General features: G+C 45.9%; 1 protein-coding gene across 2 annotated transcripts; it reads left to right on the top strand.

Moving 5' to 3' along the window:
• The first annotated feature begins 29834 nt into the window (after window positions 1-29834).
• LOC116950661 (uncharacterized) lies at window positions 29835-51064 on the top strand. 2 transcript variants are annotated; one of them, XM_032968611.2, is made up of 3 exons: window positions 29835-30550; window positions 39497-39613; window positions 42572-51064. In XM_032968611.2, the coding sequence occupies exons 1-3, from the start codon at window positions 30548-30550 to the stop codon at window positions 43607-43609; spliced, it is 1158 nt and encodes a 385-aa protein (XP_032824502.2). In that variant the 5' UTR covers window positions 29835-30547; the 3' UTR covers window positions 43610-51064. The 2 variants fall into 2 exon arrangements, with proteins under 2 accessions (XP_032824502.2, XP_032824501.2); XM_032968610.2 differs by having other exon boundaries at window positions 29837-30550; window positions 39485-39613.
• Window positions 51065-72089: the final 21025 nt, after the last annotated feature.

The raw sequence follows: 72089 nt of genomic DNA, 5'->3' as shown, positions 1-72089 counted from the left end.
CGCTGGCTTGCCAGTAAATATTGGACGTGACCAGCAAATCAATGTTCCCTACCCAGCTAAGGACTTGGTTATATTTATTTACGTTAGCCCTTGAAAAAAAAAATCCCCAGATATATTTTCTTTCTTTCTCTCTCCCTCCCTCTCTCTCTTTGGGAATTGGCTCGGAGCCATATTTAAAAGTTTTGGTGGCACATACGAAAATTATGCCCACCAGCGTGTAAAGTCCAAGTCTCTACCTGGCTCCAAACAAGCGTTGGGGTTGGGCACTCGTTTCTGACAGCAGCCCTGAGCCAGTGGCGAAATCTGTTTGCCAGTCCACTGCTTGCTAAAGGCCTCCTACCACACGGTGGGTCTAGGGAGGGGGTTGTTTGCTCAAACTTGGTCAGTCTTCTTCTTTGCACGCCTCATTGTTGATGGAGAGCATAGGGGCCGTACATAAATGACGTCACGCACCTAGGGTGGGGGGGGGGGGATCAGACATTTGTGACAATGTGTGACAAGGGGGGGGGGGGGGGTGGTTGCGAAATGTTACGTCACATCAAAATGCGCAACTTTAAATAAATATAGACAACACGTTCTACTTAAATTTTGACTTAAAGCTTTCGTGACTGCAGGGCTTCATATTCTTGGTTCTTTCGGTAAAGTCACGTAGAAGGGAAACAATAAAATAATAAAAATATAAAACAATAAAATTCTCACGACGTTTCGACTGCAACACAAGCAATCATCATCAGGTGTGAAAACCACAGCAAGAAAATTTGAAAACCGCCACTTTTTTCAATTTGTTTAATATTTTTATTATTTTATTATTTCCCTTCTACATGACTTTACTGAAAAAACCAAGAATACGTTCTACTTAATTAAATATACTTTTTGGTGTTTTCTCCTACAACATCAGAGTGCAGCGCCACATTCAATACACACTACAATGACAATAGTTTAAAGCGATTTGAAGCATGTTTTATTTTTTTTTGGGGGGGGGGGGCATGGCGAAGGGGGGATGGTCCAAAATCGTCCAAAATCGCGTGACGTCATTTATGGACCGCCCCATATAATGGAATATTACTCTTGGAATCGAACTCGGGTCACTGGGTTCATAGCGCAGAGTAGCGCAAACCGCGACACTGCCGCTGTAAACACTCAATCACTGTGGACACAAAGCGAGGGTGGAGTGTGGGTGCAGTGTTTGGCGCACTGCACTCTGAGCCTCGCGCATCAAGTTCAACTCCTGGCCACGGACAGCATCTGCGGCGAGTGCTATCTGAACCAACCCAGACTGATCAGCACGGTGAAGCGTAGTTAGGGGAGGCCTTCATCCAGCATTGCATTGACATAGGCATGTAAAACTACATGTTTAAATAACCCTGACAATACTATATTTCCAACTGCATTAGGACTACTTAAATAAATACTGTCTGTTATTCAGCTAACGATTATCGTGAATGTTTACCCTGTGCATTTGTTTTGCTGCCAACTCTTATTCAAGTTGCGATAATTATCGGCACGTCCTATATTCCTAAGCAATCGATGCAGCCTCCAATTGCCCGTGTGTAACTCCGTTGATGCGAATACCAAGAGCCATCGTGCGAATATGAAGAAGAGTCACCCAAAAGTGTTGGCAAGAATAGGCCCCCTTCTCCGATCATGTCTGCGGCGAGGGAACACCTGCACAATGGGAATGAGGGAATACCTGGGCACCATGAGCTGAACTCCCACGGCATGAATTACAGTCGTGACTAAGGCCAGAAGAGTGAGGATGGAGGGGAAGGAGGGCAGGTTACTGAGACAAGCGTTGGAGCGGCCACCTGGAAGTTCTGGCCAGATTGTGGAATAATGTCTAGGCAGAGGTCAGGCGTCGGCTTTGCAACAGCTGTGGGATCTAGAAGATGGAAGGAGAGACGATGGTGAGATGTGTTGGCATGAAGAGGATTTGGCCGTAATGACCTCTTGACCTTGAGTCAGACTAGGTCATAAGAACGTGGATGTTTCGTTTTTGCACTGGCTCAGTACCAATAGAGGAGATGAGCACTCATCCATGCTCGCGTGAGCGTGGATACACTTTGACTTGGACTAGAATTACTGAAAGAGCGTTTCTTTTGTTCTATGAATAGAAGAGCAAGAAAATAAGCATTGCCCAGCAGAGCATCAGTACTTCACTGAGATTCAATACAGCCTTTCCACAAAGCATGGGTATTTATTTATTCCTGGTTACTTGCGGGAAATTACAGTTTTGTGCCATGGTTTTGAATGCATGCTTAATCTTACAGGTTTCCGTCGATATACGCGGTACATTCATTCCAAAAGAATGGGCGCACAAATACAAATCGTCTAGCATGGCCCGCCACAGTCACCCGACCCACAATCTACCGCCTGCCATGCAGTGCGCACAGCATGCACGTAATGTTGTACTACGTCCGACCACATAAGCGCATGTAGCTAATTTTGGGTAGAAATAGGTGAGCCGCATACACGCAAAAATCGCGCAAAACCGAACCTGCATCAGGGGTGGGAAACCTGTAGACATGAACGTTTAAGTGGCGGTGTAATAATTTGAAAAAAAAAACAAGCAATACATTCGCATCTCTTTACTCGAAAAAGAAAAGAATGACCAACCCTGTGACATTCCATATATGGGCGCTGCAATGATGGAGACGTAAGAGGTGTAATTTGAGGCAGAACATTTATTGTCAACAGTGTACCATTCGTAAGAAAAATGTGACTAAATAAAATGGAATAAAACAATTACTTCGGGCACGATTCATTAAAACGCCACTCCTCCAATTTGGTCGGGCAACATTTTCTCAGCATATCTGCAGTAATACCCGGCATTCCCACTGCCTACCTAGGGTTACCTCTGTCTCTAAATTTCTCTCTTAATTTCTCCACATTTCTACAGTCTTCGCATCGATTCTGTCAAAAGGCAGTAGTGGACATCCTGTTAATAGCCTGCACTCTCCCCCATCCCCCGCATCAAGGGAATGTGGAATTTCCACCACTGCGCTGCCAATTAGAGGTGAACCCTCTCCTATCCAGCAGTTTTACCAGGAACAAGCTGGGACTTTCCTGTGACTCTCGCAGAGTGCATTAACCAAATGTGAAAGCCGCGATGAATAGGACGTGAGAGTAAATAGCGTTTACAAACGTGGTGATGAATTGTCGTAATTGCCATCATCACGTAAACACCAGCAAGTGCCTTTGGACAGTTTTGCACCAAAGGAGAGATTTTACAGACAGGCTGAGAACATCCTACACTGACCAACCGAGGATGTGAAGCGATCGTCGTGACAATTGGACTCTCTAAGACAGGGACACAATGGCTTTCTCCTCGTGGCAAGTGAGATAATTCACAGCTCCAACCAACCGGGTGAACGAGAATGTATTTAAAACAACCGTGACAGTTTTTCAATTCAAGCTGTAACCATTATAATAGCGTTTTATATGTAGATATTAAAAAATCACAACAAACAAAAAATAGGCATGTCACAATCACCGAGGAACCACAGGTAATCTGGAGGGCAATGCGGTGGTGAGTTGACACTACCAACAAATCCCCAAGTTCTGCAGTCCTATATATATATACATTACAATGTTTAAACCCATTATTAATAAGGTTCAACGTCAACTGAATCTTGTGTCACATGTTGACACGCGCGAGTATCAGACTGCGCCTTTTAAAACGCTGCTCTGCCGATCTCGCCGGGCACCCGAACATCCTGTTCAATAAAATGCCAGCTTCTCCGCACTGAGAGGCGGGAATTGGATCTTAAGGTTTTGGGCGTCAAGAATACTAGCTGTGGTTTTAATGTGGGACACACTTTGCCTCGAAAAAAATACATGTTGAACAGCAAATTCGAGCACAGATAGAACATTGCTTATTTGTAATCGATTGTAAGCTGTGCTTTACAGAAAAGAACATTTTGTTTTGGAAGTTTGTGCGGAGATAAAAGTAGGAAAAAGACGCAATTACACCTGTCTAATCAAACTAAATACTTTCAACAAGGGTCGCAGCCAGTGACAGACGTTCATATTGTTTGAAAGGAGCGTAATTTGGAATGGTTAAAGATTACAACTCAAAGACATGCGTTAATAGCAGGCAATTGCCATACATATCTCCGATTGCAATTCACGTGCACACATTCCTTCTGGTTACGTAACATTGAAATGTATTTATTTTTATTTTCAAAGGCTCGTTTAAAAAAAACAACACACAATTAGGCGCCTTGTTGGAATTTGCTTGCCTGGCTTCTTGCCTGCTCGATCCTACAATCGATACAATTATCCGATATGTATGTATTCGTTTTGCATTCGTGGCATATGATATTTAGGACTCCAGTCGAAACTCCAGATGAAAAATCAATTGATGCATTGCATTTTTATGCACGTTGAACTTCTTTCGCGCCGTACGTAGCCTACCGCGCTGATCGGAACTGCGGGGGAAGGGACAACAAACTAAACACGAAAAGCATTTTTTAAGAAATGCGTTTTCAATCTAGATAATTTAAAAGTGCATAGCTCCAGTGGCTTCCTAATATCGGAAGGAAGAGCGTTCCAGACGGCCGCAGAAGCGCATCTGAAAGCACCGAATGCCAAAAGCCGCTGCTGTGAGAATGACCATCATCAGATATGAAAACCACAGCAAGAAAAATTAAAAAGTGGCGTTTTTTCAAATTTTATTTCTGTGGTTTTCACACCTGATGATGATTGCTTGTGTTGCAGTTGAAACGTCGTGATAATTTAATTGCTCTATATTTTTTATTATTGCATTGTTTCCCTTCTACGTGACTCTACCGAAAGAACCGAGAATACGAATCCCTGCAGTCACGAAAGCTTTAAATCAAAATTTAAACAGCTGTTACCTTCCCGCAGACGTGTTGCCAGGTTGTGCGTCTCGAGCCGTGCCCTTCATCAATGGCAACAAAACCGTTTAAAGTCACCATCTGGAGCGCCGCCACCTTGCCTTCTCGGGACATCTCTGCAGTGTGATTGCGATATGTTTCAGTGCAATCATGACACATGTGTGTATAGGGAGCCAGCGCCACAACGATGGCAGGATGCATGCTGCGCTTTTAGCTGACTCTTTAAACTACGGTTTACTTTACCAGCTAAGGCTCACAGAGCTATGTAGCTCTTTTTCTGAGGCGAGCGGGCCACAAATGATAGCTCAACGCAGTGGTGTATCATGTGGAAATGCATTGCAGCCAAATACTTTGAACGCGTGTTGGTTGCTAAATGTAGAGGACGAAGCCAGAGGACCTGGAGAAAAAAATCCACACGACCACGAGGAGAACATGCAGACAAAAAAATATACAGCAGGCGTCAGTGTCAGGCTTGAACCCACGACCTCGTGTATACCAGGCGAGGTAGTTAACATCTCGCCATCATGGCTCCAATTTTACAGCTTTGTCACGATGCATGGTCCATTGCAGGAGATAATTGTGCTGAATGGATGACGAAATGTGCCCTGGAAGAAATGTTAACGGCTTTACAACATTTGAATAACTCATTCTTCATTAATACAACGGGAGTATATTATCCATCCACTGGCTCACTCACAAAGGAGGTTGTGGTAACCTGGTAAATGTCTAAATTACTGCCGGTGAAGAATTGAAATGGGCAGTGCTATCACTGTTTGACAATAGTGACTGCAATTGCACTCCGTGGTGCAAGGAATTCTTAATATCCCATTGGTATTGGTAACATAACAAAGAATGATGGATTCTCATGGCGTTACTCCTTACATGAATGATTTGCAAAAGATCTCCTAATTTTCAACGTGCCAGTGATGGGCAAAGTGTTTTGTCTGTTCCACTGAATATGCATGCGCTGTGGCTGATGATGCTACTCCTTGCTGGCATAAAGAAATGTTGTCACTCTGGCCGTTCCGTCCGTCACATCGCTGTGGCATCACGCGCGATGTCTCCCGCCAATGCGTCATCTCTGGCGGTCGTCGAGATAGCAGCGGCTTTGTCTCGAGAGGTTTTTTTTTTTTTATCCAGCCACTGGCACAAACTGTCCCAGTGGAAAAGTGATGATGGCTTTCATCAGCACTTTTGCCCACTGACGCGACACGATGCCGCATCTAGACTCGGCTGAGTAGCGGTCAGATGCTGGCAAAGTTAATTGCTGTGCCTGGCTCTGAACTCGGCTAAAACCCGAGAGCTTAAATAACAATGCTAATATCTATTAATATTAAAATAAAAATATATATATTCTAAAAATGGACCTCCGTATATCTCACCGTGCACAAACGGAATTTATTGTTACACAATACCTCACAGCGACAAATAATGAATTTTTATCAATTGATATCTCTCGTGACAATGTCAACTCGTAGCGTGACGGACAGCACCCGCTCAATCTCGCAGAGAGGCAGAGGTGCGCAGAGGAACCACAGACGCGCAGGAAAGGCAGACAGTTAGCGAGCCAGTGGCAAAATCTCTCCCAAAGCTCTGCAGTCCTCTACATGTTAAGGTGTAAGCAGACGATAAATTAGTGTTTATATAGTATTAGCACAGCAAAGGGCCCACTACTCACTAGGGTATAGGTCCCTGGAGGCCCAGTGACTGCGTCGCCGTTTGTGTTGTCTGGAGCCCGTGGTTGAACATATTTCACTTTCCAATGTTGGCGAACAGGCGCGTCTCATTAATACAACACGTGCAGACGTGGTGCTTGCTAAGTGGCATTCTAATCGATGACCCCTGTTAGAGGGATCATCGATTTAAAAAAATGCTATTTGCGCTTCATTTGCGTTCGTTGTCCATCTGCGAGGGGTTGAATTTTACGAATCGTCAAAAAAAGAGAAATGTCATCTGTTTAAACGTCTAAATATCATCTGGCCCCGATGTGACACCGCGGTCAGAGCACAGTGGGATCTGTGGGGTTTCATCAACAATTTTCAAACCATTTGTCTCGTGGAATTTCCACCGCTGGCGCAGGGCCCACGAGCGGAAGTGATGCTCGTTTGAGCGGTGGAGACGATTACACATTTGAGGTTGATTTAAAGAACGCCTTTAACGTATCTTGGGCAGTCCAACCCTGTCGTGACCTTGGTTTAAAAAAGAAAAAATGGGGCATGCAAAAAAAAAACTTGGGCGGGGAACGGGGGTAGGTGGAGGGAGGCATGACATAGTCAAGATTAAACCAACGCTAAACGTGTGATTTCCTTTCGCCCGTCGCTTAATAAAACTTGCTTGTGCGTTATGTCCACCAGCTCAGACGACTGCGCACAGCCTGCGCATCATTGGACGATCACGCGAGGCATGCGAATTAAACGGACACCACAGCAGATTGGTCGGCGTGTGTGCGTGCGTGTGTGCGATCATTACTCCGCGTGGAACACACAATCATTACCACAGCTGCAAACAGCAGTGCTTGAGGTCAGAGGAATTCATAAAAGGGGGGGGGGGGGCTGAGCCTTGAGTAGGGTGGGGGGTTGGGAGGGGGGGGCAGCCCCCTATACTCCCCCCCCCGTTCTCCACAACCCCCCAATACGACAGGGGCTGGCGGCAGCCAACTTTTTCACGCAGCTTTTGATCGAAACATTCCATGCGATTCGTGCGTCTTGAGCTTTTCAAACATCTTCGGCTCCGAGCCGAGCGAAGCTGCAACTGCGCACGTTGGAATAACACATCTCACTTTGCTCGGCCACACATGCACGCGGGAGACAATTGTCGTGCGCTTGTTAAAATAAATATTACGTCGGTTATTTTTAGATTAGTACGGTTACTTTGGCATGGCGAGTAAATCATAGCTCATCTAGAGTTTGAAGGATAGAGCTTTTTTTCCCGTTCTGTGTCTGTTCCCCCCCACCCCCACCCCCCCTTTCTGCTCGGAATCATTTCTCATTTGTCCATTTGTGCTGAAGTCACTTCCACTCTCGCTGAACGTGGGCTCCACAAACTCGTTTCACCTCCTGCTGTCCAACCTCCTGTTTCCGTGGTCACTACGCTCGCCCGTGATTGAGCACCGTGGAGGCAGCGAGGGTTGATGGATCACGAACATGTGGTGAAGCTCCCTTACCGTGAGCGTTAACGAGGAGCCGTACCCCGGCTCGCCAGGTGAACGGCGAAACAGCAAGTGGACTCATCTTCATCTGTTACCATGTTTACGGGATAGAGTGTGGCCCCCTTCGCGCGCGTTTTCCCCAGCATGCGAAACCACTCGTGAATATTAGTATTATTATTGATCAAATATTAATATTATTGATCAAACATAACATTGCACCTCCCACTTTAAAAGCAGGCTGGCTGGCTGGAGGGATGGAAGGGAATGGTCACGTCCAGCGGATATGTGTGTTACTAATCTGTGTACAAAACACAGATCTTTAGGACCTCGCAAAACCTCGGCGATTTTGTAGAATGTTCAACCCTACTTTGCCACGCTGGTCAATGTGGGTCGGTGAGTTAGGGAGCGGGGCCTGGTTATCCAGGACCAGTCCACATATCACTCACCACTGATGTTAGTCGTGGCCGGAAATCGAACTCGGGTTGTCAGCTTGGTAGCACTGTGCGCGAGCCAACACGCCACATACATCATGATGACAATGGGCGTAAATCACCACTGTTGACTTTCCACAAAGTGCCACTCGATTTGTATTTATTTATCGATGGGCAGAGTCAGTCCCCAGCCAACCGTGGGTTGGGCTTGAAATATCCCAAGCGGGAGTCGAGTGCCCGTAAGCACTGTCACGCAGCTCGACGACAGCAACAACAACAACAACGATAACAACAACGACAACAACAACAACGACAACAACAACAACGACAATAACTTTCAATTTAAAGCTTTCGTGACTGCAAGGATTCATCTTCTTTGGTTCTTTCGGTAAAGTCACGTAGAATGAGAATAAAATAATAAATTGATAAAATAAAATAACAAAAAAATTATCACGACGTTTCGGCCACAACACAAGCGGCCTTCATCAGGTGAAGGGACGAGACTGTCTGGTAGGACAGCGCTGGAGTGAAAAAAGCCACGTTCAGATCACGACCTTTAAGCTGTGTCAGAAGAAACAAAGCGCCTTGACAAAGGAATTAGTATATAATTAAGCATTGAAATGGCCGAGTGATTAGCTTGTGACTGGTCACAGAAATGTCTATGTTAAAGTTAAAGCATACACATCCGCAGAGGCACCCCTTGACAAAGGAATTAGCATAGAATTTAGCATTGAAATAGCTAAGTTAAAGCATACATATCCGCAGAGGCACCCCTTGACAAAGGAATTAGCATAGAATTTAGCATTGAAATAGCTGAGTGATTAGCTTGTAACTGGTCACAGAAATAGCTATGTTAAAGTCAGAGCATACACATTCACCGAGGCACCTAGTACAAATCAAACAGGAGAATTTAGCATTGAAATAACTAGGCGAATTTAGCATTGAAATAACTGAGTGATTAGCTAGTGACTGGTCACAGAAATGGCTATGTTGAAGTCAAGGCCTACACATCTGAGCTATTCACAGTAACTGGGAATACAATACAATGTATAATGAATACTACATAGTGAACCAATAAAAAACTAAACTATAAATTACCTTAATGTTATAAATAAACTCTATATTCTCCAATCAGCTAAGCTACCAACAATAAGTCGTTATATATCACAATGCTATATGGCGAAAAAATGGGTGGATTCTTACCCTCAACTTTAGCAACACGGATAGCTACGGGCCCCGTTCAGACGGACGAGTTCATCCAAGGTCGGAACAGAGGAGGGGGAGAGAGACAGCTGCGAGGCAGTATTATACTCCATGTTGTAAACCATACCATTAACCGTGGTGTGAGAGGTATTAAGAGTGAATACTGGCGAAAGAGCTGCGGTCTGAAGGTCATCGGGCGTTTACAAACTAAAGTGCCTCTGTGGTAGTAGCTACATTGGAGAAACCGAACGACATATCTCGGACCGCATCCGTCAACATAAAGCAGACTTGAAACACGGTAGGACGAACTCCTCTGCCGTGGCAGATCACTGTTATAATTCAGTGGGCTCACATGACATTGACTTCTCCAAGACGGAGGTTCTTTGCAAACCAACCGGCTACCATGAGAGATTCGTTCATGAGGCCATTCACATATACAAGTACAGAGACAATTTCAACCGAGAAGATGGATTCTGGCTTAGTAACCATTGGAAAGATGTTTTAAACCATTTCCGTTCTTAATTAATTGTATTTTACGATGACCTTCAGACCGCAGCTCTTTCGCCAGCATTGACTCTTAATACCTCTCACACCACGGTTAATATTATGGTTTACAACATGGAGTATAATAGCGCCTCACAGCTGTCTCTCTCCCCCTCCTCTGTTCCTACCTTGGATGAACTCGTCCGTCTAAACGGGGCCCGTAGCTATCCGTGTTGCTAAAGTTGAGGGTAAGAATCCACCCATTTTTTCGCCATATAGCATTGTGATATATAACGACTTATTGTTGGTAGCTTAGCTGATTGGAGAATATAGAGTTTATTGATAACATTAAGGTAATTTATATTTTAGTTTTTTATTGGTTCACTATGTAGTATTCACTATACATTGTATTGTATACCCAGTTACTGTGAATAGCTCAGATGTGTAGGCCTTGACTTCAACATAGCCATTTCTGTGACCAGTCACTAGCTAATCACTCAGTTATTTCAATGCTAAATTCGCCTAGTTATTTCAATGCTAAATTCTCCTGTTTGATTTGTACTAGGTGCCTCGGTGAATGTGTATGCTCTGACTTTAACATAGCTATTTCTGTGACCAGTTACAAGCTAATCACTCAGCTATTTCAATGCTAAATTCTATGCTAATTCCTTTGTCAAGGGGTGCCTCTGCGGATATGTATGCTTTAACTTAGCTATTTCAATGCTAAATTCTATGCTAATTCCTTTGTCAAGGGGTGCCTCTGCGGATGTGTATGCTTTAACTTTAACATAGACATTTCTGTGACCAGTCACAAGCTAATCACTCGGCCATTTCAATGATAAATTATATGCTAATTCCTTTGTCAAGGCGCTTTGTTTCTTCTGACACAGCTTAAAGGTCGTGATCTGAACGTGGCTTTTTTCACTCCAGCGCTGTCCTACCAGACAGTCTCGTCCCTTCTTCACCTGATGAAGGCCGCTTGTGTTGTGGCCGAAACGTCGTGAGAATATTATTGTGTTATTTTATTTTATCAATTTATTATTTTATTCTCATTCTACGTGACTTTACCGAAAGAACCAAAGAAAACGACAATAACGACAACAACAACGACAACAACGACAACAACAACAACAACGACAACAACAACAACAACGACAACAACAACGACAACAACAGCGACAACAACGACAACGACAACAACAACAACGACAACAACAACGACAACGACAACAACAACAACGACAACAACGACAACAACAACAACGACAACAACAACAACAACGACAACAACAACAACGACAACAACTACAACAACAACGACAACAACAACGACAACAACAACGACAACAACAACAACGACAACAACAACGACAACAACAACGACAACAACAACGACAACGACAATGACCCGGACATTCATAATGTTCTCCTTGTAGTTTGTTTTTCTTCCCATTGTCAATCCCACGTGACAATTTTCATTAATTAATCGTCTTCATTCTTTTGCCTGAGGGATCTATTAACATTGCAGTGTATAATGGAATAAATTAGGATCTTAACAGGCACTGCACTGCTACATAGGTGCGTAAATAAATTACAAAAAAAAATGACCCGTGGAAAGTTACAAATTAATTACACTCAATCTGTAGTGTGGGGCACTTGAACGTGTCAGTATATTGCCTCTTTTTTATTAATCTATTATTAGTTACAGGAAAAGGTTATTTCGTGATTAAATATACTCTATATACAGTATATATATATTTCAATCCTCCTTTCGACACATTGTGCCACATTTATATACTTACATTATTGCAGGTGTATCTTAATTGCCACAAAGGTAACTGGGAAATTACAGTTTTCATTAATTGAGCAAGTGCGTAAACACCAAGCCATGCCACATTGTTTTATAGGGTCACAGTTGCAGTTTGAGTTGGCATGAAGAGCCCGGACTCACTTACCCACTCACTCACCCAGCTACCCACTCAGTCACCCACTCACTCAGTCATCCAACTACCCACCCACTCAATCACTCACTCACTCACCCACTCACCCACCCACCCACCAACTCACTCACTCAACCACCCACCAACTTACTCAACCAACCTACTCACCCACGTACCCACTCACCAACTATTCCACGCACTCACCCACCCACCCACTCATTAACTCATTCAGCGAGTGCATAACCACCGAGCCATGCCGAAGCGTCCTCGGTGGCCACGTGCATTTCTCGTAGACCGCTGCTGAACTTAGTTGGTGGACAGTCATCAGCAATACGCGACGTCAGTTGTACGGTGCCACAGCTGCAGTGTACGTTGTCACGAAGACCCCAACATTCCATCGAGCGAATAGGGCTTAAGTGTCCATTCCGTTACACGAGGCGCATTAAGTGATTCCAGTTCGCACCCGCATTGAGCCTTTTACGTCAATATTTAGCCAGTATCTGGCAGACATCGGGGAAACAAATGATCCTCACAGTAAACCGAATCGTTCAAACTTCTATTCATGGAATGCCTGTATCTTCGCTACCCACCACCTGATGAAAGCCTAAATAACGCATCTATGTATATATATATAATTAACTTGGCATTTGGTTTAGAGAAAATTAAATGTATTCTATGGAACCCAAGCTGTACCGGTGGGTTCGAAGTGGCATTGTTAAGGGAGCGTCGGCGTGCATTACGTCACAGGAATAGTGTTCACACGACCGCAGTGGAACACCGTGTTAGTGTCACGCTTTTGGATTGCCGTCTCTGGGGTGCGAAACACTGGAACGCATTGTCATGGGAAGAGGAAGAATAAGAAAATGGAGCAGCAGATGTAGAGAAAGATGGAGAAAAAGATGGCGAAAAAGATGGAGAAACAGATGGAGAAAAAGATGTAGAAGAAGATGTTGAAAAAGATGGAGAAAAAGATGGAGAAACAGATGGAGAAAAAGATGTAGAAGAAGATGTTGAAAAAGATGGAGAAAAAGATGAAGAAGTGCAACACGCATGCATACACACATGCTGATCATAAACTTAGACATCAATGAAGAAAAACGTTACGCAAACTGAAAAGCTTGAACTTACAAAGAGAGACGGGAACACACGGGTTAAAGACCGTATGCAGATTAAATACGTAATTTTGTTTAAACAAAGACAATCACGATAAAAAATCAATGTGCTTGGACAAGACGCGTAATGGCAAGCGACGGTGTTGGCCAATCATCAGCAACAATGGCATTGTGGCATCCACAGAGAGGGGAATGTGCCAGATAAAACATCCACTGTGGTGAGCAATGAAATCGGCTCACGTAGAGGTAAGTGCTCGATGTATTAATAAAATGTCTCTTAAACTGGGGTGCACGCACCCCCTGGGGGTGCGAGATGCCCTTTCTGGTTTGTACGAGACATGCCAGATTGTTTGAGAAGGTAAATCATCGAAACAAGTTGAGCACGGGCACGTTAAGAACAACTACTTTGTTTCATGAAATCTATTTATTTATTAACATTATACATTTGTTTTAATGATGGAGAACCAAAGGGGTGCGAGGCTGCAGTAAAGGTTAGGAACCACTGGATTGATACATCAGGATCATGAGATCACAGGATCATGAAAGACTTGGGGAGGCCTTCATCTGGAAATGAAATAACCACAGGTAACGATGATGATGTGGAGCATCTTGCCGTAATGAGAAGTATCTTTATTTTCATGACTTGATGTAGAAATCCACGTCTTAATTGAATGGAAACCTTGCCGCACAATGGACCAATATTAGTTCTGTGTGCTTGGAATTCGTGCCTGTGTAGCGCCATAGATGGAACGGTACGATGTACCGTCAGGAGAGGGGCTGCAGTGCCAGCCCTAGAGGGGAGGGGCTGCTAGGGTCTCAGGATCCCCAGACAGCCCCTTGGCGCCCCCAACGGGGGGGGTGGGGGGGATGGGGCTGCGGGAGTTCTAGGATCCCTCGCAGCCCCACCCCTCAATAGGCAAGGGGCATCAAAGGAGACCTCCCCAGCCGATCTGGACCAGTCGCAGCCGAAGAACGAAGACCAGCAGCTAGGTAGGCCCCTGGACCCCTCGACCCGCTGTCCTTGTTCGGGCCAGGACGCTGTGCGGGCCGGTGGTGGGACTCTGGGCCAGTGGTGGGACTCTGGGCCGGTGGTGGGACTCTGGGCCAGTGGTGGGACTCTGGGCCAGTGGTGGGACTCTGGGCCAGTGGTGGGACTCTGGGCCGGTGGTGGGACTCTGGGCCAGTGGTGGGACTCTGGGCCGGTGGTGGGACTCTGGGTCAGTGGTGGGACTCTGGGCCAGTGGTGGGACTCTGGGCCAGTGGTGAGACTCTGGGCCAGTGGTGGGACTCTGGGCCAGTGGTGGGACTCTGGGACTCCCGCACCTTGGCTGGATCGGCTCAGGGTAGCCGCCCCTAGGGTAATTATAGCGGAGGACCCGAGAGCGTAGCCAGTGTCACGGCACGCTAGGAGTAGGCTGTTTCCCTAGGCTGTAACAGTGTATGACGACTGTTAGGGCGCTGTATTGTAATAAAGAAGTTGCCTATGCAAAGTGTCTCCGGAACCCATTACACCTGTGATGCAGAAGGGTTGGTGGAGCATTTTGAGATGGGAACAACATTAGATTCTCACTGGCGCGGTGATGAGTTGGTGCCTACAAAAGGCAGTATAGAAAGTTAGTTTTTTTAAACAGTTACGTTTATAAAGGTTTTGTTTATAATCCCCGTCATATGCTTGCCTTTTCTCCGGTAACTCTTTTGATGATGACGGTACATGCCTGAATATTTCTGAAAAGGGCCAATGCTAAAATTCATTTGCCAATTGAAAAATAATTCTATCATAACGTTCACACGAGTGCAATTAACCAAAGTTGCTGCGTCAGCTAATCAAATGCCTGTGCGGTTCATTGTCATGCAGTGATTGTCAAAAAATAATAATAACACCATTGAGCAGATGCCTTACAAGCTCATCAAGAAATGTACGTTCTATATTTTATTACTATACAACGTTTAGAAAAAAAAAAGCACAGCGATCCCTCGTTTAATGTGATTGGCTTGAGTTAAATGTCGTTAGCGAGCACCTTGGAGTGGAGTGTCCAGCACCATGCAAGTGTATTTTCCCTATGCTGATGTTAAGAACATGACCTCACCAGGTACTGTTTTTAGGCTGCGTCAACCTAAAGCAGGCTCAGACTACGTTCATGTTTAAATCGCCACTGTTGTTGCTGTGCATTAAGCCGTGGGATCAAACCTGGGCTTATAGGACCACAACGTAATGCCCTAACCGCTGTACCACCAATCCCCTACAAATGTAGTGAGTCGCTACAGCGACACTAATAGTAGGAAGCATACATGTTTATTCTACACTTTCCACAGTATAGGGGATAACTATATACGGGTCAGGACAGCCGGCACACTGCCTGACCCAACACCGAAGATGGGGACGAAGACTTGTGAAGATGACAGGTTCTATTCCCAAACCGCAGCAGCCCTGACCCAGCGTCGGGGCCTCCCTCTTATCCTCCCCAGTGTGGCCTGGCTCCTTTCTCGGCCACGCCCCGTTCTGGAACTTATCAGAAGGTTCTGAGCTCTGCCCCACGTGTCCCCTCAGGTCACCTTTACCCTACATCCGTGTCTATCACGTGCCCTACTGGCAGACCAGCTGCTGTATCCTCAAATGCCCTTGACTTTCAGCTACCTGCGCTACGCGCTCCATGGAACACTTCACCTGCCCTGCTGGTAGACCAGGTTATTACACCCACGATCCCACTTTCTACCAGTAACCAGCGCTACGCGCCATAGTGACCCATTCTATGTCACTACACAAGACAACGATTCTCCGCATAGCCTGAATAGAATGATTCGGGCAAGCACTGTTAGCAAGCACCTATTAAGGCCGGCACGGTTCACGAGAGGGTTGGTGGGTGGCCAGCACCACGCCCGTCCGTCTTTGTTGACACCCCATACCAAGCATACATTTGAGGCTGAGTCGACCTAGGAGAGGCCCAGAACTGGTTCATATAATTGTCACTAGTGTTGACTGTGAGTGGGAATCCAACTCGGCTTGCTGGGTTCGTAGCGCAGCGTGCTAATCATTACATTACCGCATCCCACAATGCCTTATGCATACAAACATAGATATGCATTGCTTGATTTTCGGATTCATTAAAAATAAATCTGGCCTCGATATGAAATTTTATAATTTGGATTATCCAAAAATATAACAGCATGGGAAATTGTCACAATACTTGATGTCAAAAGTGCCAGCACATTCATTGCTGAATTCCCCACGAAGTGGTACTTATTTTATCTACCCCATACGATTTATGGGGTAAGTCAACTCCCCAAAACCAGGATTCGAATTTGCAACCGTCCGATTGCAGGCCGCTCGTTCTACCAAGGAGCCACTCAACCCGAATTCGCGTCTACATTTTCCTGGCCAGCCATTTAACAAAGACGTCCACCGCATTGCGCACTTTCAGACACGCTTCTGCGGCCATCTGTAAGACTCTTCCTTCCGATATTGGGAAGCAACTGGAGCTATACGCACTTTTACATCTAGATAGAACACTCATTTCTTTACCGCTGTTTTTATCTTTAGTTCGTCGTCCCTCCGATTAACATGGTTGCTTACGTACGGTGCGAAACGAGTTAAACATGCATACAGCACATGCACACTCACAACACGCGCGCGTTTATGTTACGGCAAGCGACGTAAGGAACGTGGCGGCTTCCTGGGAAGCTTTCACCAATTTCCCCAGGGCCATTTTGACTATTGTCTGTTGAGCCCCGCAGTATAGACAGACGCCACAGGGCATTCAGGGGAGCACCACCGCGTCTGAGCACCCTTCAGAGAGGCACAGAACGCACTGCTCTCCTTTTTGTTGTTGTTGTTGCTGCTGCTTTGATGCCGCTGCGCGAGACCCAGGGCGATTTGGAGAGAAGCAGCGGCACACTTTTGGCCTATTACTTCCGGCCAATGCCCAAGGGATTTTTTTTTTTTTGGGCGGACGTCAACTTAAACCCGTCTTTATAATGGACGGGATTCCTCCCTGCCTCTCCGCCTATCTCTCTCTCTCTATCTCACTATTACACGCGCGAGAGCCGCACCGGGTTATTCTCCCTTCGGGCTGCATCCCTCGCTGCATGCCTCCTTGTGTGTCTCTTGCTTTGCTCTAAACGCCTTCCTTCCCTGCTCGCACGCCCACTCGCACGCCCGCAAACACGACGGAAACACTTGCGGGCAACCGGTGTGAAATTGTCCGTCAATATTCCTCGGGGTAAATAGCACGCTGCCTGCAGGTGGGGCAGTGAAGCAAACCCGACGCGAGGGTGAGTGGTGGGTGCGGTTGTATTCGTGCTGGGATTTATTGCTGTGTGCCTGAGTGAGGAAAGGGGGCGCACCTGTGCAAGTTGGACGGATGATAACCCTCCAACACATCCCACCCTATATTGCTCCAAACTCCCACACTTTTTTATATTTAATCCGCTAGCCTGCTGCATATATTAATTTTACAAAAAAAATGCATTCTCTGTCATGGACAGAATGTTCGCTGTAAATTGTAGTTGAGGTTGTTTGTTTCATTTCACTTTCGGCTGAAGTGCACGATGAACTTGCAGTTTGACGGCTCTAAGTAAGAATCCTGCTCGGTGAGCTCAACTTTACCCATGATCTCTTCCAGAGTCAATAAAATATATTTGTGTGAAGTCAACGGTGGCAGTCCTTTAGAATGTACCCACCCTTGCCGTAACAACGCATTGATTCAAGCAAGCCTGCCTCGACTGACGAGACGGTGTCGAAACTAGCCGAGAGTTTAACTTGCCTTGAATCGACGCTGCTGAAATGTTGCCCTCCCAGAAGACCGTGCGGCTGATGAGTTGTGTATGAAATACTTTTAGATTTCACGTGGACAGTCGGACATGTGATTAAGACATTATCCGCTTATTTATTTTGATCGTTTAATGGGATTGACAGTTTAATTTGTTTTTCGCTTATTTCATCGAGAATGTACCATCGGTGTAGAATTGTGAGGAGCTACATCCATTATGTATTCTTGTGGAGCAGGTCATCACTCGCCGCCGAAGCAGATGTCCCATCACAGCTTCTGAGATTCCTTAAAGTGACGTCTTGTCCACACTAGGGGGGCACACTTCCCAACTTAAGAGGTTTGTTTTCTGCTATTCATTGTTTGCCTGGCTGAGATAATCAACTCTCGACAATTTGAGAACCTGATTTGATCAAAGGCGGCTGCTCAAATTCAAGCCCAGGATTTCAGCGGTGCCAGTTCAACTGTCATGACCTTGCCACGTGGGGACATCTGACAAGAACACTTTCTGAAGATGTGCCCCATAAATGACCATCACATACGCATTTCAGTGCCATACACATTTTACATATGCAGTGTTTTAAATGTAACCGTAGTTTGGAGAGGCAGTGAAATGGGAGGGGTTGGGTGGGGAAGGGCGTGTTATTGAAGTCCAAGGCAGATTGAATGCCAAGTCTCAAGCCTGGGTTTAAAGGAGGATGACAGAGTCGCAAATGGAAATGAGCAAGATAATGGATACCGACTGTTGGGGAAGCGAACCCATGAATAAAGCGTGACTCTGGGTCTCACTTAGAGTCCATGATTTGCTGAGCCAGAGCGTAAAAGTAGGAGGAGTGCAGCAAGATAAGAGGCTATAGAGGGAGGTTGGTGCCTCGTGGTGTAAACGAGTATGCATTTTTCAACTAACATCAAGTCTTGAGCTCACAACACATGCATCGAATCGCAGGTGAAAGAGCGAATACTTTTCTAATTCTACGTGTTGTATGTAAACTATTTTTATTTTTATTTTACTAGGTAAGGCCCCACTGAGCTATATCGATCTTTTCAAAAAGCGATCTGGCCACAAATGACAGCTCAACGAAGTGGCTTATCACGCAAAAATGCATATCAGCCCAATACTCTAAATGCGTGTTAACCCTGAATGTGGAGGGGAAAACCGGAGGACCCGGAGAAAAATGCACGCGACCACGGGAAGAGAGATATACATGCAAACTCCTAATATACAACAGGCGTCAGGATCAGAATCGAACCCACGAACTCCTGTGTACTAGGCGGGGTAGTACATAATGAGCGCACGTGTGCCCCTTAACCCCTGGAGATGCTGCTATTCGCCGAAATGTTTATCACCCCCCCCCCCAACCCTCAAAAAAGAATTGATTCTCGAATCGAACGGCCACCGTGCATCGTGACAACTCGTCACACCGCAGGAAAGCTTGTGAGAATCGCTCCACCACGACTGGAACGCGACCATTTAAGAACCTTTAACAAAAAAAACAGAAACACACGGTGAGGGAGGGGGGGAGAACCACGTGGTTAACAGCGCATGGCCATGACCACACTGCACCAGTGTTGTATACACTGAATAACGATCCTGTGAATATAAAACAAGCAGAGGAAAATTTATTTACAAGCGGCGTCTATGTCAGCCACGGGTCACTAACAGCCGTGTAACAAAACAAAAATCCACTTCGACGTCATCGTGACATTTTCTAACGAAACTCAGAAAGTCAAAACCAGCCCAAGGATGGCCTAATCGAGCGAAGCATCATTATCAACGTCGTCCAATGCTCTATCCACTGCTGGATGATGGCCTTCTCTCAAGCAGCCACCGTTTCTCGATATTATTGAAAGGTAACAAATCTCCCTAGCACCTTCTGCACACGAGCTAATCTATTTGCCCCATCCTCGGCCGTGGATGCCCTCTCAGACACATTCCTTCCATGCCACTCCATCATTATTCTTATAGCGATGTGTGTGCTGAAAACAATAGTCGAGATGGCCCATTGGACTATGAACTTTGATTATTTTAAATCGAGTCTCATCCGTTAGTTATTTAGTTACCTGCGGTCCACCAATACATTGCGCGATTTTTTTCTTGATCTCTCTGTGCTGCACTGAATGTCCCCATGGTGTCCCCCTTGCCCCTAACTCCAGACAGCGCAGCAGGATTTAACAGGGCACACCACACCCTGCTGGTGAGTCTAAAAAAAACAAACATCTAAACCGGTGCACGGTTTGCCTGCTTAAATGAGCGTTGCTGGAAAGCATCTTGTCTTTGAGATATTTTCTTCCGATTTATGTAAATGCTATTTAATGTTTTGGCGTTGAAACATAACCCACGTTCCGTTTGATTATTTTATTACCCGCAGTCTGCCAAAGCAAAGTACACAGTGAGTTCATCACCTCTCTAGGAGCTCAAATAAGGGAGCTCATATTAAATGGTAAGAATGTTTGTGCATATATACAGTAGATATTCCCTAAATCAGTCCAAGAGGTTTTACCATTGCATGATGTAGGTTTGATTAGCAAATCCATGGAACGGAACACGTGTCGTGATGGAGTGGTGAAATCGGCTCGTGTGGTGGTGCTCCATGGATTGTTGCATCGCAGCATCTGGGGAAATTGCGACGGCTCAGAGAGGCCTTGATCCAGCAGTGGATTGACCATGGCTGATGACAATGATGAGTTGTTATAAAAATTGCATTCAAAGTGTTACTGATATCGTCAATTATTGTGTGAAACCATCCCGTGTCGTTTTATTTGCACACATTGCCTAAGCTTGCTCGATTACACATTCGACAACGCTACGTATTGTTGGCACTCTATGGAAACATGGATACGAGAAATGGGGCACAGTTATCTTTCCACCGGTTGCTTTCAATATTTTTTATGTTGGACTGGACCCCTTACTGTGTGTGACTGCAAGAGACGAATTCACAATGAGAGATGGGTCGGTACCTCATTAGTAATTGTGTGTTTGATGACAGAATAACAATTCACTGCTGGATGGGTTCCTCGTGCCATGTGACTCGTAGAGAGGGCTGCCTGACCGCGGACTTCACCACTTTGCTCAGTGTCGGTTGGTCAAGGCTGAGCCCAGGACTGGTTCATACATCACGCGCCACTGACGTTAGCCGTATCCGTGAGACATGGACCGTGGAGCTTTTCCTGGTAGAGCCATGAACCGTGGACGACTTTGCCAGCGCTTACAGACCGAGCCACGTCATCACAGGCCATCGTCTATCCACTGCTGGCAATGAAATGATGTGCCCGGTACCGGGTGAACATATTCGATTATAAAATAGGTTTGCAGTGAAACTTAAAAGTATTTGACTGTAGTTTAGGGGTGCACAAGCTGCTACTGGAAGGTTGCGAGTCCAAAGCCTGGTCAGGGCAGCTGATCTGTCATCTGCATGTTTGCTATATGTGCGGCAATTGACAGTGAACAATGCCAAGAGATTTTCCAGGGTGAAATATTTTTGATAAATAACAAAAATGTGAGTGAAATTGAATCAACCTCCAGACTGTATTTTTTTTTAGCAGTACAAGATATAATAAATAATGAACTTCTGATTTTTCCAGTTAAATATTTCTCTTTCAACGTAGCAGACTTTCCAGAACATCAGTAGGACGTACATCAGTCACTCAGTCACAATATTCTCTATATAATTAATACATGACCCCGAAAAGTCTAATTCGAGATTTATTTTGGTGGACAGTAGCAATAGCAGAATGTATCCAAGGATTGGCAGGATAATAATGAGACAAAGGTAAGTTATTTCTAGAACGAGCCTTGAGGTGGTGCTCATCACCTGCTTACAGCTTTGAGCCCGTGGTGGAAATTACACATTCCTATGGCAGGGGTGAGTCTACGCCATGGGACAACCTCTGATTACGTCCCCACGAAGTGGTACTCATCGTATCGATCCTTGTGGGAAGGAAGATGGGCTGAGGCAACCCCCTACCACTCCCCCCCCCCCCACCCTCTCTCACCGCAACCAGGATCTGAACTCTCATGCGTCCGATTTCCGAGGCCATCGCTAAACCGCGGAGTCACCCAACCGGTTGTAGGATGATAATGGGGAATGGATAAGGGAAGCGTGGGATCAAGGAGGTGAGTGAGAGTAGCAATATGATGGGTAATTTCACCCGTACAGAGAGGTCTCTTAATTTACACACGGTGACAACACTTTGATATTTTGTACAAAGACCTCACGCTGTGATGACATGTGCGGATCTGTGAAAATATGGGAATACATGTGTATCTCTTATTAATTTTGCCAGAACGTTACACACAGAGACGCTTATCTTGCATACATTCACTTTCGTACAAGGAGCCCAATGAAAATGTTCACGCGGTGGCTAGGAGATGTTATCAACCTCGCCTGGTACGCAGGATCACGTGGGTTCGATCCCGGACCGTGACGATGCCTGTTGTGTATTTGGAGTTTGCGAGTTCTTTCTCTCTCCCCGTGGTGGTCGTGTGGATTGTTCTCCGGGCTCCTCCGGTTTTTTCCCTCCACATTGAGAAGTGCGCACTTTGATTGATTGACTGTTACTATACATTCTCACGTGTGGTGGTGATATTTTGATGCTATACATTTCCACTGAGATAAGCCACTTCGGTGAACTTTCACGTGTGGCCAGGCCACCTCTGAAAAGGAGATAATAGCTCAGTTGGCTCTACCTGGTAAATATATAAAAAAATTGAAGCTTTTTTGGGATCATTCCAATGTGGAATGAAGAATAATACAATATTGCATATTTCATATTCCATTGAGTCTCTAGATTCAGGAAAAAAACAACAGCAGCAGCAGGAAAAGCCGGAGGCTCAGAGAGCCAAACAAAAGCACCCAAGGGGGACATGGAGACAATAATGGGTGGGATGTGGAAGGGATAGTGGGTGACTTTCAGTTAGGGATTGGAAGGGAGAATGTAATAGGGAGAGATAGGACTGCAGTTATATTGGACTGTACAGCACAAACCAATGGGACATTGGGGGGAGATGCGTGGACGTGTGTACGCGCAATATGAACACCCTTTATGAACAGTAAAAAAAAAATCACATTGGCCAACGAAGTGAACGCCTCACCCCCCTGAATGATAACGATCCTTATCACCCGGGGGAAGAAATATGTGGGGGTCAAACCAGGAGCGAAATTGCCAAAATACGCAATAAGGTGATAGGTGTTTAGGTCACACACACAATCACTGTTGGGAAACCACCCCCCCCCCCCCCCCACGCACACACACACAACTCACTTTAAATGTAACGAGACTAGGGTAGATGGGAAGATGTGCAAAAAAAATTCACGGGTTACATATTTCGCATTCTCATATCGGCATCAGGTAGTGCTCATAATAATCGCTGGCTCTACACTCACGGTAGGAATTCCACATTCCTAGTCTAGAAGAGAAATTGTACCGCGCGCTTGGTATGTATCTGTGAAATACTCGACATATGTGTCGCTCATCGGATTCCTCCAGTATACATAAATATTCAGATTCTGATAAGGATACGAATGCTCTAGCGTACCAAAGGTGGCATCGCAAATGGTTACCCGTAGCCCGGGGGGAGGGACAACATTACAACTGCTGATGTTGGTCGCACGAACTTTGCTAGGTCTCGAGTGCTATTTCTTATCCGCACACAGAGTTCAACACAACCGTACTGCAGGTCAACAACACTCCTCTTCTGAAGCTTCCCTTGAACTGCTCAACATTTGGAATTCCCCCTCAGCATTCCATTTCCCCCCAGAGCTCCCTACAAAACGACCCTTGCTCAATTCGAGGGGCGCAAAATCGGTCTTATCTTGAACACGTAGGCTTTCGCGACCAATATCATTCATAATACAGGTTTCTTGGGCTAGATCGCGTAAATATATAAATGTGTCATTAAACCCACCACCACTAAATCTATATTTATTTGAGCGCAAATAAAGATATCCAATTTTTTTGCTGCTGGTAAGGCCTGATCAGCTGCTGTGATGCCCCGTGAAGGGTATGATAATAAAATCAAATATTTACTCGATGAAGGTACCTACCTTTAAATTAGTCGAGACCCAACCATCACTTTGGAACGTAAAAAAAAACGGCAATCATTGTCAAGTAATCAATTCCTAAGGAAGAGCAATACTTGATCAAACCAATGGCATGAAAACCACCAATACTTTATGGGCTACCAAAGATTTACAAACCTGATGTCCCATTAAGACCCATAGTTAGTACAATAGGCTCTGCCTCGTACAAATTAGCACAATACGTAATGAAACAGATACAGGCCTACATCGGTAGGACCTCTTCATTCATCAAAAACTCTGAACATCTCGTAAATATAATTGAAGATATTAAGCTTAAACCAAAGTAAATTCCGTGTCTGTGTGGACTTTCATGGCGAATAAAACCCTTTCTGATTCTGATTATATTCTCGTAAGTTGTTTACGTGACTTCTCTGTTCACGAGGGTGCTGGTCAACGAGAAAATTAAATTACTCGACGAACACAGGTTTAGACAAAGATTTACCACAACTAGCTGAAAGAAGATCTATTTTTCGTGGAAAGGTGACTCCTAAAAACAAAAGGAAGGAGCAGCAATGGGATCTCCATTGTCTCCTGTGATAGCGATTTTTTACATTGAAAATTGTGAAACAAAACCAATATCCTCAAGCACACTAAAACCATCTTCTTGGTTTAGATATGTGGATGGCACATTGGTGATCTAGCCACACGGCCAAGATACATTTAACGAATTTCTAAATCATCTCAACTCCCAAATCTGTCCATCCAGTTCACCATGGAAGTGGACGCTGACATAACTCTACCATTTCTGGATATTCTGCTAGGACGGGGTCAAAATGGTAAAATAGCACACAGCGTTTACCGAAAGAAAATACACACTGACGCCTATCTGAATGCAAAGTCACACCATCACCCCACACAGAAATCCACTCTCATCAAGACGCTCATTCATCGGGCTAAGAAAGTGTCAGATGGTGATAATCTGAGAAGTTAAATTAAACATGTTAAAGAAGTGCTGCAATTGAACAGTTACAATGATGCACAAATCAAGAGGGCATTGAATGCCAAAACCAAGTCAAATAACACGAGCATTAAAACTGCCCAAGTAATTAAAATTATAAAAAATACGGTACATTGTGGGAGTAACTGATAAACTAGCCAGATGTTTGTAAAAACAAAACATCCTAATCAGATTTGGCACGGTACTAAAATACAAAAAATAATATCTGGTACGAAATATGTATTACCGAAGCTATCAACAGAAGGTGTGTACCGGATTAATTGCACTTGTGGCAAATGCTATGTTGGGCAAACAGGACGAATGATCAGCACAAGACAAAAATAACACCAAATAAATATTTAATACTCCCAAATACATGTCAGAAGTAGCAGAACATGCTTTCCAACAAGGACACTCAATTGATTTTGATAATGTTGAATTTCTGTGCAAAACAAGTTACTACTGGCCAAGACTAATTAGAGAATATATCCAAATTGAAAGAAATAAAAATAATTTAACCGTTCGGATAGCTACCGACTTAGTGCTGCTTGGAAGCAAAATATCAAATAATAGTTTAAATGCATGCCTATACAGGCTACCATACTTCAATAGGGATTAGCGTTGGTTTGGCTATTAGAGGAGACAGTGGACAGGGATGACAAGATCAATGGGCTCGCATAATGGACATTCATCATGTATGTTGATTCATTAACCCGCCATCCCCCCACCCCGTGTGCTGTACTAGTAACGAATTGGCACGTTCTGTTCACGTGACAACCCTTACTAATTGGCTGTGTCGGGTGGTGGTGGGTTTAACGACACATATATTTTCGTAATTTAACCCCAAAAAAACTTTTTATGAATCAGTGTTATCAACCGCAACTTTAACTATACCGTTTGTTGCTGGCTTCTTCGTATTTTTTGGGGGGCCTTTGGGCCTGTGGGCCTGTGGGCCTGTGCCCCGCAAACCGCGATAAACAAAATAAAATAAAACGATACGCTCAGAGAAAGGAAAACAATATCGGGTTCGTGACCTTCCGTTGAGAAACGAGCCACATTTCCTGTAACGATCATTGGACGTCAATTTAAATTGCCGCTCATCCCCAGCTCCAATAGTCGCTGGTGGTCCACTCACTGTGGTTGTGTCCCCTTTGGCTCAGCACGACGACGAAATCGTTTGGTAAATCCCTCAGTGGGCTTTGCCTGGTAGGATGGGGTTGGTTTAGTTTGTATTTGATTGTGTTTGGGTGATGTGTTTACCTTGTGCTTTGCACTCCTAGCATGTTTTTTTTTGCGCATTCGTGATGGACTGGACTCATAAGTGTGCAATTTCAAATGTTTTTGCTTACTTTCTTATACTGTTTGTTGTTGTGACGTTCTTACCCGCCCCTACCGGACATCTGTGAAAAAGAGCTTCATAGCTTATCAGATTCCTCCAGTATAAGTATTTTGATTCTGAAATGATGAGCAAGACTGCGTAACGCAGCTACACACACACAATAGTAGCTGTCATGCTGAAATGCAAATGAGCTCGAAATAAACAATGTCATCAATACCGCTGAGAACATGAAAGTAAACGTATACAATAGGCAACGGTTTGGGAAATGCCCCCCCCCCACCCCCTTCTAAGGCTACGGTGTCATTAATTAATGTGAGTTTTATTGTTAATTCTGCTTTGTAATCCGTTGTCAATGCAGCAGCACAAATACAGTAATGTGTTACATGTCTATAACTTGGTTCACTTTGCCCACGAATAGCTTCATTACGTTCTATGAGAAGCAAATTACTTGCTTAACTGATTAATGCGATTGCATATTGTTCAGTGATTAGCATGAGGTTAAAGCAATTTGAAACATTAGGCTGATCTTGCCATACGGGTGAAACCAATACACCTCCATGGTTATATTTTTTGTTCGCCCAAATTAAAGTAGAAAAAAATGGTTAATATATTTTTTCTACCTGTATATGTAAAACAACACGGAGATTTGTCTATATTTGTGCCACATTTGACCTTTTTCACCATACTTTAACATCACTAGAATTGACGACAGCCACTAACAAATTACGTCTATATAATAGCTCTGCAATCTAGGAAATTATCACTCGTGGTTAATAGTCATACAATTTTTTTTACATCTTAACATTTTGGGTCTCGTCAGCAGCCTCGCTGAGAATTTTCTACTGGGCTGCCAGTTGCTATTGGCAAAAGCACTCCATCAAACCCAAAGAGGTAATGTTGTTTCACTTCCAATAATGTTCCACAGAAGCACATAACGAGTCGTACCACTGCGTAGTTGTTTGCACAGTCACGCTGCAACTCTCCCTGATGTGTTTCCGGCTCGCAGCAAGTATTGTGATGTCCAACGCGCCGTTCCCACGTGCTGAAAGCTTCTTCAGGAACTGAATCTGTCGAAGCGCGACCAGCACACGGAGTGAAACAACGAAGAACGTGCCCAACAACACGCGGTACGAACCAAAAAACGAAACTCGGAGCTGCGTGATGGATTATTCGTAAACATTTTTTGTTTACCCAGAAAATACTCACGAAGTCTCGAGACTTATGTTCATCAGGGTCATGCTTGTGATTGCATTTTTCGGCAAATTCATTTCTGATAACATTGTTTATTCTATGGAACAAAAAATACGGATATTATTACTACTGCTACTCTTGTTTGCCCAGGAAAGCCCAGGAGTCCTATTAATCTGTGTCCTGACAATTTTGTTTTACGTAGGGCGGTGATGATCGATGTATATATTCCAATTGAATAACCTGTAGATATTTATTTTTCTCATATTTCGACCATGATGCTAGCACACAATGGCATACTTTTACGAAAGACGAATTATGAGGTGGGTAATATTATTCTAAAAAAAACAAAGACAAAGGCCCCCATGTAGCCCTAATAAATTGTTGGAGTAAGTGATGTTCGCGAGCACCTATGGAGGCCGGCACGTCACACAAGGGAATGGACGGTCAGCATCACGTCCAGCAGCCATTGCTTCCCCAGTGGCAATGTTTACACACCACACCAGGTACTCATTTGAGGCTGAATCAACCTAGTTGAGGCCCATGACCAGTTAAAATAATCGTCGCTTTTGTTGGTGGTGAATCGAACTCCGGTTGCTGGGTTTGTAGCGCAGTGCCGTGACCGCTACCAAACACATCCCTATACAAACATGTACGGATAACAATCTTGTAAAATATTACAAGCGGTGTGTGTGTGTGTGTTAGCCATGGGTCAGGAAGAACCCGACTTTGACATCATTACGAAGTATTTGCTGATGAGGCGTCACAAAGTTCAAAAGCCAAGTTCAGGAATGGTCTGCTCAATTGAATCACCCTCATTATGAGTAGTTAGCCATAGTCAACCCACTGTTGGCTGTGCAGGCTACCCAAGCTGTAATAATCCACGGAGGAGCACACCTGCTGCACACGAGATAATTGAATCGCTCTCAACTCCACGGTGAATGGCCCTCCCCGACGCATTTCATGCTTTGGCTGCCACTCAATTAACTTTGCATTGTTGTTTCTGGCTTGGATTCCTGCTTGTTTATTACTCAGTGAATAAACCAATTTATTAAATTTTAAATTTGTTTTAACAACGCCTTTTCATTTTCTGTACCTTAGAACATGATATGATATCAAATGCTGAATTCCCATGTGGGCCACTTTGTAACAATTTTATGTTATGATGTTTAACCGAATTTTAATTTGTTGCACTCAAAACATTTTATTCTCACGATGTTTGCTGTGATGATGTTTAACACGTTTTGTCAGCTGCTATAATGTAGAACCCGTTTGATATTTCGTTCCGAATTGCAATTTTGTAACGGCCCATAAAACCTTTCTGCTGCCGACTATGACGATTAGCTTGAGGTGCAGCCCTGCAACTGCTTGCGCCAGCTACTGCTGGTGCAAGGCCGTACGCTAAAGGGAACACTAGACAGCCTCCACCCCACGGTGGGGGCGGGGGGCAGTTGGCCTACTCTTCTGCATTGCCTGATATGTACAGTATTGAGAGGGGGGGGAAGGTGGGAGCACCCACACTTTACCCCACCACAAGCGACCGAGCGATGCACTGCGATTTACCCATTCATGCTGCTGGTGTGGTGAACAGAGGGGGCGGGGGGGGGAGGTTCAGGGGGTGAAAAACTTCACGGCACCATCGTTTCGACTGCCTCGCTGGCCAGATCGATGCAAACCGGCCACGTCCGATTTGCACATCCACTGTGGTCGACCGGTTGCACCGGGGCAGCGGCACTCGAGGCTGCAAGTTCGTAATCGTTGCGCTGGAATATTTTGTGTTTGTTTGTTTTAGGTGTATGATGTTTAACCCTGGATATCAATGGTCGCTCTCAATACCTGTTTGCTATTGTATTGTATTCATTGTGCCACGTTATCCCTTGAAAGAGAGGTTTTATTTTTTTGGTCTCTTTACCGGACTTTAAATGTTTAAATTGTCATCATGCGAATATGCTCAACCCCTTATCAGTCCACCGCTGGATGGAAGCCATGCCGTTCACCGAGGTTACTTGGTCACTCTGCTCAGAGCACGTTGGTTGCAAAAGGTTGGCGGAGGAGCCCAATGTCGATCGTTTTTTTTTTGCCAACTAATGTTAACCGTGGCCGGGAATCGAACTCAGATGTCCGGGTTCGCTGTGGGGGGGAGTGCGTTAGCCGCTGAGCCACCGCTCCACTCACACTACGCAGCACGCAAAATCTGGGGGTGCTGCAAGTCTCCTGCAGCGCAGCTTTCCTCTTTACTCCACGGTCATAATCAGACTTTCACTCATCGCTCAGTGGGAAAGGGAGTGCGTGGGGAACGGTGGGTGGGAGTGTTGTGGTGGTGGTGGGTAGGGAGGGGGGATGGAGCAGACGTGGTTGGAGGGTTCCAGCTAAAGTCCCCGACCGTGGGAGTCGCGAGAGGAGATATAGAGCGAGGAGGAGGGGGGAGACGAGGGAGACATGCATAGAGCATATACCCCCACTGCATAGAGGCGACGCAATTTAATTATTTATTTTGTTCCAATTCTATATCCCCACCACCCTCCACCACCACTCCCCAACCCCCCACCTCCCACCACATTCTTGGCGGCGCGGAACCTTCTTTTCCTCCAACGTGATCACAAACGGACCCCTTCCTCGCCCTCCACAGAGCCGGCGGCAAGTCAAGCTCGCCTCCTCTGTGTGTTTTGTGTGGGTCTGCAGCAGGCTCGACTTGCGTCAGCGAGCCCTTCGACTCTCGCGTTGTTTTGTGCTCATTTAGTGGACGGAAGCTCGTGATCGCATACGTACATACACGCACGCTCAATATGTAATAGGCTCTTCGGTTGTCATTAGGTATGCGTGTGTGCGCTCGTGGCTGGTACCGATATTAAACTGTTGTACTGCTGCACGGTTATAGATAGATACTGCATCTCATAAACGTACGGAGGATAGCCAAGCGGAGTAGATCGGAGCCCGCAATGAAACGCCGGAGGCTGGCTCGCACCACATCGTGCCGCGCGCCGCCGACTTTGAGTCTCGCCGGTTCGATCCCCACTAACGGAGGAACTGCGTCCAATGCGCCGAGCCCAGAGGCATTACAGGAATTATGGTAAGTACCCGTGCGTAGTTTGCTTGTCTTCATTCACGCGTGAACTTGGGAGCAGAATAAATGGGGGGGGGGGGGGGGGGAATATTGGCCGTGTATGATGAATTAACTGATGAATATAGAGGTCTTAGATAACAAAAACAGAAATGATACGTCTTGTTCGCACTTTCGCATTGATAAGTTAAAGGAAGCGTGCGCTGTACCGCACGCAGTATTTTTTTTAATGTTTGTTTTAGAACGTCGCGGGCTCTTCGGTTTGACGAACCAAACGAAGTAACACGTATGCGTCATTTTATAAATACCTGGTGGGATTGCTGCGATGTTTCACGATTGTAGAATTGTCATGATGTAGTGTACTGCCATTGATTTCAGCTTATTGAATAACACGTGCGTGTGTATGATTGCGGAATGTGTGAAAGTACTGTAGACGTCTTAATGACTTTTTAAAAAAAATAGATATAAAATGTAACGGGCGAGCGTTGGCGCAGTGAGTCAGTGGTTCGCGCCCACTTGCGCTATGAACCCGGCCGGGAGGACCTGGGTTCGATTCCCGGCCAAGGATAACATCGCTGGCGAGAGATATCTGAACTAGGCCTACCCACCCGACCCATTTCACCCACCCGCACTTACCAACGTGGTGCAAGTATGCTCAAGCAGTTACAGATTTGGCGGAGAAAGGCCTTCATCTAGCAGTGGAGTGAAAAGGGGCTGTTCGTTAACGTACACGCTAAATAATACCTGTCATAATAAATTGTCTTTGGGTTATATCGCGTAAGTATAAATGTGTCATAACCCGCCACCACCGACACAGCCAACCGGTAAGGTTTGTCACGTAAATAATACTTTTATAAGACACATTTTAAAGTACTTCAACCATTAATCTCGTACATTACTAACAAAGCAATTCATACAGAGCAGAGAGTAATCATACACTCTGTATATAACATCCCTGTCCATATATACCCTGCATACACTACATATTGCACAGTCAAATATGGGAACTGTGAAACTGGCTGTTACTGGCTGATGAGTGCTCAAAGTATTTTGAATAGTCTATTTTCTCAATTAACATAATGACATTGGCGTCTTATCATCCGAAATATTTAAAAATATGTTTTAAATATTCCACCAACTCTTAGTCGTTTCCTAATCGAATAGCAGAAGCACAATCTAGAACATGTGCTGGACATGGGCATCACGTGATTAATATCCCTTTGGGTTAAGTGAATAATGAACAGATACGACATGCAATTTTTACTATTCAAGCATTATCAGTTTAACATGGACATATATATATCCATGTACTTATTCGTCAAGATAGTGGTCCGGATAATGAAGCTGGTCTGAAAAAAGTTAATGAGTTGGGGTTTGGCTTAGCCTATCATCCCTCCAGCGTCGATGGAAATAAGTCCAACCTTGTAGCAAGTAAACAGTTGCGAGCATGCTGTCACGAGGCTCCCGCTCATCATGCAATTGTTAAATTAATAATACCGCAAACTCCGCTGAGCAAGAGACGCTCAGATAAAACGAAACCCTGAAATACTTTCAACTAAAACTGCTCCCAAACACGTAGACGCTCCCTCGCACTAAAACCAACCTCCAACACTTTTCTCTAAAACCAACACTCCCCTCGAACAACCAAACTAATGCCAGCTCTATCCAGAACACAAGTCCTGCCCCTGGCTAGCGCTATCACAACCAGTACAGCTAACACCTCCAATTAATAATGCTGTTCCTTAAAATAGCACAACACAAACGCCTGGACCATACACATTTCAGAATCTTAATTTGTACGGGAGGAATCCGATGAGCTATGAAGCTCTTTCCAAACATATCATGAACACCGTGACAAAACTAACCCAATGCATTCCCCTCCCTCTGCCTCGTTCGCTTCGCTCGCTGCCGTAACAGTGTCGCACCTCCCATTAGCACGGTTGCCGACATATGGTGCAGAAAAAAGGTCCTCATGCATACAAACACAGCGGTCATTCATCTGTGTCTCTTATCCCTCTGTATGTGTGGGTCTATTCTCCTGCATGTGCCCTCCTACCGAGCCCCCCCCCCGCCCCCCATCTCCGCATATTGTCGTCCTCTCTGGCACATTTCACCTCCTTTGCCTGCCATTCAATGCAAGTCTCAGCCCATCACCCATCATCAACAAACGAGAGACGACATCCTGCACAAGCCCGCTCACCGCTCTCTGTTTACAGACCTGTTGACAAGCAACTCCCTGGACTGGGGCTACCTTCCCCATGCCGCGGTGGTCATCGTGGGGTTGTCTGGTCATACTTCACCACATTTCGTCAGTGCGAATTTGTGAAGGAATGGGGGTTGGTGGGGAATCTCAGGATCGGTTCATATATCACTCTGCACCGATACCAACAAAAACATCAACAAATATATTTTATATAATAGGTGACAAGAAATGGCTCTTCTTCATGGCACTGATATTAGACTTTGATCGAGAACTGAAATGGCCAGATTAGTAGTGCAGTGCGTTAACCATTGCGCCACCGTCCCCCCCCCCCGCCTCTCTTAACACTGAATCATAGCTTTGACTTGTACGCAGCGACGAATGTATGGACGCACAGCTAATACACAGCCATGTACATATACACAGCCGATGGTGCAGCCCAGAGTAAACTGTGCGTGTGGTTGCTGGGGTTGCCGTATATCTGCATGGGTGCGTGGAGTCTTCGGGTGTCTGTACTGTCTGTGTGTGGATGCTGGTGGTGCTGTCTGTGTGTGTGGATGCTGGTGGCTCTGTCTGTGTGTAGATGCTGGTGGTGCTGTCTGTGTGTAGATGCTGGTGGTGCTGTCTGTGTGTAGATGCTGGTGGTGCTGTCTGTGTGTAGATGCTGGTGCTGCTGTCTGTGTGTGGATGCTGGTGCTGCTGTCTGTGTGTAGATGCTGGTGGTGCTGTCTGTGTGTGTAGATGCTGGTGGTGCTGTCTGTGTGTGGATGCTGGTGGTGCTGTCTGTGTGTAGATGCTGGTGGTGCTGTCTGTGTGTAGATGCTGGTGGTGATGTCTGTGTGTGTAGATTCTGGTGGCTCTGTCTGTGTGTGTAGATGCTGGTGGTGCTGTCTGTGTGTAGATGCTGGTGGTGCTGTCTGTGTGTGGATGTTGGTGGCTCTGTCTGTGTGTGTAGATGCTGGTGGTGCTGTCTGTGTGTGGATGCTGGTGGTGCTGGCTGTGTGTAGATGCTGGTGGGGCTGTCTGTGTGTAGATGCTGGTGGTGCTGTCTGTGTGTGGATGATGGTGGTGCTGGCTGTGTGTAGATGCTGGTGGTGCTGTCTGTGTGTAGATGCTGGTGGTGCTGTCTGTGTGTAGATGCTGGTGGTGCTATCTGTGTGTGTAGATACTGGTGGTGCTGTCTGTGTGTAGATGCTGGTGGTGCTGTCTGTGTTTGTAGATGCTGGTGGTGCTGTCTGTGTGTAGATGCTGGTGGTGCTGTCTGTGTGTGTAGATGCTGGTGGTGCTGTCTGTGTGTGTAGATGCTGGTGGTGCTGTCTGTGTTTGTAGATGCTGGTGGTGCTGTCTGTGTGTAGATGCTGGTGGTGCTGTCTGTGTGTATAGATGCTGGTGGTGCTGTCTGTGTGTAGATACTGGTGGTGTTGTTTGTGTGCGTGGATGCTGGTGGTGCTGTCTGTTGTGTATATATGCTGGTGGTGCTTTCTGTGTGTGTAGATGCTGGTGGTGCTGTCTGTGTGTAGATGCTGGTGGTGCTGTCTGTGTGTGGATGCTGATGGTGCTGTCTATCTGTGGATGCTGGTGGTGCTGTCTGTGTGTGGATGCTGGTGGTGCTGTCTGTGTGTAGATGCTGGTGGTGCTGTCTGTGTTTAGATGCTGGTGGTGCTGTCTGTGTGTGTAGATGCTGGTGGTGCTGTCTGTGTGTAGATGCTGGTGGTGCTGTCTGTGTGTAGATGCTGGTGGTGCTGTCTGTGTTTAGATGCTGGTGGTGCTGTCTGTGTGTGTGGATGCCGGTGGTGGTGTCTGTGTGTAGATGCTGGTGGTGCTGTCTGTGTGTGGATGTTGGTGGTGCTGTCTGTGTGTAGATGCTGGTGGTGCTGTCTGTGTGTGTAGATGCTGGTGGTGCGGTCTGTGTGTGTAGATGCTGGTGGTGCTGTCTGTGTGTGGATGCTGGTGGTGCTGTCTGTGTGTGTAGATGCCAGTGGTGTTGTCTGTGTGTAGATGCTGGTGGTGCTGTCTGTGTGTGGATGCTGGTGGTGCTGTCTGTGTGAAGATGCTGGTGGTGCTGTCTGTGTGTAGATGCTGGTGGTGCTGTCTGTGTGTGTGGATGCTGTTGGTGCTGTCTGTGTGTAGATGCTGGTGGTGCTGTCTGTGTGTGTGGATGCTGGTGGTGCTGTCTGTGTGTGTAGATGCTGGTGGTGCTGTCTGTGTGTGGATACTGGTGCTGCTGTCTGTGTGTAGATGCTGGTGGTTATGTCTGTGTGTGGATGCTGGTGGTGCTGTCTGTGTGTAGATGCTGGTGGTGCTGTCTGTGTGTAGATGCTGGTGGTGCTGTCTGTGTGTGTGGATGCTGGTGGTTCTGTCTGTGTGTGGATGCTGGTGGTTCTGTCTGTGTGTGGATGCTGGTGGTGCTGTCTGTGTGTGTAGATGCTGGTGGTGCTGTCTGTGTGTAGATGCTGATGGTGTTGTCTGGGTGTGGATGCTGGTGGTGCTGTCTGTGTGTGTAGATGCTGGTGGTGCTCTCTCTGTGTGTAGATGCTGGTGGTGCTGTCTGTGTGTGGATGCTGGTGGTGCTGTCTGTGTGTGGATGCTGGTGGTGCTCTCTGTGTGTGTAGATGCTGGTGGTGCTGTCTGTGTGTAGATGCTGGTGGTGCTGTCTGTGTGTGGATGCTGGTGGTGCTGTCTGTGTGTGTAGATGCTGGTGGTGCTCTCTCTGTGTGTAGATGCTGGTGGTGCTGTCTGTGTGTGGATGCTGGTGGTGCTGTCAGTGTGTGAATGCTGGTGGTGCTGTCTGTGTGTGGATGCTGGTGGTGCTGTCTGTGTGTAGATGCTGGTGGTGCTGTCTGTGTGTGGATGCTGGTGGTGCTGTCTGTGTGTGTAGATGCTGGTGGTGCTGTCTGTGTGTAGATGCTGGTGGTGCTGTCTGTGTGTGTAGATGCTGGTGGTGCTGTCTATGTGTGTAGATGCTGGTGGTGCTGTCTGTGTGTAGATGCTGGTGGTGCTGTCTGTGTGTGGATGCTGGTGGTGCTGTCTGTGTGTAGATGCTGGTGCTGCTTTCTGTATGTGGATGTTGGTGGTGCTGTCTGTGTGTGTAGATGCTGGTGGTGCTCTCTGTGTGTAGATGCTGGTGGTGCTGTCTGTGTGTGGATGCTGGTGCTGCTCTCTGTGTGTAGATGCTGGTGGTGCTGTCTGTGTGTGGATGCTGGTGGTGCTCTCTGTGTGTAGATGCTGGTGGTGCTGTCTGTGTGTGTGGATGCTGGTGCTGCTGTCTGTGTGTGGATGCTGGTGGTGCTCTCTGTGTGTAGATGCTGGTGGTGCTGTCTGTGTGTAGATGCTGGTGGTGATGTCTGTGTGTGGATGCTGGTGGTGCTGTCTGTGTGTGGATGCTGGTGGTGCTGTCTGTGTGAAGATGCTGGTGGTGCTGTCTGTGTGTAGATGCTGGTGGTGCTGTCTGTGTGTGTGGATGCTGTTGGTGCTGTCTGTGTGTAGATGCTGGTGGTGCTGTCTGTGTGTGTGGATGCTGGTGGTGCTGTCTGTGTGTGTAGATGCTGGTGGTGCTGTCTGTGTGTGGATACTGGTGCTGCTGTCTGTGTGTAGATGCTGGTGGATATGTCTGTGTGTGGATGCTGGTGGTGCTGTCTGTGTGTAGATGCTGGTGGTGCTGTCTGTGTGTAGATGCTGGTGGTGCTGTCTGTGTGTGTGGATGCTGGTGGTTCTGTCTGTGTGTGGATGCTGGTGGTTCTGTCTGTGTGTGGATGCTGGTGGTGCTGTCTGTGTGTGTAGATGCTGGTGGTGCTGTCTGTGTGTAGATGCTGATGGTGCTGTCTGGGTGTGGATGCTGGTGGTGCTGTCTGTGTGTGTAGATGCTGGTGGTGCTCTCTCTGTGTGTAGATGCTGGTGGTGCTGTCTGTGTGTGGATGCTGGTGGTGCTGTCTGTGTGTGGATGCTGGTGGTGCTCTCTGTGTGTGTAGATGCTGGTGGTGCTGTCTGTGTGTAGATGCTGGTGGTGCTGTCTGTGTGTGTGGATGCTGTTGGTGCTGTCTGTGTGTAGATGCTGGTGGTGCTGTCTGTGTGTGTGGATGCTGGTGGTGCTGTCTGTGTGTGTAGATGCTGGTGGTGCTGTCCGTGTGTGGATACTGGTGCTGCTGTCTGTGTGTAGATGCTGGTGGTTATGTCTGTGTGTGGATGCTGGTGGTGCTGTCTGTGTGTAGATGCTGGTGGTGCTGTCTGTGTGTAGATGCTGGTGGTGCTGTCTGTGTGTGTGGATGCTGGTGGTTCTGTCTGTGTGTGGATGCTGGTGGTTCTGTCTGTGTGTGGATGCTGGTGGTGCTGTCTGTGTGTGTAGATGCTGGTGGTGCTGTCTGTGTGTAGATGCTGATGGTGTTGTCTGGGTGTGGATGCTGGTGGTGCTGTCTGTGTGTGTAGATGCTGGTGGTGCTCTCTCTGTGTGTAGATGCTGGTGGTGCTGTCTGTGTGTGGATGCTGGTGGTGCTGTCTGTGTGTGGATGCTGGTGGTGCTCTCTGTGTGTGTAGATGCTGGTGGTGCTGTCTGTGTGTAGATGCTGGTGGTGCTGTCTGTGTGTGGATGCTGGTGGTGCTGTCTGTGTGTGTAGATGCTGGTGGTGCTCTCTCTGTGTGTAGATGCTGGTGGTGCTGTCTGTGTGTGGATGCTGGTGGTGCTGTCAGTGTGTGAATGCTGGTGGTGCTGTCTGTGTGTGGATGCTGGTGGTGCTGTCTGTGTGTAGATGCTGGTGGTGCTGTCTGTGTGTGGATGCTGGTGGTGCTGTCTGTGTGTGTAGATGCTGGTGGTGCTGTCTGTGTGTAGATGCTGGTGGTGCTGTCTGTGTGTGTAGATGCTGGTGGTGCTGTCTATGTGTGTAGATGCTGGTGGTGCTGTCTGTGTGTAGATGCTGGTGGTGCTGTCTGTGTGTGGATGCTGGTGGTGCTGTCTGTGTGTAGATGCTGGTGCTGCTTTCTGTATGTGGATGTTGGTGGTGCTGTCTGTGTGTGTAGATGCTGGTGGTGCTCTCTGTGTGTAGATGCTGGTGGTGCTGTCTGTGTGTGGATGCTGGTGCTGCTCTCTGTGTGTAGATGCTGGTGGTGCTGTCTGTGTGTGGATGCTGGTGGTGCTCTCTGTGTGTAGATGCTGGTGGTGCTGTCTGTGTGTGTGGATGCTGGTGCTGCTGTCTGTGTGTGGATGCTGGTGGTGCTCTCTGTGTGTAGATGCTGGTGGTGCTGTCTGTGTGTAGATGCTGGTGGTGATGTCTGTGTGTGGATGCTGGTGGTGCTGTCTGTGTGTGGATGCTGGTGGTGCTGTCTGTGTGAAGATGCTGGTGGTGCTGTCTGTGTGTAGATGCTGGTGGTGCTGTCTGTGTGTGTGGATGCTGTTGGTGCTGTCTGTGTGTAGATGCTGGTGGTGCTGTCTGTGTGTGTGGATGCTGGTGGTGCTGTCTGTGTGTGTAGATGCTGGTGGTGCTGTCTGTGTGTGGATACTGGTGCTGCTGTCTGTGTGTAGATGCTGGTGGATATGTCTGTGTGTGGATGCTGGTGGTGCTGTCTGTGTGTAGATGCTGGTGGTGCTGTCTGTGTGTAGATGCTGGTGGTGCTGTCTGTGTGTGTGGATGCTGGTGGTTCTGTCTGTGTGTGGATGCTGGTGGTTCTGTCTGTGTGTGGATGCTGGTGGTGCTGTCTGTGTGTGTAGATGCTGGTGGTGCTGTCTGTGTGTAGATGCTGATGGTGCTGTCTGGGTGTGGATGCTGGTGGTGCTGTCTGTGTGTGTAGATGCTGGTGGTGCTCTCTCTGTGTGTAGATGCTGGTGGTGCTGTCTGTGTGTGGATGCTGGTGGTGCTGTCTGTGTGTGGATGCTGGTGGTGCTCTCTGTGTGTGTAGATGCTGGTGGTGCTGTCTGTGTGTAGATGCTGGTGGTGCTGTCTGTGTGTGGATGCTGGTGGTGCTCTCTGTGTGTGTAGATGCTGGTGGTGCTCTCTCTGTGTGTAGATGCTGGTGGTGCTGTCTGTGTGTGGATGCTGGTGGTGCTGTCAGTGTGTGAATGCTGGTGGTGCTGTCTGTGTGTGGATGCTGGTGGTGCTGTCTGTGTGTAGATGCTGGTGGTGCTGTCTGTGTGTGGATGCTGGTGGTGCTGTCTGTGTGTGTAGATGCTGGTGGTGCTGTCTGTGTGTAGATGCTGGTGGTGCTGTCTGTGTGTGTAGATGCTGGTGGTGCTGTCTATGTGTGTAGATGCTGGTGGTGCTGTCTGTGTGTAGATGCTGGTGGTGCTGTCTGTGTGTGGATGCTGGTGGTGCTGTCTGTGTGTAGATGCTGGTGCTGCTTTCTGTATGTGGATGTTGGTGGTGCTGTCTGTGTGTGTAGATGCTGGTGGTGCTCTCTGTGTGTAGATGCTGGTGGTGCTGTCTGTGTGTGGATGCTGGTGCTGCTCTTTGTGTGTAGATGCTGGTGCTGCTGTCTGTGTGTGGATGCTGGTGGTGCTCTCTGTGTGTAGATGCTGGTGGTGCTGTCTGTGTGTGTGGATGCTGGTGCTGCTGTCTGTGTGTGGATGCTGCTGCTGCTGTCTGTGTGTAGATGCTGGTGGTGCTGTCTGTGTGTAGATGCTGGTGGTGCTGTCTGTGTGTGTGGATGCTGGTGCTGCTCTCTGTGTGTGGATGCTGGTGGTGCTGCTGTCTGTGTGTGGATGCTGGTGGTGCTGCTGCCTGTTATCGCTGCTACGATTATCGTCATTATATCTTCAGCTCTCCGGGCAGCAGCATAGCGCCGTGCAAGTGAAGCGCTCGCTCGTGAAGGATCAGGTGCGCGAGGTGATCGGGGGCCTGGAGATTGTGCTTGGAGAGCTGAAGGATGTGGCGAAGGAGCTGAAAGAGGTACGCATCTTTGGCCCAGTGAACGTCTTACAAAATGACCCCCCCCCCCCCACGTCTCCGTATAGGAGTCACTGTGTGTAGAAGAGACTATTTAAATACAAAGGTTCAGCCCTTCAATTGCTTGCTCCCACCACTGCCGACGGAAGGACCTTCGCCAGAGAGAGCTCTGGAGAAAACCGTCTACAAGGTATTCGGTCTATTCTTCCAAGCTAGCCTATATTATCTAAATCTTAACCAACATTTTTTTTTCCACCAGGTAAGGTCAACTGAGCTGTAAATATTTTTTTTTCAGAAGCGACCTGTCCACAAATGATAGCTAAATGAAGTGGCTTATGACGTGGAATCTTATCGCAGCCAGTTCCTCCCAACGCATCTTTCTCAATGTGGAGTAAAACACTGGAGGACCCGGAAAAAAATATACGAGCATGGGGAGAACATGCAAACTCGAAATAAACAGATTTGAGGGTTGGGATCGAAGCAAGAACCTCCTGTATACCAGGCGAAGTAGTGAACATCTCGCCACCGCGTTATCCAGTATATATTTAGAGGTAGAATGATCCAAACCCTGCCCCCCGCTCCCACCACCACCTCTTCACGACTCGTTCACTCAGTGGCGATTCATAAGCGATTGTTTATTTAAACATTGCGGTGGATTCAGCGGCCTCTGGTGGCTGGATGGGGTCACGTGAACCCATTACTCACAACACATACGAATCCATGAACATCGATTGTTTTATCACGATGTATTGCGAGGTTAAGAATCGATATTTATTGTTTTTATGCACACTCCCAATGCCCATTCGTGAATGCTCCATTCTCTATGACAGTTACGGTGTTGCCATGTGTGTGTGTGTGTGTACATTGGGTCTTGCGTACGTGCGAATGTGTGCACGTGCACGTGTGTGCAAGGATATGTTCGTTTTTATGAGTTTATTTATAATTCCAAGTCTCTCTTGAAAATAGAATTACCGTTCGGTGACCTCTCACCCCTTCATTAGAATGTCTGTCCGTCTTCTTTCTGCATATTGTACGCACGTGTGTAACCGTTTGCGTGTACTCGCCGCTGTGTTCACGTAGATACTCGTTACATCGGCCGGCGTTGCACCGCATCGTCAGTCTCATCAACCCACCGCTCTGGAGCTATGTCTGAACATACTTCACCACGCTGGTAACTGTGGGTTGTTGAATGCAGGGAGAGTACAGAACGGCAGTGAATGTTGCTGCACTGCTCTCTACTCCACTACAACGCCTGCTGCACGTGTCTCTTACACATGGTGGTCGCGCCCATCCAATCACTATCCAGGCTCAACCCCTGCTTAACTTCCGATATCTGACAGCACCTGGCAATTTTCCACGTGATTTCATCCAGGATAAATATCATATGACTGCTAATGTAGAATGAAACACGATCGTGTGCATATCTTCTCGGCGTCTATCGTCTCGGCTCCGCCGCAGTTAATAGCACTTGACTCGCAATCCGATGATTGCGTAAATTGCCTTAACTTATTTGATTAGCCAGACAATCTATGAGTCTTAAGAGGATGGTCCACCTCTGAGATGCTTGGTCAATTCCTTAAATGCGTATTGTTACGTGAGTGATATGTAATACGTATAAGTGTGTGTATATGTGTACTAATTCACAGCCCTCGATGATATACAATCAATCATAAGTTGCGGACATGTGTAATACGTGTAAAGCACTGTAAGCTATGCTGACCATTAATGTAGAGTCGGGATTTGAAGGCAAATTTGTTTCAGCAGTGCTATACATTGAGTTGCACATGCTGTACTGCATTTATATAGACTAGGTGGCACTGTATGGTCAGAGGACTCCCACTCGTTATCAGAAGGTTGCAAGTTCTGACCGCGGCTGAGCCTTGCATGCCAAATGGAGTCGACAAAACAAGAACCATGATTTGGGAAATAAGCAGTTGTTAATGTAATACGTTTGACTTTCGCGACCGATATTATGATTCATAGTTGACTTTCATGTCAGATGGCCGCGTGAGTAATAACGCATGTGTATCCCTTGGACAGACCGTTCCCTGCCATGGGAACGTAGCACTTCCACCACTCTCCGTTTCAGCAGGAGATAATTTACCTTGAGACTTTCTGACTGCCCTCAACAAAAACAAAACGACCCATATGTTTATTCAATCATGCGCGAACACTTGCCCTTACACTGACCGTAGGGGAAAGTGTTTAACTCCATGGGCAAGTGTTGTTATCGGGCACTCACTGAGGTCGACATAGCACACAATATCGAGTGGTTTATCGAGTACCGTGACCGGCCCACTTTGTCTCCCCAGTGCTGATGTTTACAGACCGCATTAGGTACTCTCCTCTAAGACTCAATTGACATCACGGACGCCTAATGTATATCATGAGTAAACTTGTTAGCCATAGACGCGATTCAATGCACCGGTGCCACGACCAATCAAGCCTAAACGCAGGCGCAGGCACAGATCCTTCATGTTCGGCTTTAATAGACTGTTGGGGCAAGTCGTGTTATCGAGCACTCATAAGGTCGGCACAGCACACGACGGGGTGGATGGCCAGCACCACGCTCGGCCGCATTTGTCTCCCGAGTGATGATGTTTACATATCTCACCAGGCACTCATTTGAGGCCGAGTCGACCTAGGGGCGGCCCAAGACTAGTTCAGATAATTGTCACGGATTCGTAGCTGGGCGCACTAACCGTTACGCCATCGCTCCTCACATGCACACAATTAGAAACAGAATGTAGTGTACACTACTCATACGTAGCGTTTCGTATATGACGTGCTGTGCGCGTGGACTGAACCACCTGTATTTAGTTTTGTTGTCCTTCCCCCACACCTCTGATTAGCACAGTTGGCTACATACGGTGCGAAAGGAGTTCAACATATATTCATTCACACACGTGCGATGTAGAACAACCCCCATCCCACCGCCGGCTTCTCTCCCGCCGTGCCTAGGTCGTCTCCCAAATCGACACGCTCACCGCCAGCCTTAACCTGGACGAGGAGACGGACGACTCCAAGTGCAGCACCCTCAACAGCTCCTCGAGCGGCAACACTGGCTCCAGCGGGGGCGGCGCTGCTGCCGTTGCTCGTTTCAGCACCACGGTCAGCGCCGCGCGCTTCAGCACAACGGTCAACGCCGCGCGCTTCAGCACCACGGTCAGCGCCTTCGCCAGCCGCACCTCGGCCACCGCCTCCGTGCTCACGGTTCTCCGGAAGCCTCGGCCACCTCCACCCCCTCCCAGGACCACACCGGTGTCGCTGCCCCAGCTGCCCTTTTGCGAGGATTCGGGCCAGCGGGGCAGCTCCTTGGAGCCGACAGAGCAGGAGGAGGAGGAGGAGCAGGGGACTGTGGCAAGAGAAGGCGGCGGCAGGGAGAGGAAGCGGGAAGTGCGAGATAACTTTTGCTGCCAACGGCGGCAGTTCGAGCTGAGCTACACGGCAGTGCGGCAGCGGACAGAGCTCGTCCGGGACTCGGCCTCATATCAACATGATCAGTCAAATCATTATTACCATCATCCTCAACAGCATCTTCAGCAGCAGCATCCTTATCAGCACCGGCAAGTGGAACAACACGCACTCAAGGATCGTGTACGCTTCAATGACCTCGTCGAGTTCAGCGACCTGGTCGAGGAAGAAGAGGAGGAGGAAGGTAATGAGGACCCTTTGGCATCAGTGCAAGCACGGGGTCATCCGTTGGGGCAAATCGTCTGCAACCAGAGCGCGCTGCAGGTGGAAGCCATGCAATTGAGACACCACCACCAACTCCACCACCACCACCATCAGCAACAGCAGCAGCAGCAGCTCGCGTGCTCCGTGCAATTGAACGCGGGTGCTCTCCAAGCTCTGCCCCCCTCTGGCTTCGTAAGGGACAGTAGGAGCATTTCCTACCACGCCAGGGACACGACCGTGATTGCGCATGCCCAGATAGACTCTGAGGGTCAACCGCCCCCCAAGGCAATACTGAGAAAGTCTAAAAACACCGTGGTATAGGGTGTACCGGTGTGCGCAGTGCAATGTCTTCTGCGATGGCAGTGGTGGTGGGGTACGAATATTAATAATAAAGTTCTGCTTTTGGAAGCAATGCTGGCTAAGTTTGGTAGCTGATGGCTGAATGTAAGGACACACCGCATTGTGCGAGCTTGTCCTATAGGATCCTTGCAGAATGGTACACAAACCTCACATAGCAAACTCCATTCACCAATCCCCTGCGTTCAATGCACATTGGAGTCGTTGTACACCGCATGAGCCTGATGATCAGGACACTGCCCACATAAAGTATGGAATATTATAATTAAAATCACTGTATTTGTTGTTGTATGTTTTAGGGGACGTAAGTGGTTGCTGTTTCAGATTAAGAGCGAGTGTATTATTTTTGTGGGTTTGTGGGCACTTGTGTCTCGCATGGACTGAGTGCTTTGGTTGACATTAAGATCGAGTTTTTGTGACTGTGGGTGCATATGTACCAAACCTGCGAGGAGCGATAGTGCAGCGGTTAGCGTGCTGCACTACTAACCTGGCGAACCAAGTTCGATTCCGACTCACTTTCAACATCATTGACGATTATTTTAACCGGTACTGGGCCTCCCCTAGGTCGACTCAGCCCCAAATGAGTACGGTGTGTAAAAATCATAACTGGAGAGACAAAGGTGGCCGGGCATGGTGCTGGTCACCCACCCCATCGTGTACCGTGCCAGCCTTAATAGGTGCTCGCTAACAGCACTTGCCCCAGTAGTCTGTTAAGGATATACGGGGGATCCTTCTCTCACCCGACACGATGCAAAGTACTTATTGAGAGTGATGCGTTTCCCTCTCTGACTAAAAACAAAAGTGCCAATGCAAGTTAATCATCAGGCGTGTGCAGCGTGTAACGCAATATTTTCTATCCGAAGGGAAGTGACTTGGTAAATGCGCAAAGACGTGTCGTTGTGTTTGGCGCTTTATAAAACGCTGCCATACAATGGCATGGTCTCGACAAACATAATTCATGCCTTGCTATGTAAATGGCCTACCATGTATATAGTGATCTGTATAGTACCGCGTAGGCGCTTGAAAGAAGCAAACATGCTCAGGGATTTTAATAGTGCCGAATGAGATGTGTGTGTGTGTACATGAGGCGTGCGTGTTTATTTATTTAACTCGTGCACTGCTATAAATATATTGGGGGCGGGAGGGGGGGGGGATGCTTGTTTCACACCCGCTTGCTCGGACTTCTGAGCAGATGAGTTGTGGCTGTCGGGCCCCTTGAAAATGACCGCTATTCAATGTGTGCTTCGAATTATATTTATACCATACGAGGTTGTCGAGACAACTTGTACTGGGTTGTGTGAATTCATTACCCAGGTGACTTCCAAAAAGTAACACCTCGTTGCTTTTCTTCTCAGTAGACTCCAAATCGACAGAAGCACTCCTCAAAGAGGACGATGCCAGATCGTTCCATATTATCGTAAAAATCCCGGAGGTCATTGCTCACAGTCCACATGCCAAAGCAGAACACGGTGCAACCCGAGGTGTCAGAACTTTACGGGTGTCGATGTATTCATTCATTTGGCGAATGTTTTGATCATTTGCAATGTTTATCGAATACAAATCAGTGTTGCTGGCCACGTCAAGAAATTGGAACTGCAAAAGTTGCGCCACCCTCAGATAGTACCGACCGGTGAAATGTCCGGTCTCGGTACCTGGACTATGAGGTCAGGTTTACTGTGCTGCTTAGTTCACTCGATGCATGCGTAAGTTGGCACGCTGATATTTGCATCTGACAATGGCAGACAATATAGGCGAGCCCGAGAAACATCAGAGGTCATTGCACCGAATGTTCTGCCACACCTGCCGTGCAGAATAGATCTGGCGCGTTCATATTTTCACTGCTCAGCCCCAAGAAGGACGGTCTATGCGAGCAACGTCGTGAAAATGGCACCGCCGGCAAAGGGCACTGTTCTCGGACGGTTCTTTTTACGACACCGATTAATAATTTTCCTGTGTTGGAATTCTCGGCCCGTGGTTCCACGTTGGCACCGGTGCATTGGAAAATATGAGGCAATGTAAAAAAAAAAAATATCTGCCAAATGTTCTTGGCATTCCCATGAATAACATTTTGTATCCGTTCAATAAAACGTTATTGATTTTAGAAAAATAGGAGGATTTACTTTTGGTGTAGCCCTGAGCTATCAGTCTATATATATATACACACACACATAGACTGTACCATTACATGGATATGGGGTGCCCGCAGAAATCCCTCTCGGGTATTTGAGCACAAAAGGCCACATTTGCACATTATTCCCGATTTGTTGGTGAAGGGCGTTAATACGAAAAGGGCAAATGGGAAGCCAAGTAGGCAGAAGTAATGCAGTCTGTTCTTCTCAGCACCCCTCTCCCACCGTTTCTCTGTCAATGTACAGCACTTATGACAAATGTAATATTTCATTGTGTCATTGGTCATGGAGAATATATATGAATATTTATATATAAATGATAATATATCAATCATTATTTACATTGTATCTAAATACATAAGCATCTCATGACGCAGTACAGGCCAACCAGATAAAAATCAACGGGACATCATCATCGGCCTTGGTCATTCCACTGCTGGACGATGGCCACCCCTCAACTCGTGACGAGCTCTCACGAACTCCTTGATGTAACAAATCTGCCCAGAGCGCGGATGACGGTGAGCAAAGTGAGTTCATTCGATTCGAAATAACTCACGTAACCAAAACAAAGAGCAACAGTCGGGGAGTATCTTGAGCAGTGGGATGATGCACCACGCAAAACCGTCCTGGCCACCGAAATCTTATGTTGACGTGGACTTGTAATGTGCTCCGTGATGGTTTGAACGCGTGTGGACGGGCCAAAGCTATGATAAAACATAGAGAGAGAGCGTTTATTTTTTTCCAGAAGTAGGCTATACAGGCATCGTCACGAGTTAATTCTCCTCCTGAAGATGCCCGCAGGAGTGCGTGGCGAAAGCTGAAGAGAAAGAAATGCTGCTCAACACCCAGCGCAACCCTGGAGGATAAACGTACATAGGGGTGCCCGGGCGGGGGGTAGTCATGGTAAGAGGAAAGGAGGTCCTTTTATCTTGACTTAATTAGGTGGAGAGAATGCTCACCACAAGTTGTAACCATGGACGAATACCGAACGCCTGACGTGACAACGGGTGACCCTGATGAAGAGTCACTTCGATACATTGCTCCCCATTGACGCGTCATGCACTTGGGTCCATCGGAAACGTCCCAAGACTTTGAAATTCCCCACCCACACAGAAAACAAATAAAAAAAATAACGTTGTCCCACGCGCTCAAAACGCTCACGCAACGCTTCATTGTCAATCGAATAAAACCTTTTCCTTCAAAGGGATGCTGAAACGTTCGGAACGTGTGGAAGGCACGATTGTCTCCTCAATGTGGAGTTTTCTCAACTTTTCTCTCGATCCTTTTGTCGTTAGAATGTTTTATGATTATTTCTCGACTTGTTTTGAGATTTCTCTCTTTTGTTGTCGTTGTTTTTTTTGTTTTACGTGAGCATACGTAGCACTTTCGAAACTGAAAAGCTTCATGTTGAAGTTCGGCCGCTGCGCATTTAATTGTTTTGAAGATGGTTACATCACTTGACCCGGGTGTGTCGGCATGCCACGCAACGAGGGACGTGGATATGTCCTTAAAGCGAGTTGTCTGTTTCATTCTCAAACTGGTGGCAAGGAATCTAAGAAACTTGCGCCATCGTTTCAAGTGCCGCGCAAGAAGTTAAAACCGGCGACCCTGTGGATTGCAAGTCCAGCGTCATAACGATTACTTCCACGGTAGCATCCATTATTTTAGTATAATTTGTATGATTATCATTTTGTCTTGTTTATATTCGTAAAAATGTATGTTTTGTTATTGTTTTACTTAAAATGTATTGTTTAGTGTACATAAATGCAAACCTTTTCGAATACTATGTTGCGTTTACCTAAAATTTCTGTACGGCTTCTTGATAAGCAGTAACATTTAAGTGCGATACAAATCACAGTTGTACTTTATTGTAATCTTCATAATCTTTGTGGCACTACAGTGCAAACTATTATTTTATCGCACATCAATCTCATGGCTTCCCTTACTTATTCACTGCCCTCGTTAAGCACGGTCGTCTAAAACGCTCGCTTCTTTAATTATTCTCACTTATAAGGCAATGATTAACCATGGCAGTGATGAAGTCTGCCAAGACTGTCTTTTAATGTCATAAATCAATGTCTCGACGCACAAAGGAGCAATGGGAAAGCACTCATCTCGTCTAGCAGCCATGATGCAGCGGTAGAATTTCCACATTCCCATGGCAGGGACCAGCCGTTCCATGCCATGACCGATGTTGACTATCCACAAAGTGTGTGTGTGTGCTTTATTGTATTACCCTGGATGGCCTGAGTCGTCCGCTGATGGAGTTTTGAGCTTGCAACCTCCCAACTCTCGAGGAGTCCGTGCTGTGCTGTAACACAACCCCAGCTAGGTTATTGCTTCTAATCACGCACAATGAAATTGTCGTCCAACAAAATTACACGCGATTATCAACAATGTTACACGTGATGATGAAGAATATTATACGTGATGATCAACAATATCACACGTAATGATCAGCAATATCACACGTGATGATCAACAATATCACACGTGATGATCAACAATATCACACGTGATGATTACCAATATCACACGTGATGATCAACAATATCACACGTGATGATCAACAATATCACACGTGATTATCAACAATATTACACGTGATGATCACCAATTTCACACGTGATGATCACCAATATCACACGTGATGATCAACAATATCACACGTGATGATCAGCAATATCACTCGTGATGATCAACAATATCACACGTGATGATCAACAATATCACACGTGATGATCAACAATATCACTCGTGATGATCAACAATATTACACGTAATGATCAACAATATCACACGTGATGATCAACAATATTACACGTGATGATCAACAATATCACAGGTGATGATCAACAATATCACACGTGATGATCAACAATATTACACGTGATGATCAACAATATTACACGTGATGATCAACGATATTGCACGTGATGATCAACAATATCACACGTGATGATCAACAATATCACACGTGATGATCAACAATATCACACGTGATGATCAACAATATCACACGTGATGATCAACAATATTGTCGTCCAATAATAGTACACGTGATGATCAACAATATTACACGTGATGATCAACAATATTACACGTGATGATCAACTATATCACACGTGATGATCAACAATATTACACGTGATGATCAACAATATCACACGTGATGATCACCAATATCACACGTGATGATCAACAATATTACACGTGATGATCAACAATATTACACGTGATGATCAACAATATCACACGTGATGATCAACAATATCACACGTGATGATCAACAAAGTTACACGTGATGATCAACAATATTACACGTGATGATCAACAATATCACACGTGATGATCAGCAATATCACGCGTGATGATCAATGATATTACACGTGATGATCAACAATATCACACGTGATGATCAACAATATTACACGTGATGATCAATGATATTACACGTGATGATCAATGATATTACACGTGATGATCAACAATATTACACGTGATGATCAACAATAACACACGTGATGATCAACAATATCACACGTGATGATCACCAATATCACACGTGATGATCAACAATATTACACGTGATGATCAACAATATTACACGTGATGATCAACAATATCACATGTCCTGATCAACAATATCACACGTGATGATCAACAATATTACACGTGATGATCAACAATATTACACGTGATGATCAACAATATTACACGTGATGATCAACAATATCACACGTGATGATCAGCAATATCACACGTGATAATGAACAATATTACACGTGATGATCAACAATATTACACGTGATGATCAACAATATCACACGTGATGATCAACAATATCACACGTGATGATCAACAATATCACACGTGATGATCAACAATATTACACGTGATGATCAACAATATTACACGTGATGATCAACAATATCACACGTGATGATCAGCAATATCACACGTGATAATGAACAATATTATACGTGATGATCAACAATATCACACGTAATGATCAACAATATCACACGTGATGATCAACAATATCACACGTGATGATCAACAATATCACACGTGATGATCAACAATATTGCACGTGATGATCAACAATATTACACGATTTCCCACGTGGCCACAGTTGCTTTTTCTCTGCATTCTCTGAGCATAATCGCTGTACTTATATCAGTTTGCTTTTGTTATTTTTGGTGACCAAGATCACCTTTGCATATCAGACCTACGCTGCTTCCACCCGGTTAAACAACAATACCCTTTTATTTATCACCAGTAGTACTGGATATGACACATCTTTGTAACATAAACAGCAGCTTCTTAATCAAACTGTGCAATGCCATGTATATAATTTGCAAACCGCGTGCATTATAATGCAGAAAAAAAGGGCTGCAGTGTTTAAAGGAAATTTAGCTTTACTCGCAGATGTGTTATCGGGTTGTACTGCGAATTGTTTTTTTTTTCACGATGTCAGCTTCCACGTGCTTCTGCAGGACCTTGAAGCGGAACGTCAGACATTGTGCCGAGCAAACACGCAAGTGCAGCCAAAAAACACATCAGAGAGCTGCACAGCAGATACAAAACAATCTACGCAGTAGAGAATTGAGTTGCAGTAGAGAATTGAGTTGCAGTAGAGAATTGAGTTGCGTTAAGCCAAAAAGTAAAACAAATATGCCCGTGTCATTTAACGTGAGTGTGACAGGTCAAATATTTATTAATGGAAAACGATGCAAAATGATTACTTCCGTCGCGAAGGGGAAATTGTTCACGAATAAAAAGTTGCGATGACAGGTGGTGACGAGTGTGCAGGGTTTGGAGAAGGAGGTTTGTGGTGGATGGGGCGCGCGTTTAGGGTGGAGGATGGCAGGTGACCGAGACGGGCATTGAAGTTGCAATCAGAGGTTGGTAAATAAGGAGAATACCTAAAGTCAGATGGTGGAGATAATACGATCTTGTAATATTAGGCCTACGAAGACGGAGGTCAACCTTGCTTAGTTTAACACGTAGGCATTCGTGACCAATATTATTAATAATACATGTTTTTGGGTTAGATCGCGTAAATATGTGTCGAAACACCTCCACCACCCGACACGGCCGATCAGTAAGGGATTTGTCACTTACATCGCCTGATGATGCTGGACGTAATTGCCAGCGAAACGTCGTACTCAAATTGTAAATATTGTGGATTCACTCTTCAACACGCCAGTGGGCTGAAGTAGTAAACTATTTGTCGTTATAATAATAGGGTTTTTCCCCTTTTTTCTGGCAACAAAACTGAAACCTTTTTACAAGGATTCATGTCTGCATTAACCACAATACCTGCAGTCAAAATGCAAACAAAAAAACATACTATGATAATATGTGCATTGTCCTTGAAACTGATTGGTCCACACCAAGGGACGGCTTGTGTTTGTGAAAAGGTGGACTAATTATATTTGTCGTTTTGTTAACGTGACAAATCCCGTACTTGATTGGCCGTGTCGGGTGGTGGAGAGTTTCGACACATTTATAGTTACGCGATGTAACCCAAAGATCTTTATTATGTCAACCATGCTGTAGGTTCTTGTTGAAGGTCAGTAAGCTTTGGCAAAGCAGCGTGGCATCAACAGCAATCGGTTGTGATCAACTTTTGACTCTGACCTTGTTCCCGTGAAAGTTGTGGTAAGCAGCAATGTTAGTGATTTGTTACAACTTGTTAAGTACAACATACGGCTATTCGGTTCTCGAAAAGTTACCATTGATTTTTTCTCTGTTGTTTGCAATTTATTGCAGTCATCCTGTGCTCTGCTCACAATAAGTACGCTTCAAATATCTGAAGGATGTGATGTTGCACCGGAACATACGAGTTTGATGTAATCTTTTCTCAAAAAAATAATTAACTTTATTGAACAATCACGTGTTTAAATTTCGATTTAAAGCTTTCGTGACTGCAAGGATTCATCTGCTTTGGTTCTTTCGGTAAAGTCACGTAGAATGAGAATAAAATAATAAATTGATAAAATAAAATAACGCAATAATATTCTCACGACGTTTCGGCCACAACACATCACGTGTTTATATGAGGTGTTATGGGGGATACTGAATGCTCGAATTTTTCGTCCTAATTTTGAATTTTATTTTATCCTTTGTATTTTCAGATTTTTAAATGACTATTATTTTGATATCTGTCATGAGCAACTCCGATTAGCACGGTTGACTACGTACGGTGTGAAAGAAGTAGAGCATACAGTGCATACATATATACTGAACTATTTCATTTGACCGATTTTAAATATTAATCATTCGATTTTTTTTTACGTACATTTCCAACAAGCAAAAAAATAATTTGAATGTCAAAACAATGTATGTGTTCATATTCTTGGGTATTCCTCGACTATATCAATTCCATACACCCAGCCATCAGATTTACCATGGAAGTCGAAAAAGATGGCAAGCTACCTTTTTGGATGTCCTAATAAAAAAAGAGACCTGATGGTTCAATGAGCCACTCTGTCCATAGGAAAGCTACCCATACGGATGCTTACCTGAAACCGGATTCCCACCACCATCCATCCCAGAAGAATTCCCTCATCAAGACTCTGCACCATAGAGCCCAATGCATATCTGACCAGGAACACACAGCCAGTGAACTCAAGCATGACCAAGCTCTTAAGGCTAATGGTTACTCCGACTACACAATCCGCAAAGTCATGACTCCAACCATGAAAAAGGACCCTCTTGAGGAGCCTTTCAAAACCATCACTTTACCCTACATTGCGGGGATCACAAAAAAGATCTCCAAAATCTTGAATAAACACAAGATCCAGGTCCGATTCAACACAATCCATAAAATCCGTGATCTGGTTCCGTCTGTAAAATATGTGATTCCGGACATACAGAACCCAGGCGTCTACAAACTAAGTTGCCTCTGTGGTAGTAGTTACATTGGAGAAACCAAACGACATGTCTCGGACCGCATTCGTGAACACAAAGCATGACCTAAAACACGGTAGGACCAACACCTCGGCCGTGGCAGATCACTGTTATAATTCAGTAGACTCACATGACATTGACTTCTCCAAGACAGAGGTTATTTGCAAGCCATCTGGCTACCATGAGAGATTCGTTCATGAGGCTATCCACATATACAAACACAGAGACAATTTCAACCGAGAAGATGGATTCTCGCTTAGCAATCATTGGAAGGATTTGATAAACCATTTCGGGTCTAAATTGATTGTTCACGCTTACGGTGGCTTTTAGACCGCATCCATTATTTTCGTCTCCCCCCTCCTCTTTTTCGAACATAGATGGACTCCTCCATCTGAATAACTGCCAAATCGCTCTCTGTGGTGCTAACGTTGAAAAAACCGCCACTTTTTTCAAATTTTCTTGCTGTGGTTATGACACCTGATGATGATTGCTTGTGTTGCAGTCGAAACGTCGTGATAATTTTATTGTTTTATATTTTTATTATTTTATTGTTTCCCTTCCACGTGACTTTTCCGAAAGAACCAAGAATATGAATCACTGCAGTCACGAAAGCTTTAAATTAAAATTTAACCGCCTCTATGGGGAGGGTTTCCACATAACTTTGAGATCCTTCAACAAACTCCGGGATAAGAAGGCTCAGCTGATCGAGTCTCTCACCTTTCTGAAGAAATGCCGTGACTCTGGGGTAATATCAATTGCATTTACACTGATCTCTGCTGCTGTAACTTCTTCTAATGCGAAACGAATTCTTTCCAGAACTAGCTTAGCTCTTATCTCAGATAAAATCAGACTTATACGCACCGAACTAGATCAGTTAGTCAAGACACTCTACAAATCACACTTATCATTGACGGCAACAATGTCCACATCGGATTGGGAACATGTAGACAATTTGACTGCCTCTTCAGCTGCCACTATGTCGACCAAATGTAAGGACAACCTGATTTCCAAATTTAAACTCCTCTCCAACAAAAGACCGGACCCACACACCAAAAAGCTAGACGTTAACAAAGTCATAATTAATCGCAGTAACAGTTCTATTTCCGATGGTCTGAAATCCGTTTTAGCTAAATGGCTAAACTTTGCAGTCACACCTAAACACATACCAGTTAATGATATCATTGCCCAAGTAGACGTGGCTCTCAAGGGCCTGGGTCACATCACTGCAGACGTAGCAAGATCTGAAATCACTGCAACCCTCAAAAACGCTAAGATGCCAGCTAGCAACCTCAGCAAAGATGAGCGTTTTGAATTATATAAATAAAAAAGAGGGATGATATTGTCGTCCAATGCCACTGTCATCATGGATAAAATAGAATATAACAACAACATTCAAGAATTATTCAACGATGGCAGCTATACAAAAATAAAAAGAGATCCCACCAACAGCTTCATGATACAAACCAACAAAATCATTTCTGATTCAACCGCATTAATTGATCAAACCAAACAGTTCTCGTTGAAACCTTCTGCTGCCAGGCCACCAAGATTATACGGCTTACCAAATATTCATAAAGTAGATACACTCCTTCGTCCCATCGTCTCTACTATCAACTCCCCCATCTACAAGCTGGCTCGTTTTCTGTCTGAAATCATGCGGCCTTTCACTGGAAAAACCACCTCTGCGGTACAAAATTCTACTCACCTGGTATCGACAATCACGGGTATATCCCTGTCCCCAAACGAGCTGCTTGTCAGTTTAGATGTAGTTTCTTTATTCACCAAAGTTCCTGTACCTGACACCATCGCAATCATTGAATACTTGGTTCACCAAGGACTGAACACAGAGGTACCCCCCCCCCCCCTGGTGAGACACTGCTTAACCAATACATACTTCACTTGGAATGGAACTTTCTACAAACAAACTGAGGGCACCCCAATGGGCTCCCCCCTATCTCTGGTTGTAGCCAACATTTTCTAGGAGAAATTTGAGACTGACGCCATCCAAACTGCCACTCTGCGCCCAATCTTACAGAAGAGGTACGTGGATGACACTTTTGTCATCTGGCCACATTGCCGGCCTGCTCTAGACCAATTCCTCGACCACATCAATTCCATACACCCAGCCATCAGATTTACCATGGAAGTCGAAAAAGATGGCAAGCTACCTTTTTTGGATGTCCTAATAAAATAGAGACCTGATGGTTCAATGAACAACTCTGTCTACAGGAAAGCTACCCATACAGATGCTTACATGAAACTGGATTCCCACCACCATCCATCCCAGAAGAATTCCCTCATCAAGCCTCTGAACCATAGAGCCCAATACATATCCGTCCAGGAACACATAGGCAGTGAACTCAAGCACGTACACCAAGCTCTTAAGGCTAATGGTTATTCCGACTACACAATCCGCAAAGCTATCACTCCAACCATGAAGAAGGACCCTCTTTAGGAGCCTTTCAAAACCATCACTTTACCCTACATTGCGGGGATCACAAAAAAGATTTCCAAAATCTCGAACAAACACAAGATCCAGGTCCGATTCAACACATTACATAAAATCCGTGATCTGGTTCCGTCTGTAAAAGATGTGATTCCTGGACATACAGTACCCTGTTGTCTACAAACTAAATTGCCTCTGTGGTAGTAGTTACATTGGAGAAACCAAACGACATGTCTCGGACCACATTCGTGAACACAAATCAGACCTTAAACACAGTAGGACCAACACCTCGGCCGTGGCAGATCACTGTTATAATTCAGTAGGCTCACATGACATTGACTTCTCCAAGACAGAGGTTCCTTGCAAGCCATCAGGCTACCATGAGAGATTCGTTCATGAGGCTATCCACATATACAAACACAGAGACAACTTCAACCGAGAAGATGGATTCTGGCTTAGCAATCATTGGAAGGATTTGATAAACCATTTCGGGTCTTAATTGATTGTTAACGCTTACGGTGGCTTTCAGACAGCATACATTAAATTTTCGTCTCCCCCCTCCTCTTGTCCGAACATAGATGGACTCGTCCATCTTAACAAACTGTCAAATTGCTATCCGAGGTGCTAACGTTTATAAATAAATAAATACAAACCGCCACTTATTTCAAATGTTCTTGCCGTTGATTTTCACACCTGATGATGACTGCTTGTGTTGCAGTCGAAACGTCGTGAGAATTTTATTGTTTTATATTTTTATAATTTTATTGTTTCCCTTCTACGTAACTTTACCGAAAGAACCAAGAATATGAATCCCTGCAGTCACGAAAGCTTTAAATCAAAATGTATGTCTTAAGAATTAAGCAAAAGCGATGCCATGTGTTGTCAAAAATATTACAATGTGACAGCACTTTTCAATCACGAAACACAGCAATGGAAGTGAGGTCTCGTTATGTGGCATCACATGTGCAGATTAATCCTGAAAAAATAATTGAGTAGGTGAATCATGAGACATTTCATATGAAAGCCCAATTTTCGGATTAAACCAAATTATGGGAGAACATCCCCGGTTTAAATGTATGGATTATGAAAGAAAAAATGTGCAAGCCATTTCGAAACGTTTACATTCATTGGAGCCAGATTTTTTTACTTATTATTTATATGCCACATCGTGGTGCATCGCCATATGCACGCGCGCCCAATGTCGCCAATTAATTGTATTTGTCATTTTTTTATGCTGATGCTATCACTCACATTGAGATGTTTTGTCACGGAGTCACACTGACATCCCCCCCACTCCCCCATCTATTAAATGCCAAGGCTGATCATCTATTGTCATCGTTATGATATACAGGAGTAAACATTGTCTGCGAGACCGGCATAATGCATAAGTGGTTTGACCTATCCATAATGTGGTGCAACGTTCCCACACAGTACTCCAGCATTCAACCGTAATTATCGTTCCCTTGACCTCCCGTTGCTTGTGCGTGCTTACACGCATGTGCGCATACTGTGCGCGCGAGCGTACAGCGTGTGTTGCATGATTTGTATGCGAGCACGTATCAACGTGTGCAAAGTGAAATTCATACGAAATCATTCTTGAGTTTGTGCACTCGGTGTTTAATCTTGATTTGAAGCTTCCGTGACTGCAGGAATCCATACTCTTTGGTTCTTTCGGTGAAGTCACGTGGGTAGAAATTAAATAAAACAAATCACGACGTTTCGAACGCAACACAAGCGCCCGTCTTCAGGTGAAAATCGCGACAGCTGCGATGTCTCCTGCGAGCAGAACGATGTATGCTCCCTTGTGAAGAGAAGCTGTTACCAGCATGAGTTTATAAACATTTTGAGAACAAAGGCAGCCAAAGTAGTGTTAATGGGATATTATAGTGTAAAGGTAATAAATAGCGTGGCATGTGTTTGTTTTGCAGGGAGAGCCTCTGTCTGCAATTATTGAGCAAATAGGCATGTAACGACGCATCAATTGATCGATGTAAAATCGATTCCTAATCGTGCGATAGATACCTGCATCGCAACACAAACATGTGTGAATCTAGTATTTAGTACCTTTGCAACTTATATGCCAAATCATGTGCTGGTTTCATTTCGTGACAATGAAGTGAACGCACGTTAAGACGTGAAACAAAGATGACAAATGAGACAATGAAAAACGAAACTAAAAAAAAATATTTAATCGTTAATTGCATAGCGAGCCTGAATCGTGCCGATTCAGCAATTCGATGTACACAGCAAATGCGTCCTCCACCTGTTTCATCTGCACAGGATGCTGTGTGTTGCCCCCCTCACTCACACGCGTGGCTTTTCTCTGGGCGCTCCGGGTTTCTCCCACACGTAATCACGCATTAATTCGTCACTAGCTTAATATATAGAGGACCACAGAGCTTGGGGTAGTGGCGGGGGAGGGAAGGGAGAGTGCGGAAATTGCCATCGGCTCACCGCCAGCTTGTCCGTGACTCCTCGCACCAATGACGTGTCCCCTCTCATCGAGAGCAAGTTAATTCTGCGCAGTGCATTGTGAGTTGAAACTACTATTGTTATGAATATTGTTTTGTACACGCTTTACAGGTCTGATGAGGCGGAGGAAAACTTCAGTGACATTGGGAATAAAAATAACACGGTTTTGCCCGCGTGAACAATCGCTTCTGAAAAACACCCGTGCGTTTCGGAGGTAATCGGGCAAGCTCTGCAGGTGATTGCTCTCGCGCACCTGCTGGATGGGTGGAAAGTCTGAACTATATTGGAGATATGCCCCCCCCCCCTCTCTCTCTCTCTCAAGGTTAGTGTTTGCCAGCTCCTCCACGTCGACCAGTTGTATTGGGATAGGTGGCAGACACTCACACGTCTATTAATCACGTAGCGCACGTGACCTGCTGAACCGACTTTGAAGTGAGTGTTACCTATTGATACTACTGGGAAGACAGAGCCTGGGGTGGCGGGGGGTGGAGGGGGTGGGGGGGGATTTAAAACAAAAAATGCATCATTATTTAAATGACTGTGAAGGCCCTTGGCCTGGCTCGGATGTGCCAATGGAAAACAAACGGTGAACAGATGAATTGTAAAACAGAAATCTATCGTGCAGGATGCTCCAGACTCATCGGGGCGATTCAAAAAGTGAATCTGTATAAAAGACCTTTATAGCTCATCGAATTTCCCCAGGATAAATAAAGATTCCCATTCTGTTTCATTGGTTGGGCCCAGGGTTGTTTATCAGATATCACTCGCCACCGATGTTTGTCGTAGCCGGGAACTCTGTTCATGAGCTTCCGAGCGCAGTGAGCTAACCACTGGGCCACTGTTCCAATAAACAAACAAAACGACTACAACAGTATATATATGAAAGACTTGGCAACTGCGCGGACGTGTTGAAAAATCATAACGTCGATAATTTTGCAAGGAGATCGACGATTCCAATCCACGTTGTACTCATTGTGTCTGATCGTCTGATGCCACCTTCTCACTGCAGCACAAATCGATAAAAAATATGTTACATTGTGTTGGTTTATGTTGTATTGGATGGTGGGCGAGGAGTCAAAACATGAGTCCATTTATATGCAGTCTGTTAACTCACAATGCTGCTTTTGTAATTTCTGCCTTGAGGGGAGAATGCAGCTCCATTTGGTAGAACTACAGAGCTTCCATTCAGCCACAGAATAGATTATCATCTCAACTCATGACGCATCATCAGTCGAGATCGATTAATAGCAAAGCGGGGCTTCCATTTATGAAATTGCGAGGGTGAAATGAATCATCATCATCATCATCAACATCATCTTCTTCTTCCTCCAACATTGACCATCCATCTAATCGTCCAACAACAGCATCAGAATATTTATTTAGATTGAAGGAGGAATCCGATGAGCTATGAAGCTCTTTTATAATAGTTGTCCAGTAGGAGCGAGTATGCAAGTTACACCAACAAACAAATTTTAAAAAGCTAAAGGAGTGTAACAATCACCACCAAACGTTTGTTCTCAACTGTACATAATACATCCACTAATTATGATCCATACGTTATCATCATCACCATCACTACCATCATCATCCAGTATTCACCATCAATCCAAACATCATTAAGCTATTTTCTGGTGATGCTCTACAAATTGGCGCATGAAGGTCGGCAGCATTAGTCTCGCGGATAGACTGGTCCCTGCCAGAGTAACGTAGATGCTTTCACCACCGACTTTGAAGGTAAGCATTTTGCTATGATCACTGAACCTTGGCTAGTTGATGATCCACAGGCAAGGGAGGGAAACTTGTTCCAGAGAGGACGAACGTATAAGGAGATGTTGGGCGTCATTAGGAGGGCACATGTAGGAGAGTAGAGACACACGGAGAGGGATAAAGGGATACAGATGAGTGACGCTATGTATGTATGTACGTATGTTGCACTTCTTTCGCACCGTATGTAGCCAAATCGTGCTAAATCCAGAGATCGCCGGTTCGACTCGATCTCCCAGTACGGCAGCTTGAAGTAATTTGCAATGTTTCTTGAATCTACCCTGCTTCTCTCCAACCCGCAGCATAATTGGGGTTCAGCACAATGCATCGATTGGTAGGTCGCGTGCGTGGTGGGGTAAAGCGTGGCCACTCCCAGCTCTGCCAAGATGCCTGGCGTAGAAGAGTAGGCCAAATGCTTTTACAGAGATCATAAGCTACAAGTCACAGGAGTCACCGGGTCCATATTACAGTGCCTTCTCAGCACAGTGAATTTAACAGCATGATTGTTATTATTACATTGTTTTTTTTTATCTGTAATCGTGGAATGCTTTGATGCTGTCTGCCGGCGGAGTTGCCCTTTAAAAAGAGCGTCTAAGCTCAGTAGGCTTTGCTCAGTGCGAAATAAACTCATTCTGATTTTGAAGTCACATTGCAGTAATTTTCATCAGGTTAATTGCAGTCAGTATATTTTATTTTCCCGCTGTGTACAATTTTTTATAATATGAGAGGCAACATACCAGTGCACTCATACCGACAAAGACTTAAGTCCTGTGGGTTATTTAAATTAACGGGAACCGTTTAAACTTCACGATCAAACGCTTCGCTGAAGCTCCGGCTCATTCCGGACGTGCACAAGGGCCCTCGAATGAAAGCTCTGCGCACAACGTGCACACGCTCGTGAAAATCAACTAGACGCATTTAACATTTACTTAGGCGGAAGTATCCCCTGGGAGGGCGTTGAGTCACATTCGCCGGCTTGCCACGCGCATAAACAACGCGCGGCGCATTAGCTGTCTCGAGCCACCGCGGGACCAACAAGGCTGTCACTTTGGCTACTGCCCCCCCCTTCCCCGATCGGCATTCCCTGTACACGGTGCTTATTGGAGCGCTCGGACTAATCCGCTGCTATCGATCATTTAAGCGGAAGGCGAGCGCAGCAAATTGGTGCAATGGGCAAGTTTCGGGCGTTGGCAGTTTCACTTTTTTGGCCAGAGTTTGAGTTTGTGTGTCCAAATGAGAAGATTTTATGTTTGTTTATTTAGTTTATTTGTATCCTCCGCCATCCTCTCGCTCTCCTCGAAGTTATATGATAATTTGACCGCTGCCATGCAGTAATGGTCAGCACAAGCCTATTTTTTTATCTCTGCCATACCATATGATGGGGGAAAGCAGTGTTCTACCCCACCAACCCAGTCACCTGGGTTTGATTCCCCAGTATGGTCAAACTGCCCCTTACAACCGACACGCTGTGTGGGAAAGCCTTCATCGAGCAGGGAATCGATGAACGGCTCTAAATGAAAAAATATCGTACTATATTTGTGGCGATGCAAATTGTTCATGGAGATATAATAGCGAACAGAATAGCGAAATACTTAAATGGCAACTAACCGTGGGATTGATTCATACTCCCTGTCATGGCATGAACGAGAAACAGTGATTTCTGAACAAAATGGGAAGAAAATCACTGAAACTGTGCAATTACATTGAGAGGCAGAAAAAAAACAATTAACCTAGATTATAGCAAATATGCACGTGAATTACATCGTTCAAACAGTGACTAACTACCTCGCCTGGTATACAGGAGGTCGTGGGTTCGATGCCGACCCTGACGCCTACTGTATATTTGGAGTTTGCGTGTCCTCCCTGTGGCCGCGTGCATTTTTGTCCGGGTCCTCCGGTTTTATCGTCCACATTTAAAATCAACGTGCGTTTAGAATGTAATGGCTGCTATAAATTTCCACGCGAAAAGCCACTTCGCTGGGCTATCATTTGTGGCCAGGTCACTTCTGAAAAGGAGATATATAGCTCAGTGGGCCTTACCTGGTTAAATAAAATAAAAATAAAGTTTTTAGTTAAGTTTCAGTGGGCTTAGAAAGAGGCCATTGCCAAAAGGGACGATCGTCGGCGGTGCAGAATGACAGCGGAGTGACGTCCGAGAGGGCTGCAGGCACGCTCGGTGCTCTTCGCATGGATAGTGAGAAGTGGGGACACCTTTATCTGTAACCTTCGATTAGCGCGGTTGGCTACGTACGGTGCGAAAGAAGTTCAACATACGTGCATACATCCAACATTGCTTTCATCATGGCTGATGAGGATGATGATGACGCTGCCATATGAATGTGGAATTTCCACCACTGGCAAATGGGGTAAGATGTAGTTTGTAAGAGCATTATATTTCAAACCGTTGCACTCAGAGATTGCGATTTGAAGAAGTTCGTTTGACTTGCGAATGGTTCATCACCATTTTTTTTAATATATATTTTTAATATGCCAGGGACATCTTTCCTATCGATCGAGCGCCGTGAGTGATTGAGACCCATCTGCCTTCGGCAGTGTCGTCGGTCCATTACTGTGTGGTACGCTGTCAGTTCCAGTGAGCCAAGTACGTCTCATTCGCTAAGACACCCTCTGCTTCCCTCCTGATAAATCAGACATCTAATCAGCAGCTACAGACCCACTGAGGATCTTTACTTTGTTTTACAAGTAAGCACTCTGATTTAATGATTTCTGTAAAGAGGAATGCATACAACCAAATCACATTCCAAGCCTCTCTCTCTCCCTTTCTCTCAGTCACTTTTGGTCGTGTTGGTGTTCATACACCGACAACATATTTAGATTACGGCTAAGAGAAACATCACGCAAAATCACTTCAATAAATGCTGATTATGTTCATGACGGAACATTTAGGTACACAGTAGCGCGTGAATTGTCGGCTCGGTAAGGAGTCACACGTCCCGTCTGTACGCTAATCTACTGTGGCCGAGCTGTAGCACGTTCGCCACTCGCTGCAGAGGTTTGCAGTTCGAATTCAGCGGCCTACCCTAATTAATATTATATAACGATAGAAATGCGTGCCATCTGATTCCTGACATTTGTCGGTCGGCATCAGACTTCAAATCCGAGAGCTATCTGCAAATCATTCAATTGGGATCACGCATCACTGTCATCGCCAGCTAGTGGGAGACAAATGTTCTGACTCACTCGAGCTCATGAGACCATCCTGGTCTCTTTAGTTCTCACCTGGTTAATCAAAATAAACTTAACTTAAATTAGCCTAGTAACCTATATTATGGATAGCCATGTAACGGTGAACTTTTCGATTGGGTCCTTTTTGTTCTTACATGCCAATAGTGTGTGGCAACACAATTAGGGAAAAGAAAGAGAAGCTAATATAAATAAGTGACAGCAAAAAAGCACACTTGTCCAACTCCTACAGTGAGGGAAAAAAGTATTTGATCCCCTGCTGATTTTGTACGTTTGCCCACTGACAAAGAAATGATGCGTCTATAATTTTAATGGTAGGTTTATTTGAACAGCGAGAGACAGAATAACAAAAACAAAATCCAGAAAAACGCATGTCAAAAATGTTATAAATTTATTTGCATTTTAATGAGGGAAATAAGTATTTGACCCCTCTGCAAAACATGACTTAGTACTTGGTGGCAAAACCCTTGTTGGCAATCACAGAGGTCAGACGTTTATTGTAGTTGGCCACCAGGTTTGCACGCATCTCAAGAGGGCTTTTGTCCCACTCCTCTTTGCAGATCTTCTCCAAGTCATTAAGGTTTCGAGGCTGACGTTTGGCAACTCAAACCTTCAGCTCCCTCCACAGATTTTCTATGGGATTAAGGTCTGGAGTCTGGCTAGGCCACTCCAGGACCTTAATGTGCTTCTTCTTGAGCGACTCCTTAGTTGCCTTGGCCGTGTGTTTTGGGTCATTGTCATGCTGGAATACCCATCCACGACCCATTTTCAATGCCCTGGCTGAGGGAAGGAGGTTCTCTCCCAAGATTTGACGGTACATGGCCCCGTCCATCGTCCCTTTGATGTGGTGAAGTTGTCCTGTCCCCTTAGCAAAAAACACCCCCAAAGCATAATGTTTCCACCTCCATGTTTGACAGTGAGGATGGTGTTCTTGGGGTCATAGGCAGCATTCCTCCTCCTCCAAACACGGCGAGTTGAGTTAATGCCAAAGAGCTCCATTTTGGTCTCATCTGACCACAACACTTTCACCCAGTTGTCCTCTGAATCATTCAGATGTTCATTGGCAAACTTCAAACGGGCATGTATATGTGCTTTCTTGAGCACGGGGACCTTGCTGGCGCTGCAGGATTTCAGTCCTTCACAGCGTAGTGTGTTACCAATTGTTTTCTTGGTGACTATGGTCCCAACTGCCTTGAGATCATTGACAAGATCCTCCCGTGTAGTTCTGGGCTGATTCCTCACCGTTCTCATGATCATTGCAACTCCACGAGGTGAGATCTTGCATGGAGCCCCAGGCCGAGGGAGATTGACAGTTCTTTTGTGTTTCTTCCATTTGCGAATAATCGCACCAACTGTTGTCACCTTCTCACCAAGCTGCTTGGCAATGGTCTTGTAGCCCATTCCAGCCTTGTGTAGGTCTACAATCTCGTCCCTGACATCCTTGGAGAGCTCTTTGGTCTTGACCATGGTGGAGAGTTTGGAATCTGATTGATTGCTTCTGTGGACAGGTGTCTTTATACAGGTAACAAGCTGAGATCAGGAGCACTCCATTTAATAGTGTGCTCCTAATCTCAGCTCGTTACCTGTATAAAAGACACCTGGGAGCCAGAAATCTTTCTGATTGAGAGGGGGTCAAATACTTATTTCCCTCATTAAAATGCAAATCAATTTATAACATTTTTGACATGTGTTTTTTTCTGGATTTTGTTGTTGTTATTCTGTCTCTCACTGTTCAAATAAACCTACCATTAAAATTATAGACTGCTCATTTCTTTGTCAGTGGGCAAACGTACAAAATCAGCAGGGGATCAAATGCTTTTTTTCCCTCACTGTATCGTCTGTCAGTGCTTACTGCACAAGTTGTGCCGATGCCAGGCCATGACAAATTACGTGCAAACTTTCCCTCCCCCCCGCCACCCACCCTGCTTGGCAAGACCCTCTTGAAAATAATCTTGAGACTCAGTGGCGCGTTTCTGGGTAAACAAGCGCAATACGTCATAGTAATACAAATACTCACGTAAATTAAATACTCACCGGGTGCCGTTTTTGCCCGTGGGAGAGCCCAATTGCCATGGCGTGGCCTGTGTCCTTTTCCCGTGCCACGTGTGAGGTTGCTCTCCCTGTATTCAGGCGGTCTGCCGTGGCTACTCTGGTTTCATCTCTCACACATATGTAAGGACATCTCTCGCAGACCCTTCGCTGAAAAACGAGATTCAATTAGGCTTCCCGAAGTAATTAATAACGATAGTATATTTTTTTATAGCAAATTCTAATTAGTGGTAATAAATTACCATAAAATGCAATGTATGAGTAAAACAAACATAACCTAATTAGGTCCCGTAAAAGAAATACAAATAGCGTCAGTTGATAGAACTATGAGATGGAGCGGTGGCACAGTGGTTAGCATGTGGTGCTATGAACCGGATGACCAGAGTTTGATTACTGGGCATGGCGAACATCAAGAGTGACATCTGAACCAGTTCTAGCACTCTTACTCACCAACCCACACACTTAGCAGTGTGCTGAAGTTTGGCTAAACATGCCACCCCCATGATTGATACACGGTGTGAGGGAGGGCTCCATTCAGTCGCGGATTTACAAATGACTGTAGATTTCCATGAATATGTTTTAGCACTATTATTAATAGAAATGCATTACATTGAAACATCTATTATTCATGCTGTTTTTGTCATTACACTTGAGCAACAGAATGCTAATATTTACGGTGCCCTTATAGTAAATGCAAACTCCTAAAATCCACCAAAAGTTGTGAGTTTTGGGCTGATTTGAGGAGTTGTGTGGCTAAAAACTCGTTCTCCACTCTGCTGAAAGCAAAACTAATTTGTGACGAGATGAGTCTTTAAGTGGGTACATCACCAAAGAGATGAGTCTTGATCTGGGTGTATCACAAAAGAGATGAGTCTGTATTTCGGTACATCACGAATGAGTGGATGTGCGAACAAGATCCGACACACAACGACGGATATTAGGGGTTTGATGGTATATCAAACGCCTAACATTCTATCCCTTCACCGCACAGAAAAGTCACAAAATATCACAAAATCTAGACGTTAAAAAAAGCGCGCGTGCGGTTATTTTACTAAAACTTGATATTTCACACGCTTCATGTTGTCCCCAGAAGTGGCTGATGGCACTCAACGCTTCTGAGCAATTAATCCCTTTAATTTTTCACTTAAAACTTTCGTGACTGCAGGAATTCATATTCTATGATTCTTTCGGTAAAGTCAAGTAGATAGAAAAAATAATAATAAAAATATCACGACGTTTCGATCGCAACACAAGCAATCGTCATCTGCACCTTAAACGTAACCATTATATTGGCCGCTCTGCACGAAAGTGTGGCGGCATTAGTGGGTTTTTTTGTTTGTTTTGCCGCGCACGTGATTGATTGAAACTGGGGGTTACAATTATCCAGAGGCCTCTTCCTGTTCCTGTGAATCTCTCTCCTCCAATCAGTGGACACCAGAAACACCGGCAGTACCCTAAAGGGTGACATCTTGACCTCTCGCACCTCCCGTAGAACAGCGATACAAAGCAAAAACTATTTATTTTAATTTGATTTCTTTCTTTGCCTCCAGTGGGGGGGGGGGGGGGGGGGGGGGGTTGAGGAGGGGGGGATGGGGATGTTGATGCACCAATTAAAAAAGCACACAAATTACTTTTGTTTGTATGTACATTTAACTTATTTCGCACCGTACCTAGCCAACCGTGCTAATCAGAGGTGCGGGGTCAACGTGTATACGTGTAGCACATTTGTCAATCCACTGCTGGACGAAGGCCTCCCCACATCATGCAGTGGTAGATCCAAGGAACAGGGGTGGGAGTGGGTGACTTGGGGGTGATTCTCTCCCCCCCCCCTCCATCCTTCGAACCCTTGAAGCTCTAAATTTTTTTAATTTTATTGATATTTAACATAGAAAAAATACATTGAACTGTTTAATTTTTTTATTATAAACGAAGTGTCCGATTTTACAAAAGGCCTGACGTTTCGGGACTGATCCACCCCCCCTTCCCCTCATAAGATATTTCCAGATCCGCCCCTGGGTAGTGAGGGTTACTTGACCATACTTCACCACAAGCTGGTCAGTGCACGTTAGTGGTTGAGATATCGTTTGTCAGTGGTGTTATTCATTTGATCTGAGATTATATCTCAGTGCTATTACCACTGGGTCACTGATCCACGCCTTTACATATTTTTTTATTTATTTACTGAAGTTCATTTCAACTGGGTTGGCACACCCCCTGGGACCTGCTCTGGCTGCTCTGCTGAAATACGCACGTACATTTCCCTTTAGAACGGGGCGAAAGGAGCTTAACGAAACTAATCTGCGTACGTTACAATTACTGAGACAGCCTTTCCCAGGTAAGCGAGCCATATGCCATCAATGCGCCTGCCTCCGCGGGCGTAATTGAATGCATTGTTATCGTGGATATCGCTTCATTTGACTGCCATTGTCCATCGCCGGCCGACGACAAATTTTAAGCGGCCGCGGCGTCCGTTGTAGATTTGCTCTGCGGGTCGGTAAATTTAGTCCCACGAGCCGCTACACGGTTGAAAGTGCAAGATTAGGCGCAAACTCTCCCGTGCCAGCATGGCGACAAGGTACGGCATTAATGGGGCCTGCCTGCCCCCCCCCCCCCCCCCTCATTCTCTCCCCCACTCCGATACCGGGGGAACCCGAGCAGAGGCACATTGACTCTCTTCCACGCGCCGGAGGAAATGGGCAAAAAAGATATAATAAGGAGATAATTTTAGCGGGGGAGTTGCACTTTGTCACCGTGGCACCGACTTAAGTGCAATAAGTAGTTTGTCTCCACGGTGGGACGGAGTTGGTGGGGCTACTTTTTGGTTTTGCATTCGCGGCCGGCTCGGGAGGGGTAGGCGGGGAGGCGGTTGGGTCGTTGCGCGTGGAATGGCCATCGTGACGGCCTCGCCCGCATTAACTGTAATTGAAACGGAAGGGATCCTGAGCTCGTGCCAAACATCTGGCGTCTGTTTGAAGCCAGCTGGATGGCCAAGCTACGTGGTCCTCTCCCGCCGTTGTCCGTCCACGGTGGCTCCGTTGCAAGCAGGGGGTGGGTCGCCCATGCCCAGTCTCACATTGAGCTGGAACTTTGCCGATCGCGCGTGCATTCTTCTCCATTGCCTGCCTATTGCCCACGTCCACCTGTACTGCCATGGTCGGTTGCTGTTTAAAAAAACAAAAAACATCACTCGCGTTATTTTTTTAAATTATATTCACTTCTCTTCATGGGGTTAGGGGAGGAGGGGCAGAGTTTACCCTGGTGAAGACTTAGCCCCCCACCCCTATACATTATTATCTAAATAATGAATGAACAAGATAAAAGTGCAGCCCTGCAATACCTGGCTTATGCCACTGTCTGGCGGAAAAGCCTCCACTAGAGGGAGCCATAGAGAGCCTCTTTAATGGGATTTATTTTTTTGGTCTACTCTTACACATTGGCCAGACGTCTGGTAAGGAGCGAGTGTATTAATGGACATCTCTAAAAAATAACTTCATAGCTCACCGGATTCCTCCAGTATAAATACATATTTCTGATTCTGTATCCGCACACCACATGTCCATTGACGAACTGTGGTGTACTTACTTTTTAGCTACTGCTGGGTAGACAGAGGCGGGAAGATTTTAAGATCATGTCCATTGTCTCCACTGCCGCGCCGGGAGTTCGACGTGACGAGCTCTGGATATCGACTCCAGCGTGGACCGCTCACCGTTTGGCGAGATCAAGGGCGCGGACATGCAAAACTCTTTCTTCCCTGCCCCGAATAAACGCGGTGTGCATGTGTGTGTGGTGTGTGGAGGTGTACGGCGCGGTTACACTTCTTTGTTTTCAAAATGTAAAACAACGTAACGGGGGAGGGGGGGGGGGGGGTGGTGGCTTTTAGCACTCAGCCACCGCGTAAATCATGAACCGTAAAAAAAAAACAACAACTCCACAGTGCTAAAGGAGGCCGATGAAGCGGGGGTCTCGCTGCGATATAAACAAGCTAACCAGCCAACGAGGACATCAATTACAATGAGACTCGTTAGCACGAACTGTCACTGTCCTTTCCGCCCGGCCCAACGCGCCCGTCCCGTTCACCGCGATGGGCTCTGTTCCATATGACTGCGCGCGTGGAGGTCACGCTGTGCAAGCTTAACATTTGCAAACAGATGTTCCCCTTTACATGTCGCACTGCAAAAAAGAAAAAAGTTATGGTGAGGAATTGTGGGGATATCCTGCCGTGGTGTAAATTGGTGAGCGCGCTGAACTGCCGACGCAGAGGTCGCTGGTTTCGGACTCGCTGGTTTGTTCGCGCGATAGTACGGGTTACCGCCAGTGGATACGTGCTATGGGCGTTGTATTTGTACGGCTTTGAGTTTGCCGGGTGATAAGAACTTTAGTAACGAGGGTGATTCGGTCCACTCACCGGAGTTTGTCTGTGAGCCGAATTCCAAAAGTGCGGAACTTTTAGTGCCACCCCTTCGCATACGTGTACATGGTGGATTTTCTCTGGGTACCCTCATTTCCTCCCCACATGCCAACAATCACTCAGAAATCGCGTGCTGTTCGGTACGAAGACCGATATTAGACTCCAGGCTCTGGGAGATTCTTCAGGGATCAACTCGACTCCTGAAATAAGCCTCTAGCACGTAGGAGCAAAATGTTCGGACATCGTGTCCGAACGACACGTGGTACGACCCGAAGACACAACGAAGTTCTGTGCAACACAATCGCTAAAAAATATGTTTTTAAAAACGAAGCAGTAGTATTACTCATTCAAGGGGTTTTTGGCCATACATCTCACACTGGGAGAGAGAAAAAATGTTGACGCACAATGAGGCTTTCTCGGGTAAACGCGTGACATTTGTAATTGGCATTTGCACTCGGCCAAATTGTCAGACGCAGGGTCAAAACTGTGACCTGTGCAGTGGAACCTTCCAAATGGGCGTAGAATTTGAGCTCTCAAAAAGTCACGGGCAAAGAAAAACACAGTCCCCTCTACTGCATTGTCCATTGTTAATTTGAAGGTTTGCACCTTCAAATTCAATAAACGTGCTCAAATTACGATTTCACAAAAGAGAGCCCCTCGGCAGCATTGCCTGCTCTGGAAAAGTAACAAAGATAAGCTTCCCCTGACCCCCCCCCCCCCCCCCCAACTAGTCACGATCTCCCTGGCCGCTCTGCAGTAATAGCTACGGCCTATACGACTGTACAGTAGTAACTGCACGCATCGGGGCGGGGGGCACAATAACTTACCTGAGCGTTTAGTGTATTTTTAATAACATTTTAACACGAAAGAAAATGTCCCCGTCACTCCCACCGAAGGCGTGCGACTTGGCATGGTCCGTCCTCCCCACCAAAGGCACGTGAGTTGGTATGGTCGTGCACGCGTAATAAATAAATAAAAGGAAAGTGTACAAAAATCGCACTAAATCGCTAATTAAACTAATTAAAGTTGACGGATGTGAAAAAGGAATTGCGCTTGCTCACGGCGGGGCTTACGGCGTGGTACCTGGCTATTTTTATTTTACGTAAGCCCCACCGTTGGAGAGCCAAATCCTTCGCAAGCGCGCGAACACACAAACAAACCCACAAACCCCGCCACACACCCACAAACAATGTTTTACTTTTATATAGATAGATGCTGGTCGCGAAAGCCTACGTGTTAAAGATTAGCTTGATAAACCAACCCCTTCAACCACGGCTCCATGAAGCAGCGCAGGACTGATTCAATCATCTTGCAGGACTAATTAGGGCTGTGATGGTACTTTAACCCTTGCGCGCAGCATTGTGTTTAATTGCAGGCATATGATGGCTGTGTAAAGTGAAAAACGCATGGCACATTAGCTCCGGTGTGCAATTACCGCAATCAGCATTAATCGGCAAGGCAGCCTCATTTATCTTACAGCGAGAATTGAGCATTTAGTGTGATGCATTACGAGTTACACACACACAACAGAAATCCAACAAAACCCCCCTCCTAGCCTTAACAAACTGTTGGGGCAGGTGGTCTTTGCAGGTATTCTATGCAGTCCGGCACGACACACGAAGGAGTGGGTGGCCGTCACCACTCCCGGCCGCCTTTGTCTACCTAATGGTGACGTTTACATACTGCACCAGGTACTAATTTGAGACTGGGTTGACCTCGGGGAGGCTCACGACCAGTTTAGATGATCGTCACCGGTGTTAGCCATGAGCAGAAATCGAAGACACGTCATGGGGTTCTTATCACAATGCCCTAACCACTACACTGCCACTCTGCACACATGCACGCGCACACACCCATTAAATGAATAGCAAGCTATTAATATCGGATGTTGACTAAACTTTTTTTTCAATCTAGAGCTTCTGTCACAGGAATGTGGAATATCTAGCACTGGTCCAAGGTAATAATCTAGAAATGGAAACACTCCCCCCCCCCCATCCACGCACGCCAATGCCCACTTGAGAAATAAACTTACTTGCCTACTATCGGAGTGCATGGGGTGGACCAGCGGTTAGCATATCGTATACTATGCGCGCGATTGCAGAGATGAACTGGAGTATAGAACTGGTGCAGTGGTTAGTGGCATTCACTATCAACCCGTTGACCCGAGGTTTGATTCCCGGCAATGGTTAATATTGGCACAGGTGAAAACTGAACCGGCGCTGCCCTCCCCCTTACACTTGACCAGGGTGGCCACACAGCCTGACCAGGGTGGCCACACAACCTGACCAGGGTGGCAAAGCAACTTGACCAGGGTGGCCACACAACCTGACCATGGTGGCCACACAACCTGAGCAGTATGGCCACATAACCTGACCAGGGTGGCCACACAACCTGACCAGGGTGGCCACACTACCTGACCAGGGTGGCCACACAACCTGAACAGTGTGGCCACACAACCTGACCAGTGTGGCCACACAGCCTGAGCAGGGTGGCCACACAACCTGACCAGGGTAGCCACACAATCTGACCAGGGTGGCCACACAACCTGACCAGGGTAGCTACACAACCTGACCAGGGTGGCCACACAACCTGAGCAGTGTGGCCACACAGCCTGACCAGGGTGGCCACACAACCTGACCAGGGTGGCCACACGACATGACCAGGGTGGCCACACAGCCTGACCAGGGTGGCCACACAACCTGACCAGGGTGGCCACACAATCTGACCAGGGTGGCCACACAATCTGACCAAGGTGGCCACACAATCTGACCAGGGTGGCCACACAATCTGACCAGGGTGGCCACACAACCTCTGCAATCAACAGGCACAGGGGAAGCTTTAGTCCAGTAGCAGATAAACAAATGGCTGTAAATAATTAACATTTTAATTGTGGCAATAAATGTAGTTACATAATTGCTCGAGGTTGACCCAGCTTGTTAGCCCAGCAGCCCATCATCATCGAGCACCCGGTCAATATTCACTTAGTCTGAGATTCCTCTTTCTCCTCCTCTGCTGTCTCCCATCGTCTGTAATTCTCACATCTCAGCCGCCCGT

The sequence above is a fragment of the Petromyzon marinus genome, chromosome 40, assembly GCF_048934315.1.
Source record: "Petromyzon marinus isolate PM22_M1 ecotype Great Lakes invasive population chromosome 40, UKy_Petmar_22M1.pri1.0, whole genome shotgun sequence".
In the NCBI taxonomy this organism is placed as follows: Eukaryota; Metazoa; Chordata; class Hyperoartia; order Petromyzontiformes; family Petromyzontidae; genus Petromyzon; species Petromyzon marinus.
Note: the sequence above shows the minus strand (reverse complement) of the source record. Positions and strands in the feature narration are given on the sequence as shown.

Bases quoted from the DNA above. Each gene is read 5' to 3' on its own strand.
- LOC116950661 (XM_032968610.2), top strand. The intron at 39,614-42,571 runs GTACGCATCTTT...CGCCGTGCCTAG, and splicing joins TGGCGAAGGAGCTGAAAGAG to GTCGTCTCCCAAATCGACAC.